The following is a 69,204-nucleotide window of genomic DNA, read 5'->3' on the forward strand; positions in this document are numbered from 1 at the left end:
GCAAGAGAGCCAGGCCCGACCGGCCGCTCAGGGAGCACTGCCCCCTGCCGGCTGACCGGAGAAGCACGGTCTCAGAGCTTCTTCCTCAGAGAGCTTGAAAATAAACCAAACCAGTCTGGTGCTCTCTGAGTTTGGGACACAGACGGTCCCCCAGTCGTCACCATCTCTCCATGACAAACAGTGTGGCTTCTCTTTCTTCTCTCACATGCTACCCGGTGGGCACAGGCAGCACGTTTTGTCCCCGGGCTGTTTCCCACCCGGAGGAGGTTGGGGGAGGGGGAAGCTGACACTGAGGCCTTGAGCCCAGGAGTGGCTGCGGGGGGGGGGGGGGGCCGGGGGGGGGGGAAGGGGGGGAGGGGGGGAGCCGGGTGGGCAGGTGCTCAGGAACTTCCCATTCTGGCAGGGCGGAAGGGAATCTCCGGGGTGACCGCCCCGGGGCCTGGGAGAGGTCAACTGGAGGGAGGCGTGGGTTTCCAGAGACAGGCTCTGTGAGGCCCAGACCCCTAGGTGTTCAGTGACAGTGGCCCTTTCTTCTGGGGGTCACGTCCAGGCCCAGGAAGCCCCCCCGCCCACCGCACTGGGTGGAGGTTGGTGCTCTCTCAGGGGCTCTGGCTCCCTGGAGCCCCTCCTCAGGCTGAAGACCTTACTCCTTCTGAAAGTCAAAGCCACCAGAGAGGAGCAGCGTCAGCAAATCCCCCGCCCCGTGGAAGGAAGTGAAGAAAGTGTGGGTGGGGCCTGTCCTCTGACCCACCCGGCCGGCCAGCCGTCACTCACCCCCGTCCCAGGACCATCGAGGTGCATCTTGTCCGAGCCGGGGGCCAGCCGGATAGCGGGTGACCCTAGACGTAGACCCCCGCCCCCCACCTGCTGCTCCCTACGTGGGGCCCAGTTGGAGGCAGCTGGGCGTGGGCCGCAGGGAGCAGGGGGCCTGCCCGTGTCTGCGCACGGCTCAGAGGACACGGGCACAGGGCCTTCGGGACAGATGTTTTCTGGGGCGACAAACCCACGTTCGTCTCTCCGTAAACGTCCCCCCAGAGGCTGGGGCTGCCTCCTCTGTGGGCTCCATCCAGCGTCGCGTCACGTGGAGGGACGTCGATTTCTTTATCGGGCGGAAATGAGATCCGAGTGCCTCCCGCTGGGGCGATCTGTGCTGGGCTCCGCGCCCCGAGTGACACCCGCGGACGTCCGAGGGTGGGGTGGCCCGGACGCGCCTGTGGGTCTTGTCGGCCTGTGGGTCTTGTCGCTGGCACGGGGGGTCCTGGCCGTCCGCGGGCGCACCGGGCTGCGGCAGGGTTCATTTGTTAAATTTGCTGTCAACTTTCAGGCGCGATCGATCAGCGATTTTAAAGGTTCTGTTCGTTCGGGGCTGGAACAACAGTGCGTCAGAGTTTGAGCTGCAAATTCTTTCCGGAAAATGCAGTAATGTTCACTGGGTTGGCGGCAGCCTGAAGAGCAGGCCCCATCCCTCGTCTGGTGGGGCATGTCCTGTGCTCCAGCGTCTCACCACCAGGCGGCTGGGTGGTCAGCTGGTGGTCACCCCAGCTTCCTGGGGGAGGGGACGCCCCAGGCTGTCGGCGGGGGGGGGTGTGTGGGGGTGGTTAGGGAGGTGGCTTCCTGTCGGGCTGGGGCTCAGACCCTTTGCGGGAAACTAGTTTACCAGCGGGAGGCAGCGCTTTGGACCCCTCCCTAACTTTCTTTCTGGTGGTGGTCCCCCATCTGTGAGACAAGTGGGTGGGCAGCTCCCGGGGAGGACCAGCCCGGGCTTGGGTTCCAGGAGCGTCGGGGCCCTGCATCGGGGAGCCACACAGCGTCCCCACTCATCTGTGTCCCGCGCGGTGTTCCCCAAGGTTCCAGTGCGTTTGTGACTTGTACAGAGGACATGTTCGGTTCGGCCACCAGGCAGTGGGGGACAGCCCGAGCCCAGACTACCTTCTCTGCACCCCTTTCTCTGCCTCCTGCGGCCAAGGTGAAGTGGCCACAAACCCAAACCAGAGGTGGGGCCGGGACCACAGAACGCCTGTCCTCGGGGACCCTGTCCCCAGGGACACCCCTCCCTCGAGCTGAGGCCTGACCCAGGCCAGGTCCGTGGCCTTTGGCCAGGCCACCTGATTGCGACCGGCTTTCTTCAGTTGGACAGCCAGCAGGGAGGGGGGTGTGGGGCAGCAGGGACCCAGCAGACAGCGGCTCCCTCGGGTCTGGGTGGGACCGGACAAAAGCAGGATCCAAGTGCTGGAGGCACGGGGGGCAGGGGCTCTGAACCGGTTTGAGAGCCAAATGCCAACGTAAAAGGGCAGCTGTGTAGGAGGGCTCGGGGCGCCCAGGGGAGCTGGGCCTTAGCCGGGTATGGGCGGGGCCGGGCGGGGGGCCAGGGTGGGGCCCCACTGAAGCTTAATTGGGCCCGCTGAGGTGGGCAAGGCCCTGGGGTCTCGTACAGGGGCCTTCCTGCTCCTCACCCGGAGCCCCACCACCTCGGCTTTGAACCACTTGGGGGGCGGGGGCCCGGCTGCTGGCTCCAGCCTGTTTCCCTGAATTCAGACGGACTGCGCTTTCTCCAGGACGGGAAATGGATATCAACAAACTTCCACCCGAAGATCAAACTGCTTCCTCCCGCCAGCCCCAAGGATGTCTCGAATCCTCTGACTGGCCCCTGCCCCCAGCCCCCAGCCCGCGTCCCCCTAGCGTCTCAGCCCTGCTCGAGGGTGGTGGGTGAGGGGGGCCGGGCCAGCCTGCCAGTCTCTGGGGTCCAGGTGAGGAGCCCACGGGGACCAGGGCCGCCTCCCTCAGGGGCCTCTGGAAACGTCCGGCCAAGCGCGGCTGTGGTTCTGAGCCCTGCCCTCGGCACAGCCTTCTGTGCCCCCAGCGCGTGGCTCCCGAGGGTCCGGCCGGCTCAGCTCAGACCCGCTGGGTTGTGAAGCCGGGAGACTCGGATTTTCTCCCTAAAGTCAGCTTCCGGGACACGCTTGTCTCCTCTGGGGCTGCGGGGCACAGCTCTTAACATCTCCCATCAGGGCCCCGCTCAGAAGGCTAGCGAGTGTGGACTGCAGAGGAGATCAAACCACGAGCCTCCCGAGGATGCTGCTGCTGTCAGGGGTCCCTGTGGCGCGAGGGGCCGAGTCGAGCTTGGCAAAGCCGGGCCCCGTCTCTGTGGTGGAGCTCTGGGGACAGGGGGCACGTCGTACGTAAGGCTGCCGGGCTCCCTCCGGGGCCTTGGGTCGTGAGAAGGACGAAGGACGGAGAGGTGCCCCTGGACCCGTGTTGCCAGTGTGGGCAGGGGGCTTGCGGTTCCCACCTGGGGGGCCGTGTGGACAGGCCGCGGTGAGGAAAGGGCTGAACGGTCACCAACGGAGGCCCCGGGAGAACGGGGGACACGGGGTCCTCCCCGACTGGCCCTGGGAGGGGCTGTGTGCACGGGAGACCAGCTCACGGGTTACCCACGAGAAAGAGGGGGGTGGTGCCAGGCTGGCCTTCAACCCGGGTGTGCCCGCTGCCAATGGGCACAGGAAGTGGGGGCATGCCTGTGATCTGGGGGTGACAGAGACGGGGGCAGGGAGAGACAGAGAGAGGCAGAGGGCAAGGGAGGACACTGCCCCAAAGGGTGGTTTAAAGACCCTCGATCAGGTCCCCGGCCCCTGGGCTTCTCCTGCCCCGTCTGGGGCTGGGGCTGGGGCTCCAGACAGGCTCCTCTGGGGAGACGGCCGTCGTGGAAAGGCAGGCCCCGCGTCTCAGTGCTGGGAGGTGGTGGTGAGGTGGGAAGGTGTCTGGAGGCCTCTGCCGGGCCTGCCCTGCTCGAGTCCAGCTGGCCCCCCCGGGGGCAGTCACGCGGGTTCTCTCGAGCGCTGGCGGCCGTGGTGACCATCGTGATGACGACCGTGGCCGGGCTGCCTCAGAGGGAAGGCCGCACCCGACCCGACCCCTTGCACAGCGCCCGCCCACCGGCAGAGGGGAAGGTGGCAGCTCAGGGAGGCGCCCTGATGCTCCTGGGGGCCCCCTTCTGCACACCCCGGGGCGGGCTCCCCCTGCGCGGGCGCCTCCGTGGCGGGGGGCTGCTGTGCCCACAGCCCTCTGGGCCAAGGCCACTCGCCCGCCCGCCTGCAGGTTGACGGATTAGCCGGGCTGCGTGGCCTGGCTCGGCGTCCTCGCCCCTTCCTATGCCGGGAAGAGACGGCAAGCCCTGTTTATTTAGACTTTTCCTAAAGCTGACAGCTTGAATCAGGCTAATTTACCTGAAGTATACCAACCGTCCTTGTATTTATTTTACGATGTTTCACCGGCGTAACCCAATCCCCGCCCTCTCCTGCCTTGTTTACGGCGGCTTGGAGCACATCTGTCTCCCGCAGCACCGCGGCCGCTGCCCTTCGGTTCAAGGACAGCGGAGAGGTTTCCAAAGGGGGGCGCCCGGGGGTCGAGCTCGGCTGGGGCTGCACACACGGCCCCCTTCTGGATCTGGGGTGCGGGCCAGGCCCCAGGGCGCCCCATGAGCAGCAGGAGGGGACTTGTCACCTGCACCCCCTTCCTGGCCTCACCCGTCGGGGGGGAAGGAACTGTTGGTGGGGGCCCGGCAAAGGGGTTGACAGAGGACCCCATGCATCTCACGACTGAGCTCGCCGGGCGCCCCGGGCTCTGGGCTGGGCCTCTGTGCACGGGGAGGTCTGGGCAGGAGTTCCAGGCAGAGGTACGAAAGCCTTGCGTGGGACCCCTCTTGCTGCTGGAGGAACAGAGCCTTTGTTTCCCCCAAAGTGTTAACGACACGCCGAGCCCAGAGCCACCGTTCCCAGTGCCTGATGGGTGGGGGTGGGGGTGGGCCCTCCCACTGGGTTGGTCATCACTGGGTGACGGAGTTCAGCCTGCCTGTGGGGTCCCCGAGGACCCCCTCCCGCTCCTGGCTGCCCTGGGCCCCCCCGGCGTCTGGCCGGGGAGAAGACTGGCCTCCACCACCCCCCCATGTGCTATGAATACCCTGGTGGGGCCCAGAGGCAAAGCTCACCCCCAGCACGACGACGTGGGTACGGCTGCCCCAGGCCCTGGGGGCTGGCGGAGAAGGGGTGGCCCTCGGGTCACAAGTAGGGGTGGCCACAGGGACCCCGAGGCCAGGGACCCCCCGGGCTTGAGATTCAGCCGGGCCTGCAGGGGATGCTGACTGAGTCCCTCCCCCCGAGTGGGGCGGAGGTCGGCGAGCGAACGGGGGTCCTGCCAGTGCCGGGGTGGGCGGGCAGGCCAGGTCCCGGCGGGCGCCGTCCGGCCCGCCTGTGCAGGGGCTCCCCCGCCCCGGAGCACGCTCCCCCCGGGAAGGGGCTGAGGCTGCACGGTGCCATACATCTCTGTCAAAATCTCTATGAATAAATTAACCTTTTTAAAGATTAGTGCACTCTAATACCTCAGGGTTTTTAAACAGCACAAATGCTAAAAATATTTTGACAGAGCTTGCTGAGTTTCCAGAGCGGCTCATCGACAAAGCCCGGGACCCCGGCTCTCTGGCCGGCACCGGCGGGCAAGGGGAGCGGCCCCGGGGAGAAGGCGGCCCGTGCAGCGGGGTGGGGGTAGGGGCGGGAGGCGCTGCGGCTGTGCCCCTGGACGGGGCATCGCTGCCCCTGTGTCTCAGCCTGGACCCGCCTTGGTGGTCCTTGGCTAGCTCCTCCCTTGTGGGCCAGGGGTGGAGGCCTTCTGCCCGACAGGGCCTGTTTCTCCCCCCGGGGCTGAGGAAGGCGGCGTGTCTAGGCAGGGGCTCAGTGTGGACGGAGGCCTGGAGTCAAGTTGGAGGGTGCTCCAGGGAGCATGGCATGGGGAGGCTGGATCTGGGTGAGTGGGAGGGCCGGCGGGGGACGGGGGGGGGGGGCATCGCAGGGCAGTGGGGGATGGGTGTCTCGGTGCAGGGGGAGGAGGAGGCGGGCTCTTGGCCCGAGCCCAAGGGAGCCACTTGAAGGCCGGAAGAAGGGGTGCCGGGTGGAGCCGGGAGAAGGTGCAGAGGCCAGCAGGGTCCCTCCGACCCCACGACGTCCCCTTGCCCCAGGGCCACCTTCCCTGCTTCTCTGTGACTTCTCAGCACCCAGAACTGAGCCTGGTGCAGAGCAAGAGCTCAGTGGCTGAGAACTGGGGGTGAGGGTCCTCTGGGGCCCCTGTCTCCAAACCCACCCACTTTTCCTGGGAGCTGGGTGAGCTTCCGGGGTCCTGGCTGGCCCAGCGGGGGCGGTGCTGTCCCCTTGGCGCCCATGGGCAGGAGGAGCCCCTTCCTCCCGCGGTTGTCTGCCCTCTCGGCCGAGACCTTCCCAGTATTGTCACCTCAGCCCTCGCTACGACACCGCCCCCCACCCCAGGAAAATGGCAGTGGGAGGGGCATTCCCTGGGGCAGGGGGCTCTGGGGAGCTCGGGGCCCATCAACAGGGGGTCCCAGCTTCCTCTCCTCGCTGGGCCAGGAGGGGCAGCTCAGGGCTCCATCCTCAGAACCCAGGGAGGGCTTGGCCCACCATTCGTGCCTGTGCCACACGGAGAGCCCAGCCCGCCGCCCAGAGGAGCAGGCGGGCACCTGCGGGGCGGGGGGGAGAAGGAGGGCATGGGGTACCAAGGGACTTGGGAACAGGACCCTGTGAATGGGGACCGGGAGCCCCTTCTCTGTGTGTGAAGCTCCTGGCTCTCACCCCGGAGGGTCTCTGTTGCCCCAACTTCCACCAACGCTCTTCAGGACCCGCTGCCTGCTGGGCTCAGCTCTGCCCCACCCTGGGCTAGTGCCCCTTTCCAGAGGAGGCGAGGCCCTGGCCCTCACCTGCGAGGAGGCAGTAGGGCCCGGCTTGGACCCCCCGCCTGTCCCCCACCTTCAGCTGCCTCCGGCTCTGGCCCTCTTGGGGTTTTGGGGTCTTCCGGATGCTATGTCCTATCTGCCCTCCCACCTGCCCTGCTCCTGTGTCCCAGCCGGCTGTTCTCCCGCTTCCAATTAAATAAACGCCTCTTCCTCCAAGAAGCCTTCCCTGATCTCACGAGGGCGAGTTTGTCCCGTGACATCCCCAAGACATTATAGGGTCTTCCCCTCTTACAAGACACCTGTCCTACATAAGCTTTTCTGGGTGGGTCACGGCCTGGGGTTTCTCGAGAGGCTGGGCAGGGGCAGAGAGGGCTGGCCGAGGCCTCGCAAGGTCCCTTTCCTGTCTACGCGTCACAGGCCTCTGGGGACAAGGCCTGAGCAGCCGGGCGGGTGGGTTCTCCCAGGGAAGTCCCCAGGGTGGGAGCCCGCGGCCAGGCTGGGACGCCAGGCACTCGGGGAGGAGAACGTATCTGCACAGGTACCTTGTCAGTAAACCAGGGGCCCGGGCCCCAGCTTCTCCTGCTACTGCTGAGCGTGGCTCCCCGTGGGTGCTGTTAGCCCCTGCACCCCATTTCCCCAATTGGAGGTCGTCCCTCTCAGGGCCTGCGACCTCTGCTGGGTGCAGACGGGGCACCGTGGGCCCAGGGACACGGTCTTCCTTCTCAGGCCCTGGGCTGGAGGGAAGGAAGGGTCAAGGCCAAGCCCAGCCGTCCCCGTGTTTGCTTGGGGAATGCTCCTGTCCCCTCCCAGGCACCAGGGCCGACCCTGGAACCGGCCTCACCCCGCCCACCACCGAGCACAAACTTGATGTCCCTGCAACACTCCCCTGGCTGCGGGGGGTTTATCCTGCTAAAGAATGTGGCGTCCCAAACCGCAGCTCCGTTTACGAGGTGGCACGGCATGTGGGACCTCAGCTTCCAGGCTGTGACTCCGTCCTGGGAAGAGCTCGGGGACGCCCCCCCCATCGCCCCATCCCCATGCCTTGGCCGGACCTTGGCAGTTCCTCTGGGGGCCCGGCCCCACCCTGGCCCAATGCTTGCTGTCTGTCTGTCCATCTGTCTGCCGGTCCCTCTGTCTGGGTCAGAGCCTGGGGTTGGAGGTTCTCCCTGTCCTGGAGGTGTCTGGAGGAGGTTCTCAGGCATCCTCCCCCAGGAGGATTGTCCCTGCGGGGACACCTCCTCCAGGAAGCCCTCTCGGAATCCCCGAGACTGGACCAGATCTCCTTTCCGAGTCCCTGAAGGGCTGCGGCGTTCTCTCGTGTGTGAGGGTCGCCCTCCTCCTTGCCCCCTCTAGGCCGCCCTGGTCAGGAGGACAGGGGCCACCACACACGTCCAGTCCCCCAGCCTCTGTACCCCACAGGCCGGGTACGAGGGTGGAGGGGCGACCGGGGGATGTGAGCCTGGGTGGCTCACGGGGCCAGTGACTCACCCATACCCGTGGTGGGGCTCAGTCGTGTGCCCTTGAGCGTGCGCTGCACGTGGGGCGTGTTAGGACCCCACCACCCTGTTTAATCCCGAAGGCAGGTGCTGTCACCCCCTTGTCACCGACGGGGTCTCGGAGGCCTTGCTCTGCACCGCCAGCCCCCGGGGAGCGGTGCTGGAGGCAGCCGATAAGAGTCCTGATGGGAGTCCGAGGGAGGCGGGCACACACCTCAGAAGGCAGAGGCGAGGGCGGCCCCCGCTGCTGAGTTTGCGGGAGACCCCGAGAGCCAGGACGTGGCCAGCCAGGTGTGCCCGCCGAGCTCCGCGTGGGGGCGACAGGCTCCATGTCGGGGTGAGGGGAGGCTGCGGAACTCGTGTAAAGGGTCAGCTTCGTTTGTGACAAGGGCAGAAACATTTATCCTGAGTTATTTCAGACAAGGCCCCTTGAAATGCTCCTTCTGTGTGCTGGGGACTGGGGGTGTGTGTGGGGGGGTGACGGTGGCGGGGCTGTAGGGGCAACAGGTGAATAAAACACAGAGTAGTCAGGGAGTGGTCAGGACTGGGAGTATGACACCCGGGAGGCTTCTCGGAGGAGGTGGTGTTGAGCTCAGGCGCAGCCTGGAGTGTCACTTATACAATGCGTGCTGTATCTCCTTCCTCAGGACATTTAAGCCCAGGGTGCAGGGGGAGGGCCCCTCGCTGCCCTGGGGCAAAGCTCCGAGATGCGGTGAGGAAGGCGGAGGAAGGCGCCCGTCTGGCCATTCTGTTGGAGCAGGAGCCAGGGCGGGGTGGCACGGATGTCCCAGGCCCACGGTCGGGGTTTATAGGAGCAGGACGAGTGAGGGATGGCGGGGCGGAGGGGTGAGGCATTCCCAGGGCCTCGCTTTTGTGCTCCTGTGACATCCTGGTTTCCGGACGTTCCTGGGGGTGACCAGTGAGTGACAGCCACCAGCCTGCCTGCGTCCTGCAGACTCAACATTACAGAGATGGGGCGGGGACCCATCAGGGGACAGGGAAACTTTCTGCTCCCAGGGAACCCCCCACCCCCGACGGTTTCCCCGTCATTCACATTTGTGGGGCAGCCGGAAGGGGCTGGTCTTGGGGGAAGGCAGGGTGGCCCTTCCTGCTGGCTCTGGCCAGGCTGCCCTGGCTGGGTCCCCCCTCCCCCCAGTCCACCCCAGGCTGGTGGGGGCGGTCTGTCTCACGGCTGGAGGCAGGACAGTGCTTTCCAGACCAGCTGGCTCCCGTCTGTCGTCTGTCCTCTGCTTCCCGTGCCCCCATCCCTGCCTTTTGTCACGGTGCAGAGATCGGCGTGGGCCCTGGGCCTCCGTGGGTGTCTGTGCTCTGGGGTGGGGACCCTCTGGGAGGAACGGCCTGGCAGGGCCCGCAGGGCGGGGCTGCTTTTGGGGTGTGTGGGGGGGGGGCAGGCCAGCGTCCCCGGCCACCCAGCCCCACCCGTGACCCACACAGACACACGGAGTTCTCACAAAAGGTAATTCAACAAACTCTGGACCAGATCCCGAAATTTGCTTACAAGGACCTCTATTTATAGAGCCTCCCCTTCTCTCTGGGGTCGGTCGGCCATCCATACACTTTCAAGCGTTTATAACTCTATTATTAAATTTAAAGTTGGCCGCGGTTTTAATTCGGAGTGAAAACGCATTCTGTGGGGGGGCTGGCGGAATGCGTTTTCGGGCCACTGCCAGCAGGCGTGTCTCCAGGGGTCCCTCCCCGGGAGACGGCCCAGGTGGGTCCGGGAGACCCCGACTGCGGGCTTTCCGGAGCCCCTCGCCCAGAGGCGCTCGGGCAGCTTCTCTCACTGGGGCTTCTGCTGCTCTGGGTGGCCGGGGGTGCAGCCCCAGTCCAGTCGCCACCGCTCTCGGGGGGTTTTGACGCTGTGAAGGGAGCTGCCCTGTTCTCGGTGCCGAGGCCGGGAGCCTGAGAGGTGGTCACAGCCCGCTGGGGATGGGCTGGCTGCTGGGCTCCAGACCCGTCCTGAACAGGAGCCGAGCTTTCTGGGAGTTTGTCTGCGTCTCTACGGCGGAGAGGGGTGTCTCTACACGCCCACTGTCTCCTTAGAGCAGAGTCGGGGTGCAGGGCCGGGGCCCGGGCCTGCTGGGCGTCGGGATGGGGCTCGGGCTCAGCAGCAGGGCTGTGCGAGTCCCTCTGGATTCCTCCTTCCTTCTGGTTCTTCGGATGATCGCGGAACACCATTTGGTGTCGGTACCGGCCCACATCCAGACTCCCCAGGGAGAGCAGACGCCAGGTCCCCCTGGGGCTGGCACGGCCTGGGGTGGCCCGCGGGCGGCAGAAGGTGGCCAGGGAGGCCAGGCCGGCAGCAGCGAGGAGGCCGGGCCCGACAGACGGCGGGCTGCTCCCTCCCCTCGCCGGGGGCGGTGTTGATGGGAGGCTAGTCCTCTGGTCCGACCCCACAGGAATCCGTCCGCGGGGCCTACACAGCCGTGCGTGTGGCAGGAGGCAGCGTGGACGGAGCGGGCGGCCAGTAGGTGGTGTTCCCGGCCTGCTTTCCGGGTGCTGCGGCCCGTGCCTGCCGGCCGGCTCCTGCGAGCAAGCTGGGCGCATCTGGAAATGTTTGATTTGATAGAGTGTCGCTTTACATGGCAGAAATGAGCGTAAGCGGTTTCTTGACCCACCAAGTGAGAAATGTGATCTGGGTTTTACTGCCGACCCTTTAAATAAAAACCAGATCGCTTATTAAACCATTATCTATCAAGGATGGGGAGGGGCCAGAGCGTGTCCACACGGGCACAGATGGGAGTGGATGTGGCCCTGTCTCCCGGCGAGGCGGGGAGGGGGGGGGCGGGGGTCAGCCAGGTCAGTCCCGCCGAACGAGGGCACGAGGAAGGGGCTGGAGCCCAGCGGGCGCCCTGCCCGCCCCTTCGCCAGCCGCCCGGGAAGGTTTGCCGCTTTCCTTGCTGGAGCAGCGTGAGTATCACCACCAGCCGCTGCCCACGGGCCCTGAGAGCCCTGCTCCCGCCGGAGAGGCTGGGCGGACTGTCGGCCTGTGGGTCCCCACGGCCCCGGGGCCGCGGGCTCGCACCTGGCCGCTGTGCCCACTGCCGACGTGCCCATGGATGCAGGCACTGCCGCCCCCGTGGCCTCGGACCTTGAGTCTCGGGGAACAGCCGTGTCTGGGCTGTGTGGGAGGATGCACAGGTGACCAAGGTCCTGGGCCCCTCCCTGGCTACAGGCGCACCTTTACGGGGGGTGGGGGAACCTCCATCCTGGGGGTCCTGGCTGCCTGAGATCCAGAGGGAGGCTGGCGTGTGGAAGGCGATGGGCCCCCACCTCCGTGGGGGGACTTCCTTTCATTTTGAGTGTTTTGCCTGATGAATTGGGTGTCATCTTTGGTATTTACAGCATATTCTTTAAAACACGGTCCTCACATCACCTCCCCCTCTCCTGCAGTCTTTTCAGTAAACGAGTCCCAATCCTGGCTCTGTGCACACGTCCTGGTCAGCTGACCAGAAGGCCACCTGTGGCCCTCCTAGGCATTTTGCGTCCGTCCAAGGACACATTTCAGGTGCGTCGTGCTGAGGCCTGAGCAGATCCCGCCCCACACGCCGGGGTCCTCACTGCTGGGACCCGGGGGTTTCCTGAGCTGGACCCAGAGGTGACGTGGGGAGGCTGGTCCGGCTGACCGGGCCAGGGGCAGGGTTGGGTGACGGGGAGAAGGGCCGTGTGGGGGGACCGTCCAGGAAAACAAAGGTGGTGTGGACGGGGGAAGACTGGGTTCAGGGACACGGGGAAGGACGGAGGTGTGATGGTGTCGATGAGGCAGAGTCGGGGACAAGTTGTGAGGACGGGGCCGAGCTGGCCAGGCACTGCACCTGGGGTCTGCTCCCCTGCAATGCCGGAGGTCCTGCAGACCCCGAGGCCTCGGCACGGGTCCCATTGACTGCCGGGGAGGCGGGAGGACACGTGGGGCGCCCCTGAGCCGGGCTGCGGACACCCGGTGCTTCGAGCCGCCGGGGAGGCGGGGGGACCCCGGGACCGGACAGGGGGCGCCCCGGCTCCTGTGGTTGTTCGGCAAACCTCTGTGGGGGTGCAGAGCCCGGAGTTCAGGGAGCCTCAGAGATGCAGAGGACCCCACGGCACCCGCCATCCACCCCCCAACAGCGGGGATGGCTCTGGCCCACCCGCCCGGCTGTGTGGCCCACCCTCGGGGTGCCGCTGGGGGTCCAGACACGGCAGGTGCTGCTTCTCAGGGGCCGGTAAGGGGTGGCCGGGCAGGAGAGGAGGTAGGCCGGGGGTGCCGAGACCCCGTGGTGGGGGGGGGCGCGAGCAGTGGGGGCTGGCGTCAATCGGTCTCTGGAGGGTCACGGGGTTCCCACGTGGGGCGTGACCCGCAAAGCAGAGCCGGGCACAAAGTGAGAAAAAGGAAGCCCAGAGAGGGTGAGTGACCGGCCTCGGGACACACAGCCAGAAAGTGACATCTAAGACAGGGCTCCAGGGGCCTGAGTCCCACCCCACATAGGCGTTGCTGCTAGGGCAAGACGGGCGGCGGGAAGGAAGCGGGCTCCGTCAGTGACAGCAGCCACAAGGTCGCGCCCATCCCCCCCAACATGCTGCGGGTCTTTGGCCCCATCGCACCCGCCCTCCACTGGCCACCACCTTCTCCGATACGGCCCGCTGCCCGCGCTGGGTTGGCCGGGGCAGATTTATCTCTGCTGTCGTTACCAATAGAAATATGGCCCTGCCCGAGTCACTGTAGTTACCGTGACAGCCGTGAGGGGAACACGCATGATGTATGGGCGACACTCGTGTGGCCAGATGCGCCACGGTCCCCCCTCGGCAGACCTCACAGGGCCACTCTTGACCTTGAACAGGGCCTGTGACCGCAGCAGGGACCCCCCCAACACAAATGGGGGTCGCGTCTCGGTGGCCCCGTGGGGCATCCAGGCCTGGGGTGGCTGGAATGTGGGGTCTTCAGGCGGCAGCCCGCTTGTGGGGGCTGCATCTGACTCAGGGGGGATTGGGGACCTGGCTCAGGGGACGGCTGGGTCCCTGGGCTCCTGGAGGCTAAGGTATGGGTTTGAGTGAAGACAGGGCTCCCCAGTCCTGCCCCCCAACCAACATGTCCCCCTTGTTCCTCTGGCCCATAATTTTTGGCCACTTGTCGGACCCCCCCGCCCCTCCAGGTGGGGCTCTGGTCACCGGAGCCTGGCCCTCCCTTTCTCTTCTCCGCTGTGTCCCTGAACTGCTTCTCGTCCAGCTGCTCTGCAGGAGTCCTGCCTTGCATCATCTGCCGATGGGTTTCTGCCACCCTTCGTTCCGAGCCCCGGGCCCTTCTGGGTCCTTGATTGCCACGAACACCATCTTGAATTGAGGGGCGCACGGTGAAGGTCCCTAGGCTCCAAAGCCACACCTACTGCTGTCCATGTGTCTCTTGTCGCCGGGGATGGTGGGCACTGGCCGGGGGTGCCCCGCACGACCCCTCTGCGTGGTTGCTGTAGCTGGTCTGGAAGCAGGGCGGATCCTTGGAGCCCGGAATCCCAGCAAAGCCTGCGTGGGGCTGCACCGATTTGCTCCCCAAGCGGAACGGGCTGCTCTGGGGACGAGGTTGTGGGATGCGGGGACCCCGGAGGCCACCGATTTCTTGTGCCCCCGGGTGTCCGGGGCCAAGTGCCCAGCCGGGTGCCGGTGGGTGAGGGAGAAGCCGCATCTCACCCAGGAGGCCCCTCTGTGCCTTCTGTGCCCCCACGGGACTCACGGGGAGAGCCCAGCTGTGGCCCGGATGCAGGCAGCCCCCTCCTCAGGCAGGTCTACCACGCCTGACTGTGCAGAAGGGGTAACGGAGGGTCGGGAACCCCCCGTAGCTGCTGTGGAGGGAAGAGGCGGGAAGGGGCGGGAGAGCAGCTTTTCTAGGGTCGGATCCAGGCTCGAGCAGAAGCCCTGTTGGCGGGGGAGGCGCGCAGCTGGCACCCAGGCTGTGCCAGGTGGGGCAGGGGTGCTGGGGTGACCTCTGTCCACGGGGCAGCTCACTCACAGGGCAGACCCCGGGCCGTGCCTCCCCCAGACCCCCTGCCGTGGCTCCTGGTGGGCGGGGACAGAACCTGCTCTGGGCTCTAGGTCCAAGGAGACACGGGCCAGGACAGCTGAGCCCCAGGGCAGCCCCCGGGGCAGAAGGGCAGTGAGGCCTGGGGCCAGGGTCTCCACGGGGGGGAGCTGCCGTCTCTCAGGTCCCGAGGGTGAGTAGAAGCTGATGTGGGGGTGAATCAGGAAGGACAGACGTCTGGGGGCAGAGGGGACGGTGCCTGCAAAGGTGCAGGGTGACAGTGGCCTCACACACCAGCGCGGTGCCAGGCTAAGGTTGGGGGAGGCCGGTGGGGGAGCCAGGCAGAGCTGTGAGCTGGGGGAGCGGGGCAGGGCCTGGGGGGGGGGGCGGAGGCTGCCCTCTGCCTAGACGGTCACACTGGGTGAATTCTTGGCCACTCTGCTCCGTTCCCCTCTGGCCCATGAGACACCACAGTGGGCCAGAGAGACGGTGACCGGATGTGCACGTTCAGCAGGGAAATCCTGGGGCTACAGTAGGTGCCAAATAAGTGTTTGCTGGACGCACAGATGACACAGGATAAGGCAGCCCTCCCGGGGGCCATGTGACCTCCTCGCCATCTGGGCAGTTCCGGAAGCTGGCTCTTTCTAGGGTGCCAGGCCCCAGGCTCCAGTTGAGCAGACACGAACACCGATGCGCACACAACCATGGCAGCACACGCACGAACCCTTGTATGAACACACGTGTTCACACACAAACACGAGCGAATGCTCGTGCAGGCACCCACACTCACACTCATGTGAGCACCATGCACACACATGCACACGCTCGTGCACACGGTACCCTTGGTATACTTGTGCACGCACACAACCGCGGGCACACAGCCACCCGTGCTCATGCACGCGCACTCACGGGAGCACACGTCACCACGTGTGCACCCTTGTACACATGCACACTTGTGCGCACACAACCACTCTGGAAGCACACGCTCGTGCACGCACGTGGTGCAAACACAGGGTGGTGTTGATGCGCGCAGCCCTCCCCCCCCGCCCCACCCCTGCCGCCGACATCTCTGTCTTGCAGCGCCCCCAGCCTGTGCCGGCTGCAGCCCGTGTGCGCGGGTTACACACTGGGGTGTGTTCCGGGTAGATCGTCGTACAGAGAATCGCATGCGTCTCCACGGAGAGAAATCGTACCCAGAGGGTCATCGGCAGCTCTGCTCCTTAAGGGTGGGAAACAGAAGAGACCGAGCTATTTGAGTGGCCGGACCCCGGGCTTCCGGAACAACACCGAGAAGGCCACGTGATGACTTGGTCGGCATTTGTGTCCAGCAGGGACAGTGGGCGTTGCGGGCAGGGGCTGGCAAGGGCTGCACAGATGGGGTCCCGGCCGGGCGGCAAGCAAGGACACCCACCCTCTCAGGCCTCCCGTCCTGCATCCCGGGAGCAAGGTGGGAAAGCAGCTGAAGGGGAGAGAGTCAAGTGTCCCCAGGGGAGCTTCAGCCTGACAGCTGGGCCCCCTGGCAAGGTCCAGGCACCCCAGGCTGGTCCCACTGCCCGGGCTCGTGAGGACTGAGCCTGGTGGGGGACACCGCCCCCGCCCTGGCCCCAAGGCTGGGCAGGGACCGCGGACTTGCCGGCCGCTCCCGGGGAGGCCTTCTCTACCCCAGGCTAAGCATGAGCAGCCGGGAGGCTCTGGGACACCCAGCAAGGACCCCGCTTTGACCCTGTTGACCTCAGGGAGGTCTCTGCTGAGGCCGCCTTGCTGGGGGCTCCGAGAGGCCAGAGTTTCCAGGACTTGGGGGCGTGCACCCCAGCCCCCTTTCTGCCAGGGCCGCGTACTGGGGCCCGGGGCTGGTGGCCAGTGCCAGGCTTCTCTTGGCCGGTCCGAGCAGATGAGCCTCAGAGCAGGGTCCCCCAGGCCCCTGCCGTCTTCCTAGCCTGGCCACAGTTACCCAGTACGTTTGTGGAATGAAAGAACCAAGAGTGACATATCTTCGTCCCTTGTGTGTGGAACGTCCCACCAAGACGTCAAGGGCAGAGGGCACCCTGTGAGTCTGCAGGGACGGAACCTCCCAGAGCACACGGTGCCCTCCACGTGCTGGTACCACATGTCACTGAGGGGCTCCTAGGCCCCGTGGGGGTTTCATGGGGCCCACTAGGTCTGCTCTGTCCTGTAGCGGTCAGGGTGGGCCTCCCCATGGAGGACCAGGGCGGCGTGGGCGCCTGCCCCGAACGCGCGTCTCATGCTCCCCGGTCAGCAGCCCTGGGTTTCATTACCCCCGAGTGCCCCACCCCCGGAAAATACCTCCAAAGTAACCCATCCCTGCCGTGTGATCGTATCAGGACTCTGCGGCTGAAAACATGCCTCGTTCATCTGGTTTCCGTGCTTCCCAGCTGTGTGGGCGTGAGCAGGAGTCAGGTGGACGAGGTCTGGGGACAGAACCCGGTCAGCGCCATCCAGCCCGGCCCTCCTCCGGCCAGACCAGAGGCTGGCTGGCGGGGCGCTGTGGGGTGAGGCGGCCCCGACGCACCGCCGTGGGCCAGGCGCCTGGAAGGAGAGAGCCCTGACGGTGGGGGCGGGGGGGGGACGACTGTCCCCCTCGAACCCATCCCTCTGGCCGTGCATCCATGTGAGCTGGAACTACATCTCCAGCTGGTCCGAAGGGGGCCTCCCAGAGCGCCTAGCGGTGGACCCCTGTCACCCCGGGGGAGGGGGACACCTAGGGTCGGCGGCGGGCAGGCAGGTCACGGCCTGTGGCCGTCCAGCTGGTCCACCGTGGGCACCTTGATTTACCGTCCCTGCCCCTTTAACGGCCTCCTCCGGGCGCGGGCGGCGAGCCCCTCCCTGGCCGGAGCTGCCCCGTGCGGCTGAGCTGGGAAAATCTATTACCGCCGAGTCATTAATCTGGGGCTGCCGCCGCGGGCGCTCCGGGCCCTCTATTTAATGGGCTGCTTCCTGAGCTCAGAGCCGCGCCGCTCGCCTCCCTTGATCAGCTTTGTTTAATTATCAAAATATTTGATGCAGAAAATTGACATTAGTTCTGAAGGTTCTGCCCTGCTCCCCCCGCCCGGCTCCCGGTGACATTGAGTGCCTCGGCCGCTGCGCCCCTCAACTCAAAATAGCAAGTGGCCGCCCAGCCCGTGCGCGACCAGGCGGACACGGCCAGCAGCCAGTCGGGCCCGGTGGGCCCGCGTTCGGGACCCCGACCCGGGCGCCGCAGTTCTGGACCCCCGGGGACGTGTGTCCCCCGCGTCTCTGGTGCCCCGGGGGCCACTCTCATGGGAGCGGCTGGAGCTGGGACTCAGCTTTGCACGGCCACCGTGGAAACTCTGATGTCCCTCTGTCCCCACGCTGCTGACGGCAGGCTGGGCTCCCAGGGTGGGCGCCGCCCGTGTGACCTGCTGTCTGGTTGTTGTTAGGGCCTCACCCGTCTGCAGAGCCCCCGAGGGACCCTCTCGGGCGGGGGCCAGGCTGCCCTGAATAGCTGGGCCCCTCTCCGTGGGACAGGACAGGCCCTCTTGGCCAGCCATGTGGCCAAGGTCTGAGTAGAGGCGGGACAGAGCCCGTGAACACTCTGTTCCACGCCTTTAAGGCTCACGCTTCTCCTTTCCACACGCTGAGCCCAGAGCCCTAAAGGCTCCAGCTCCTGGGCTCCGACTGGAAACAAAGCTGCCCTCCTCGCATTCCGGGCCATGGTGGGGTTGGCTCATCGGCCCCTTCAGGCCTCAGAGCTGGTCTTGGAACTCTGAGTGTGCACGCGTGTGCATGCACGTGCCCTGTGCGTGTCCCGTGTGTCCTAGACACGTGCCTATGCATGCTCACGTGTGCCCATCACAGGCTATAACCCAGGGCAGTTAAAGTCACCCTCAAGGAATCCCCTGCTGCCTGACTTCTGGACCTGGGGCTGTCACCTGTGGGGGTCTGTCTTTGCTTCCGGAGGTCAGTGGCCCCAGAATATGGCTTCCTGGTCCACGTGGTCAAGGTGGGGGTGATGGCAGCCATGGCAGGCTTTTGAGCAGGGGCAGGCACACAGACACATCTGGAGAGCAGTCCAGCTTCACAGCCAGATCAGCAGACCCAAAACTCATTTATTTGCTCACGGTCCCTCAGTCTTGGGCACACTGGCCAGCGTTTGTCCTCAAACGTGGCTTATTTTTAGATGTCAGATAATTTTCAAAACAGAAAGTAGTTTCAAGGTTGAGAAGAAGCCATTATGGAAAACAGTGTTCCAGCTCAGACTCGCGGTTTCACTTGCAATCGGTGTCCCCCAGCAGGGACAGGACACAGGAAGGTGTTGCGCTCAGGGAGGCAGAGCGTGGCCGCGGCCTCAGGTCCACCTGTGGGAAAAGCGGAATGAGCACCGTGCGTGACTTCCCGGCCGCTGGGAGGTGATGGGGCGGCCGCGGTGGCTGGCCCCTCCCGAAACCCCAGGGCTCCTGTCTTTGTGACCAATGCGTGCTGTGCATTTGTGAGTCCGGGAACAGACGACACGGTCCCCTCTCAGGAGCTGGAACCACGCTGCGAGGGGCCCTCCAGGATGCAGCACAGCAAACGAGGATAGCAAGGGGGAGCCCTGTGTTCTGGGGAACAGGAGCAGGGCACTGGGTAGACGAGTTTCCGTCAAAAATATTCCACGGGTCTTTGCTGATTTCTGTGTGAGGGGCCGGGTGGGGCTGCTGTGTGGCTTGTGACCGGGGGGCTCAAGGGAACCCTGATGCCAGGGGAACTCACAGGGCCACGCAGGTGCACAGGGAGGCCTGGGTAGGACCGTCCTGGGCTGCGGGGACAAAGTCCCACAGCCCTATGGAGGTGGACTCCCCCACAGCCAGCAGGCCAAAAGCCTAGGTGCCAGCAGGACGGACGCCCTCCCTCCGGAGCTCAGGGAGGCTCGTGCCCGCCTCTGCCGGCTCCGGAGGCTCCAGGCGACCCTCCGGCCTCTGCTCTGTGGTCACGTGGCCGCCTGCTTCCTGTGTCTCCTCCTCTCCCAGGACACCAGTGGTGGCACTGGGGCCCTCCCTAAACCCAGGAAGACTTCATCTTGAGATCATTAGCTATTTATACCTGTAAGACCCTACTCCCCAGTAAGATCTCGTTCTACAGTGCGGGGTAGATGAACTTGGGGGGACCCCAGTCAACCTGTCCATCTGTGGGAACTGTTTCCTTATTCTCCCCGAGCAGCCAGCCAAGGAAGGACATCAGGGTGATAGGAGGCCGGGACTCTTCCCTCGGAGAGACACGGGTAGCGAATTGTGTGCAGGACGCCAGCCAGCCCCAGAGGGCACTGTCCCGGAGCCGAGTGCCGCGGGGCCTGCGCGGGGACCACGGGACCGTGTGCGAGCTGCATCCATTATGATACACGCATGTGCACGGCGGCCACTGTCCTAAATCTTGGTGGAACTGAGCAGGGGGTAAATGAACACTCTAATAAATAACCATGGTAGTGACCTGCTACCCCCACCCCCGGCCCAGTGGTCTTTGAGCTCATTACTCTGGACGCCGCTTGGAGGCCACGGGCAGGTGACCTCTGTGAATGCTCATGGAGACCCCTGCATTTTTAGTGACAGCACCGTCTGCTCGCTGTGTCGGGGCATCTCAGTGGGCATAAGGGGGGCAGGATTGCCACACGCAGGGAGCCCGCCCCCATCCCTGGGCTGTTTGTCTTTAACTCCTGGAGCGACACCCCCCCCTGCACAGCCTGGTTCCTCCCGGGAGCTGAGGCTGGGGGGCCGTTGTGTCTGCGAGGCAGGCACTGCCCTGGGCAGGGCGGGGGTCTCCAGGCGGGCGTGGGGGCATTTGGGAGACTGTGCCTGTGTGCCCCTGGAAGGGACAGCCCCTGAGCCATCTCGGGGAGGGCTGCCGCTCTGGGCCCCACTGCCCTGGCCGCCCGGACACTCGGGGGTTAAGCCTTCTCGCGCATCAGCGCTGGCGCCCGGGGCGATCACTTTCAAATATATTTGTTTGTGGTCAGAAGTCGTCACAGACCAGGGCTACCGAGACCTTGACTTTTCCCTGACACTTACAATTATTGCCGCCCCGGGGACTCATTTTCTGTGCGGCCACCTGCTGACCCAGCCAAACGTTGGGCCGTCCTGTCGCCTGTACGTCCCGTGCTGTCCTCCTGCGTGGTCCCCCCTCCAGGCCTGCCGCAGCACTTGGGCTCGGAGCCCCCACCACAGAGTCTGCCCCCTTATCCAGCTGTTTTCTCCCCACGCCTGTGCCAGGGCCAGAAGGGACCCCTCCTGGCGCCCCTGCAGCCCCTCCCGGTTAGTGTCACCCTGCTGGGCGGTGGGGGGGGGGTGGGTGCTGAGGAGGGGCAGGAGGGGGGAGGGGCAGATGGGGGGACGGAGCGGTGGGGGAGGGGAAGGGGACAGAATGCCAATCTCTTATCATCTCCCCATCCTGGATGAGGGGTACTCCCCCAGCGCGGCCTGCTCCGGCCCCCCTCCCGTGACATGCTGCTCACCACAATCCCGCACGTCCACATGTCAAGGTGCCCCACGGGCCCGCTCACACAGGGCCCCAGCCCAGGGTGGGGGGGAGGCAGGGGTGCTGTGGCCTGGCTGTCTGTCCTGGGCGGGCAGTGGCCCGGCCTCCCTTTGGACTCTGTGGCCCCCGAGGTCAGTGCTGGTCTCAGTCCCCATGGGACTCACTGCCCAGGGTTTCAGAAAGCCAGGAGACAGATGGCCCCGCTGCCCCCTGCCTGTTCCCCGGGCCAGCCCGGTGCTGGGGGGACAGGTGGAGATGCCCTTTGAGGAGTGTCATTTGGGGAGAGGGTGTCTCCACCCCTCCCCCAGCAGGATGGCAGGGGCCTCAGCTTAATCCGAAGGTGCTCGGACAGGTCTTGTCTGAAAAGTGCCCACCGTCCCCTCCAGTGAGGGGTGTCCCATTGGCCCGTGGGGCAGCCTCCCTCCCCCACCCCATTGCACCGTAGGACCCCTGGGAGAGGGGCTCCCCGCAGCCTTTGCCTGGGGTACTAGGTGACCATGGTGGGGGCAGGGGAGCGACCCCTCCGGGAGGCCGGGCTCCCAGCATCTGCCCACTCCTCCCCCTGCTGTCACCCCTGCACTGCCCCACCCTGGCCGGACCGCTCAGCTGTCCTCAGGAACTGGTCACGCCCTTGGAGACACCAAGCCGCAGGCTTGGCGGGCCGCCAGGGCCTCTGGGGAGAGGGGTGGTCCCAGCCCGCCCTAGTTCCACTGCGGCCCGCAGTCCTGATGGCCCGGCCCGTGGATGGCGCCGTGTCCCCCGTGTCCCCGCAGGGCTCCTTCCCTCACTCCTGGCAGAGCCAGCTGGCTGGCCTTTGCCGCCTGTTCGGATGCTGCCCAGAGTCTCCGGCCCCGCCTCTGCCCGCGTGGGAGCAAGGGCCCCTCCCCCAAGTATGGGACGGGCCCGTCCGCTCTGGGCTGTGGGGACTGCCCGTCCTGAGTGCGGGCCGCACTGGGCAGCTGAGGCCATACGGGCTCCGGAGGTGAGGCAGCAGCCGGGGGGACCCGGCAGGAGGAGCGGCCCTCGGCCGGTGGCAATGGGCGGGCGGTGCCCGCGGGAGACACGGCAGGCGCAGACCCGCGGCTGCGAGCCCGAGCGAGGACGGGACAGGCAGACGGCTGGGCAGAGTGGTGGGCAGCCTGGTGGGCGGTGGGGGGGTGGGGGGTGGGGGGCACCGCTCAGCCTCCAGGACAACGCCCCCGTGGCGCTCCGCAGAGCACGTGAGCCGGGCTGGGCCCCGCACCAGGCACAGTGGGTCAGCGGAGGCGGCCACTCTGTCCCCTGGAGGGTAACCGGGGGCCGTGCTCTGAGACTCTCGGGGGAAGGAAGTCTGTCGTGGGCTGCACCCGGTGCCCACCCCGCCCCCCGCCCCCACTGCCTTCTCTTTGTATCGCTTGGCCTAATGTGTAGCAATCGCCTCCCTCTTGGTGGCTTCAGACAACACATTCAGTGTCTCAGAGTCTCCAGAGGCCCCGGCTCCGGGAATGGCTTCGCTGGGTCACCAGGCTGCGGGGACCTGTCCGCCGGGCTGTGTTCTCATCTGTGGGCTCGGCTGGGGGAGGGACCCACTTCCAAGCCCACTGAGCTGCTGGCAGCCATTTTTTCTCTGTGGTTATAGGCAAACGTCCTCGTTTTCTTGCTGGCCGTCAACCAGGGGTCACTCGTGGAGGCCACCCAGAGCCCCCTGCCCCGTGGGCCTCTCCCAGCACAGCGGCGCCCTGCTCCAGGGCCTGCAGGGGACTGTTGCTCAAGCTCACATGCGTCCTTATCACCTAATGTGACTGAATTGGGGGTGACTGCACCGTCACCTCTGTCACCACCGTCACCTCTGTCACATCCTAGGCTCCAGCTGTGCTTCATGCCAGGGGACGGCTCACGTAAGGCCGTGACTCACAGAGGGGCCACCTTAAGGGTGCCAGTCACTCTGGAGTGTCCCCAGACACCAGACTTGGGGGCAGACGCTGCCACCGCTGGAACTGGGTGTGGGGGTGTGTGGCCGGAGGGTCTAGAGGGAGGTGGGACTGGAAGCAGACGTGACCTGGGAATGGACGCAGAAAAGCTACCCCCAGGCTCCCCCCTCCCTCCAGATGCCACCTCCCCCACAGACAGGCCAGTGCCTGGGGACGTCGTCGGTACATAGTAGGGCAGTGCAAGGAGCTGTTCCAGGTGGAACGGCCATGGTGCCCCGAGGCCCTTTCACCGGTGTGGCCAGCGGTATGTCAAGGACCCGGCTCAGAGGCCCAGAGCTGGGCAGTGGCCGGAACGTTCCCTCGGCCCCCACACTCTCAGGCCAGGGGGAGGTGGTCTGGGGGTCCATCTGCGTCCAACGTCGGGGCGGGGCTTCCTGTCCTCACCCCAGCTTTTCTCTCTGGTCCCAAGCCACTTCCTGGGGCTGCGGCTGGTACAGGTGGGGTCGGGCCCACTGGGGGGTCGGAGGGCTGCAGGGTTCAGGTCCTGAGGGCTCTTAGGGGGCGTGTATGAGAAGGAAGACATGGTGGGGAGACTCCGGGGGGTCCCAAATCAGGCAGACAGTGGAGGAGCCCCTCCTGTCTCCTGTTCTGCCCTGAGGACAGTGTTGGAGGGGTGAACCCTGCCTAGATGCGGGTGATGGGGGCCAGAGCCCTGACTCAGGACAGCAGGTACCCGACGCGGAGGCCGTGGAGGCCAGCGGGGCTCAGGTGGGTGGGCTGGCCCCCAAAACCGGGGTCGTGCCCACGGATGGGCTCTGGAACCGGGCCTGGGTGAGTCCGTATGGATGGAGACGGTATGAGTCTGGGTCCTGGGGCCCCACAGGAAGAGGCCAGCGGGCAGGCCCAGGAGAGTGGGGGTGGAGCCCGAACCACAGGAGGCGGTGGCCTGTGACAGATGTCGCGGTGAGGTGACCGAGGAGAAAGGGACACTGGGTCGTGTGCAGAGGCACCCACTGACCCTGTGAGAGTTAGGGGACAAGGACCTGGGTCCCCAGGGACCAGGGGTGCCTCATCGTATCTTCCTGGGGTGGGGGTGCCTTGTAACTAGAGCTCACAGGGTCCGGGGGCCCACGCGTTCCCAGGCGCGGGGAGCTGGAGGGGTGTAACCGGGCCCCAGGCCAACCCTCCTTGGACCTCGCCGTCCGTGGGGCCATCAGGGCAGCCGTGGGGGCAGCTCCCGGGAGGGGACTCCTGGCTCCTGGTCCCGCCGTCACCAGCCAGTCTCGCCCAGGCAGTCCCTCCTAGAGCTGGTTTTGATTTCTGCTTAAAGTTTCATGGTGCGGGGCCTCCGGGGGGCCGTCTCTTGCCACGCTGATAGAGTCGTGCATATTCGATGAGCGCGTCAGCGTGAGGCTGGAGGCAGCTCCCCGGCTGGCGGGTAATGAGCCCGGCGGGGGGCCCGGGCTGCCCTCATCTGTCACTGCCCGGCTTGCCCGGGACTTCGGATGCACCCCGGGGAGGAGGCCTGCTCGTGCGCCGGCTCCCGAGGTGAGAGGACTCACCCGGCCTGGAAGGGCCCTGATCCTGGAAGCCTACCTGGCTCAACTCGCGGCCCAGCTCTGCCTGGGCTGTGTGACTCTGGCACAGCCCCTCAACCTCTCTGAGCCTCCATGCCCTGAGCTCTGCCATAGGGCCTTTAACGGCACCCGCCTCCCAGCTACATGGTGAGGAGAGAACCAGGGAATCCACACCCAGCCTCAGTCCAGCCCCGACGTGCCGGAACCCAGTTTGGGAAGCGCTGTCCGAATACTGGAGTTCCTGCAAAGCAGAGGAGAAACGGCCTCCCTGACGGGCGGGAGTGCAGCTGCAGGGGGGCGTGTGGAGCCCTGGCAGGACCAGCTCCTCTCTGGGCATCTGGGGGTTTCCGGAAGCCTCCCTGGTGGACCAGGTAAGGGCCCGTCCTTTTCCGCGGCATGGACGGTCTCTGAAGACGCACTGGGAGCCTCTTCTCAGAGGAGCCTCTGGTCTGTCCTGGAGCCCGAGAGTGCCTGTGGCCGAGCGGGGGCGCAGCCCGTTCAGCGGGTGGCGGGTGCCCAGCTGAGGGGCTGTTCTGCGGGAAGGGTCCATGACCTGGGTTCCGATGGGTCTTCAGGCGGGGCAGTGAGTCCCCTCCAGGCAGCCTTGACCCCGTCGGGAAGCGTCTGCCTTTCTGGCGCCAGCAGAAGGTCCGATGGCTTTGGAGCCACTGTGCCTGCCTGCCTACACGCTCACTCAGCTCGCGGTGCCCAGGACCCGCCGTGGCTGCCCTCCCCGGCGTCTTTGGTGAAAACATCAATCCTTGACATTTCTATTCACACTAAACGCTTTCCGCTCTGTCCCCAGGCTCTCCCTCCGCGAGGTGACACCATGGGTGGAATTAACACACTTGCGCTGGCCCAGACGGTGTCCGGGGCGGCCTTGAGCAGGGATGGGCCGTGACCAGGTCTGGGGCCAGTAATGACTGAGCGGGCCCGGGCTCCTCCCTACCCACACCTGACTCGTGCCCTGCGGCTCCCCTCTGCACCCGCCATACCCAGCCAGTGTGTGTGGGGTGGGTGCGGAGGTGAGTGTGTGGGTTGAGATCTGGCAGGTCCTGGGAGGTGGTGGGGCCCTTTCTCTTTCTTTTCGAGGCCAGAGAACCCTACAGTTTGGGGTCCAGAGAGAGCACCGGGCGTCTGGTCCAGCCTCTTCCCGTGGGAGGAGACGGAGCCAGGCCTGCAGAGGGAAGCTGTCCCCCCAGGGTCACAGAGCCCTGTGGGTGCCGCTCGCTGCTCCAGGGAAAGTGTGCTGGCGGGTGGGCGGTGTCCCGGGATCTGCCGGCTCCCAGGAGCCCAGTGAGAGGGGAATGGGACCCACCTGGGGTGGGGGCTGGAGGGGCACCAGGCACCCACCCTACCGGGCCCGAGGCCACGGCCATGGCCATCCTCGGAAGCCCCTGTCTGTCCCCCACGCTCTCCACGCTCCTGTCTGTCCCCCTCTCTCTGGTCAGCACGGCTCTGGACAGTGGCCCCACACCCTGTGGAGTGCTCCCCACAGCGGGACAGCCTGAGGACATCTGTGAGGTTTCTTGTAGCAGAAGTCGGGACCCGGGACGGGGAGTGTCTGAAACAGGGTGGGGCCCGGGCTTCCTGCCCGTGGGTCCTGGGGGACCCACCCGGAACTGGGAGAGTCTTTGGTTCGCTGAGGCTGCTGCCCTCGCTGGCGCCCTCTGAGGGTGTCCCCGGCAGCCCCCCACCCCCCGAGGTGGCCCCAAGCCCTCCCTGCCCTGCTCTCAGCTTGTCTCCAGGAGGAGTGGGTCCACGCCTCCCTGATGAACTGGAGGACAGCCACCCGTAGTGCGGCCACTTCCTCTGCTCCCTCCGGGGGTGTGTCTGAACGTCCTGGGCGGCCGTAGCAAAGTGCCACCTACTTGGTGGCCTCAAGCAGGACAGATCTTTGCTCACGGTGCTGCAATTTGGAAGTTGGAAATCAAGGTGTGGGCGGGACCCACTTTCCCTAAAGGCTCTAGGGGACAATCTCTCCAGCTGCTGGTGGCCCCAGGTGTCCCTGGGCTTGTGGCCGCATGGCTCCGGGGTCCGCCTCCTTCTCCCCGTGTCTGCGTGTCCCCTTTTGCGAGGGGACGGCCCTGACCCACTGTGACCCCATCTTAACCCGATCACTTGTGCAATGACTCTGTCTCCACCGCAGGCACGTTCACGGGTACCTGGGGGACGGGGGGGCGGGGCTTCAGGGTGTCTTTCCAGGAGACGTGCTTTGGCCCGCCACAGGGAGCTTGCCGAACCCCCCGCCACACGGGAAGGGGTGCCCCTGATGGAGGAAGTCGAGCGGGTGCTGTTTGGGGCAGAACGTACCCGGAGAGGCTCTGGGGGGTGGCTGGCAGCAGGGGGTGTCCCGGGAACTCCCAGGCCTCGGGGCGTCTGTGGGGAGGACGGGGGTGGGGCACAGTGCTGACTTGCACGCGGGGCCTGCACTTGGGGGGAGAGCCAAGCTCTCCAGTAGCCTCTGAGGCCTCGTGTCCTCGCCTCCTTCCCGACATTCTGGCCAAGGGGGTGGACCCAGGAGATAAAATGCAGGATGCCCAGTCACTTGAGTCTCTCGGGCACGAGGATGCCCCGGCATGGCCCGGGACATACTTACACTCTAGCTCATTCCGGTTCAGTGTTCATCCCAAGCCCAGATGCCGGCATCCTGTTTCTCCAGCAGCCCCGGCCCAGATCTTCGCCTCGCAGAGGGCTCAGAGCCGCTCCCGACCCCGCTCCGCCCCATTCAGCCCGGTGGCAGGGCTCCCGCGGGCCCGGGACCGCAGGGAGGGGGCGCCTCACCCCTTCCACGGCCCGGGGCCAGCGCACCGGAGGCCGTGGCCGGGCCGCGTGGACGGCCCCCTGGGGGGCCCCGCGCCCGTCGAGGTCTGGGTGCTGCCTGCCCGCTCGCCCGCTGGACCTGTGGGCTCGCCGGGCCCCACTCCCCCGCCCGCCGGCTGCCCCGGCCGAGAGGCCCGCCGCGGGCAGGACGGGGCAGCCCCCCGCCGGGCCGGCAGGGCCTCCGTGCAGGCGCCACAGGAAGGCCTCGGCTGCTGCTCGGGTCCCTGAGCCGAGCTGGTTCCTGAGCCACCGCGGCTGATCCGTGGAGGCCGGACCGTCTCCAGGAGAGAAATATGGAAGCAATTACTCTGAGAGCCGTGGTTTGAGTAATTCCCAAAGAGACACCAGGCCTGGTCCTTTCGAAGCCTGGTGCACGGCGCCCTAATGAAGCAATTAAGGCAAAGATCCTCCGACTTTGATCTCGATGGGGTAATTTTTACAAAAACATCACGGAGTGATAGATACCCATAACTCAGGGTCCTTAATTGTACTTAATTTGTTTGGAATACGAATGTGCATTTAATTAAAGCCCAGCTCGGCCCGCATGCTTCAACCAGGGCTGTCAAAGAAAATTAAGACCCAGTTTGCTTTCAAAGTTACTGGTTTTTATCAGGCAAGGACAGCGGTCTTCGAACAGAAGGTTAGAGATAATTAGGCCGAGAGCTACAGCCGCAGAAAGTGGGGAGAAGGCACCACTGAGCGGAGGGGGTGGGGAGAAGAGAGACGTTGCGGGGCGGGGGCTTGGGGAGGGGGTGGGCTGGAGGTGGGGACGCGTCCCCGGCTGGGGTCCGCCCAAGGCCAGGCCGGCAGGGCGTCCGGCCCTCGGTGCTGTCACACAGGACCTGACTCCCGTGCGCCCGGGCCCATCGCTCTGGGAGGGCTGTGAGCGCCCCGCCCACTCCTCAGATAAGACATGGACGAGTCGAGGCACAAGCGAGAGCCTGAGGTCGTCCATGGTCACACGGGCCCTCCCCTCCGTCCGGCACATCCCACGGTGTGGTCTTGCCCGGCCTTGGATGTCTGGCCGCCAGTGGATCCCTGGGGGCGCGTGGGTGGGGAGCCAGGTCCGTGGGGTTTCGGGGCGGTTGAGGGGAGGCAGGGAGGGAGACCACCCCTCCCCTCTCTCATCCCAGACTTCCCCCGGTGCCCTGGGGGGGACGGTCCAACCCCAGCCCGGTCGTGGCAGGGTCCGCGGGCCGGGCACCAGCTCTGGAGCCCTCAGCTGTGGCGCCCCCGCTCGCTTCCCAGCTAGCAGGGAGATCAGTGTCCCCGGCTCCCGCCCCGTGTCCTCGGGGTGCAGTGTGCCTCTCCTCAGTCAGGTCCCTCTCGGGCTGCCATTCAGGGGCCTGTTAGCAGCCGTCTCTTTCAAGCATCGAGAGGTCAAGTAACTTGCTCAAAAGACCCAGCTAGCGACTGGAGAGGATCCATTCAAACCCGGAGTCCCGGAGCGCCCCCGTGTTGCTGCCTCGGGGGGAAGGGGGCTTGGTGCTGGGGGTCCTGGAGGGGCTGGCCCTCCAGGCCTGTGGAAGGACACTGCGCTTTGCTGGGGGCGTCTGCCTGGCCAGGCGGCTCCTTGTCGCTGTGACCCCTGAGCACCGACTCCCCGGACCGCTCTTCCTGGAAGCGGATCGCTTATCTGTCTGTCCTCAGGGGTTGCTGCCTTGTTGGGGGCACCTGCCTGTCAGATGCGGGGGTGTTGTTGGCGGTGAACCCCAGGGAGATGCGGCGGGCACCTAGTGACCTACAGACACACAGCCAAGTCTGGGGGGCGGAGATGCCCCCAGATCCCAGGACTCCCGGCACCGAGCACCAGGCTGCCGTGGGGCGTCCAGGGGCCACTGTGGCGCGGCCCTGGGGCTGGGCGTGAGCAACGAGGACCCTCTCCCCCTGTTCCAGTGGCCGAAGCCTGAGACCCAGGCGTGGGGGGTCTTGTTCCCTCTGGGGCTCAGAAGGAGGCTGTTCCCCAGCTGCTGGTGGTTTGCCCGCCGTCCTTGGAGATCCTGGGGTGTAGACGTGCCTCCCCGTCTCTGCTCCTTCGCATGGTGCTCCCCTCTGTGTGCGTGTCTCATTTCCCCCTTTTAGGACACCAGTGAGCCGGGATTAGGGGCCACTCCACCCCAGTGCGGCCTCATCTCAACTGATTACATCCGCAAGGACACTGTTCCCAAATAAGGTCCCATTCTGAGGTCCTGGAGGTTAGGACGGGATCGTGTGGCACGGGGGATGTGGTTCAGCTTCTGGTGAGGTCCCCACGGGTCGGTGGGAGATTAAGTGAGCCGGTGTGTGTCGCACAGACACTCGGAGTTGCTGACCCAGGGACAGAGGCCCGGCAGGCGTCCTCGTGAGTGGTTTCCCTCTGCCAGGCATCACTGTGCCTCCGACCTGCAGCGTCTGTGGAGCGGGGCCTCCTCTGGCACCTGTGACCCTCCTCCCAACGCCTGTGTCCCTCGTCCCAATGCCTGTGTCCCTCGTCCCAACGCCTGTATCCCTTGTCCCAATGCCTGTGTCCCTCGTCCCAATGCCTGTGTCCCTCATCCCAATGCCTGTGTCCCTCCTTCCAACACCTGTGACCCTCCTCCCAATGCCTGTGCCCTCCTTCCAATACCTGTGTCCCTCATCCCAATGCCTGTGTCCCTCCTTCCAACACCCGTGTCCCTCATCCCAATGCCTGTGCCCTCCTTCCAATACCTGTGTCCCTCATCCCAATGCCTGTGCCCTCCTTCCAATACCTGTGTCCCTCATCCCAATACCTGTGCCCTCCTTCCAATACCTGTGTCCCTTGTCCCAATGCCTGTGTCCCTCGTCCCAATGCCTGTGTCCCTCATCCCAAAGCCTATGACCCTCGTCCCAAAGCCTGTGTCCCTCCTTCCAACACCTGTGTCCCTCATCCCAATGCCTGTGACCCTCCTCCCAATGCCTGTGTCCCTCGTCCCAATGCCTGTGCCCTCCTTCCAATACCTGTGTCCCTCGTCCCAATGCCTGTGTCCCTCCTTCCAACACCTGTGACCCTCCTCCCAATGCCTGTGTCCCTCGTCCCAATGCCTGTGTCCCTTCTTCCAACACCTGTGTCCCTTGCCCCAATGCCTGTGTCCCTCGCCCCAATGCCTGTGTCCCTCCTTCCAACACCTGTGTCCCTCCTCCCAATGCCTGTGTCCCTCGTCCTAATGCCTGTGTCCCTCCTTCCAACGCCCGTGTCCCTCCTTCCAACACCCGTGTCCCTTGTCCCAATGCCTGTGACCCTCCTCCCCACGCCTGTGTCCCTCGTCCCAATGCCTGTGCCCCTCCTCCCAACGCCTGTGTCCCTCCTCCCAATGCCTGTGTCCCTCCTCCCAACAGGGCTGAGGGTCAGTGGATTGAATGGTGGCACAGTCCACCCCCGTGGCCGCCATTTGTCCGTGCACACCTTGTACACGCGTCCAGATGACGGCAGCAACCTGTTTATGCTTCCGCCCGACGTGGTGCAATCACCTGTTGGAAAAACAGAGACTCCTTTCCCCGTCCCGACAGGGGACGGAACCCCCACAGTGTGGACCCACTTCATCCCGGGCAGCGCTAGCTTCTCTTCTGGTTGGGCTGTGATATATCTTTTGCACAGTTTTGAGGAAGTATTTGCCCGTGAATATTTTGTAGAGCACAGAATAAATTGTCAAGCACACAGGCACACGCACATGCATGCACCAAGGCACGCACACGTACAGACACACGCACTTGCCTGCTGTCCCTGTGGGAGGAGGGACACACGTGCACGCATACATGGGCACACACAGGCACATACATATACACACACGCATGCACACGAGCACACAGGCACATGGACACTCACAGGCACACGCACATGCTCACACGCATGCACACACATGCTCATGCACACACGCATGCACACGGGCACACACATGCACATGCACACGCACGTACACACATGCACACAAGGCACATGCATGCTCATGCACACACATGCTCATGTGCACACATGTGTGCAAACACACACACTCACACAATGCTCATGCACACACGTACACACGTGCACACATATGCACATGCATGTACACATGCACACACGCTCACGCACACAGTGCACACACATGCTCATGCACACACGTATGCACACGTGCACATGCATGCACATGCACACACATGCACACAAGGCACACACATGTTCGTGCACACACATGCACGCACTCACAAACATGCACACTCTCACACAATGCTCATGGACACGTGTACACACATGCACACATATGCACACATGCTCCTACACACGTGCACACACACCTGCACACGCACACACATAGAAGAGAGCATGTGACTGCATGCTGGCTGTAACCATGCTTCCCATCACACTCACCAGGCACAGCCCGTGTTTACGCCCACCCTCTGTTTCTCACTCTGTTCCCTTTGCCCACCCCGCGTCTCAGTTGGTGGACGTTCTCTCCCCGGTCGGGCAACTTGAACTAACGTAGCTAACGTGTCTGGTCCTCAGTGGCCCTCCTTTTGTCTCGTTTGGGCTGCTGTGGCTCCCCGCTGATTCTCACCGTCCTCTGCGGAAGCACCAGCACGCACACGGGCCCAGGTTCCAGCCGCATGTCCCCACGGCAGCCACAGCCTGACGTCGCCTTCGGATGTGGCATCGGTCGCTTCCACTGGGGCATGCTGGCTGGCACGCGGAGCCACGCTGTCTGTCTCAACTTCAGTTCAGCGGAGCCGCTGACGTGCCAGCTGGTGGCCGCGTCTGAACCGCAGCCTCGGAGGGCAGGGACGGCAGGTGAAGGCTCCGGGAGCGCGTTAGCAGGTGTCAGAGCGGGAGGAGCCCTCGACCCTGGGCCCTGGAACCGTCCATTCGCGACCCGTCACATCGGTCACGTCCTGAGGGCCGGGGCCCAGCTGTTCCGGGTGCAGAGGCCCAGCGGGCACTGTAACTGAGGTCCCCTGGGCCCAGGGGGCGGCGGTGACACGGCAGAACAAGGATCCACAAGGGCGCGGCGCGCCGTGCTTGGGGGCAGCGGCACCGTGAGCGGCGCGTGATGGGGGTGGGGCCCAGCGCCGCCCGCAGACGGGGAGCTGCCCGGAGACGGCGGTGGCAGAGCCCAGGGAGGCAGCCAGGACCAGACGTGGTGCCACTTCCCAGGTCAGCGTGCCCCAGGTGGCCCAGGGGTGGCCTCTGGTCTGGGAAGGTAAGTCACGTGGCAGAGGTCACAGGAATCGCCTTGGCCTCCTGTGCAGGGGACGCCCTCCCCCGGCTCATCAGCATCTCCGGCCCCGGGCCCAGCCCGCATCCTTCCCTCAGGCCCCCCGTCCCCACCGCCCGCTACGCCCCGGCTCGTGCAGGCACCCGCCAGTGCGCCCCCTCAGCAGCGTCCGTCCACACCGCCAGCCGCCTCTCATCCGCACGGAGCGTACAACCAGGCCTGGCGCTGGCCGTTTGCTCAATGACGGCTTCCTGCGCTCTGTCCCGGGACCCTCCTGATTAGAGCCGGGACGCTCTAATTTGCCTCCGGCTCGTGACAAAGTGCAGTTCGGAGCCACCTATAAACCAAGCCTGGGGTTGGTGTCTCCAGTCGAGGGTCACGAGGAAGTCCCCGCGAAGCTGTGGGCGGGATGCCGAGGCGGCCGCCGCGCGTCAGGAGTGGGGTGCAGGCGCCCACGTCCCCGGCCAGCTCGAGCTCCGGGATGCCGTTCCCGCGTGACCGGGGACCGCTGCCTCCACGCTCGCCGCCCCCCCGCCCCCCCCCCCGTCCCGGCCCCAGGTGGCCCCGTTGGCAAGGAGCAGCGGGGGGTGGGCCGCCCGGCATTCACGGTCTGCACTCGGCCTCGGGCGCCCCAGGAGCCGGGAGCTGGTCCTCGAGACGACGACCCGGCTCCGCCCCGCGACTCCTGCTCCGGCGTCTCCAGGATTCCACGTGGCATCTCTACCTGTCACCAGGACCGCCGATGCCGGCACGTGTGCTGGTGATGAGGTCGGCGGAGCCGTGGGCACCGCGGCCCAGAGCCACCCACGGCGGGACACGGGCGCAGCCCGGCTGGGGTGGGGGGCGGTGCACCGTGCCGCCCCCGTCGAGGGGGGGCCGCTCCGGTCTCACGGCGCGCTGGCCGCGCGGGGAGCTCAGATGCCTCTTCCACCCCTGCGGGATCCACGCTCCACGCGGCCCCGAAACCTCACCCGCGCGTCCGGTCCCTGCGTTTTCATGGGTTTATCGCCCACCTGCTGGCGCACACGGGTCTCGTTAGGTCATCCAGTTTGAACTTGCCGGTTTCCCGACACCAGGACGGGTCGACGCGGTGTCGCGGTCGGGTAGAGCGGCGTGACGCCCTCAGGGACCTCTGGTGGCTGAGACCCGTGTGGGTCAGATCACAGCAGGAAGCGGGAGTTAACGGGGTCCGGGGCAGGGCAGCAAAGGTGGGCGTCGCGGCTGCCGGCTGGAGGCCGAGCCCACGCGGGTGCACGCTCACGTGGCCCGTCACCTGCGGTTTCGTGGTCTTCCCTGCACACCTTCCGCGTCGGGGGAAGCGCCTGCACGGGGTTCACTGCCTGATTGGGGGTCAGACAATCCAGAGCATCGGTGCCCGACTGTGAACGACGCCCCCCCCCCCCCGGAAGGGGCCACCCGACAGCATCTGGAGATATTTTCAGTTGTCACAAGGGGTAATGAGTGACACTGACATCTAGCGGGGCTGGGGTCAGGACGCTGCTGAGCACCCTGCCGCGCAAGGACAGCCCCCACCGCGGAGAACGGTCCGGCCCCACTTGTCCGCGGTGACACTTGGCCAGCGTCATTCTCCCAGACCCGTCTGCCTTCTGCACGCCCAGGTGACAGGGGTCACCACCCCTCAAGAGGCAGACACTGGCCGTAATCTCTGTCTTTCCCGGTCACGTGAGGTTGCTCCTGCTTCCCACTCATGGGCACAGAGAGGTCCCTGGGGGTGAGACAGCTGTTTTGGGCACAGGCACAGAGGGCAGGTCGGAGGGTTTCGGGGACAATGTTTCAGGGTCCTTCCCCAGGTGCCTTAAAGCTGGGGCTCAGACTGTGAACCCCAGGGACCCGAGAGAGAGGTGTGACTCCCCATGGCGACGGCCAAGGCGGGGAGGTGTCCTGTGGCACGGAGCGGGTCACATTTTGCTTGGTCTTTGTTTTATCCCCAGAGATGCCACCGTTGAGCAGCCCAGACGAAGGACACCGTAAGTTTAGCTGTGACTCCGTCCACCGTCCAGGCACCGTGGGCTCCACTGCCAGCGGCCTGGTCACGGCCACTTCCCTGGAATGGGGAACAGGGCACACCACGGCGGGGAGGGGGGTCGGCTGAAACGGCCCCTCCCCATGGATGTCCAGGCCCCGGTGCCTGGAGGCTGTGGATGGCACAGTCTCCGAGATGGGATTAGCTCAAGGATCTTGAGACGGGAGATGGTCCCGGATTCCCCCGGGGGTGGGTGTGTGTGTCCCAAATGCCACCTGGTGTCTCATGGGGGGGGGGGGGGGCGGGACGGCACAGAGGAGGGCCCTGTGGATACGGAGCAGAGGCTGGGTGACATCCGCAGCCCCCGGAAGCTGGAGCAGGGGAGGATCGGACCGTCCTCTGGAGCCTCCGGAGGGAGCGCGTCCCCACCGACACCTGGACCGCGGCCCAGGGACGCCGGGTTTGGACTCCAGGCCTCCAGAACCGGGAGAGAAGAAACTTCTGCTGTTTTCAGTGGTGCGCGAGGGGCCGTACATCCCAGCGGCCCCAGGAGACCAACTCGGGGAGGCCTGGCCCCGGGGTCCTGCCCTGCAGAGGACAGTGACGGGCTGCATGGGGTGGACGCTGAACCGAGTTTCCCCCCCTCCCCGTGCCCCGTGCTCCTGTCCGTCCCTGGCCCCGGGCTCTGGGGGCCGGGTCTTCTCCTCATTCAGATTCAGATACAGTGCTCCGACCCCGCCATCCAGTGCGCCCGCCCCGATGTCCCCCCAGCTCGGCTCCTGCTTGCTCCCTCCCCTCCCCACCTCTGCTCCCGCCCCTCCCCTGCCTCCCCCTCCTGCTTTACTCTGCAGGTGGACACATGAGTGTGTGCTCCCCGCCAGATCAAGTGCAGGCTCCGACCGCGTCCCAGGAGGCTCCTGGCCACCCTCCCCGAGGACCGCCTTTGTGCCGCTGCCCGCCGACTCCGGGCTCGCACCCCAGGGTCCTGAGGGCATTTGTGCGCCCTGGTGTCTGAGACACAGCACTCACCACTCCCCCGTGTGCCTTTCCTTCATTCACGGATTCTCTGTGTCGCTCCCCCAGAGGGAAGGCTCCTTGAGGGCAGGGGCCTTGCGGTCTCACTTCCTGCTGTACCCCCAGTCCCTGGGGCCTGGCCGGTGCTCAGAGACACGTTTGCTCAATGGATGCGGGAACGAACAAATGAGGGAGAGCAGGGGCACGGGCAGCAGGTCCGAGGGACGACCAGAAGGTCCCCCCGGCAGGGATGCGGCCTCGCCCTCCCCGCTTGTGCCGAGAAGCAGGACTGCAGCCCTCGCCGACGGTCACCGACGCTGGGCACCAGCGAGTCCCAGGGCAACGTGGCGGGCGGGCGGCAGGGCCACCAGAGCGGCTGAGCCCCCACCACGCGCAGCTGGACCTCGCCCCTGGCCCTGCCCTCTGGTGTCCCAAGGGGTTGGGAGGGGGAGAGGCCTCAGCAGGCGGTCAGAAGCAGGGCAGAGGCCCGGCGGCGGCAGGGGACGGGGAGGGGGGGCTGCTATTGCTGGGTCCTCGTCCCTCGACCTTGCCACACCTCTGTACGGGACCCTCACAGCCTCACCCCTTCCCGAGTGCCCGGGCCTTCTTTCTCCTGTGGGGACTTAACTCACCGAGATGGGTTTGAAGATTGTGGCCAGGCCGCGGCTGGCCCTGCAAGGCCCGGGTGGGCACCACCTTCTCTCGGAAGCATCTCAGAGACCAGGTGGGAGGGGGGTTGCCAGAGGCTCAGCGAGGCCCCTCGATGGGAGGGTGCTGGACGGTGGCCTCCGCCTGGAGCCGAACACCCTCCTTGGGGACATTTCTGCCTCTGCAAACGCGTGGCCCTGAACCCGCGGCGCGCACGCGAGCCCCACGTGGGCAAATGGCCTCCCACGCGTTGACCTGGCTGCGGGAAGGGGAGGCCGGGGCGTGTGGGAGCGTCTGTCCCCGCAGAGGCGCTCTTCTGGGGCGCAGCCCCTGGCACCATAATCTGGGGATTTTCCTGGTGTGTCGCTTTTAATAGATGTTATTATGGTCTGGAGTCTGATATTCCGGTAATTAACCTCCTGGGCTTCATCCTGTGCCCTAATAATGCCGTCAGGGGCTCGACGTGAGAGTCTTAAAATAATGATTATTTACAGTGCGTGCCATTCCGCCGCGAGCTATCCGCGTTGGGCTGGGGCCGGGGGTGAGGGCGGGGCCTGGGGCGGCTTGGGGAACCCTGCTCCAGCTCAGAGGACAGGCCCGGAAGGACTCGGTCGGGCCTCTGCTCGGAGAGACCGTGTTCAAGCAGACCCGCACCCAAGCCGCCGGGCGAGAGCTGTGTCCGGCCAGGCCCGGGGGCTGCTGCGTGCCGGTGTCCCCCCAGAGCCTTGGGGAGTGGACGGGCCCACGCCAGCTGCGCCCAGGCCCCGTGTGTCACCTTAGCTGGGCACTTTTCCTGTCCAGGTCTGTAAAATGGGCACAATCGAATATCTACGTCAACACTTAGATGCACGTTACCAAGCGAGAGAAGGCAGTCCGCCAAGGCCGCACGGTTCCAGCCCTTGGCGTTCCGGAAAAGTGCAGTCTGTGGGGACGGTGAGAAGATCAGGGTGATGGGGGGGAGGGGGGGAGGCATCTGTGGTGACAGGTACGTGTCCTCACACACTGGTCCAAACCCGCGGCCTGCACAGCGCCGAGAGCGACCCCAAAGTGAACCGCGGACGCTGGGGGACGATGACGCGTCCCTGCGGGCACAGCGACCATCACAGATGCACGCTCTGTGGGGTGCAGATGACGGGCCAGGCTGTGTGCACGGGGGACAGGACGCGGGTGGGGACGCTCTTTCTCTCAAATTTGCTCTGAACTTCAGACTGACCTACAAAATAAAGTCTGCGAGGGGAGGAAAAACCTACCTGGTCGGGGGTGGATGAGGCCTGTGTGAGCCGGTGTGCGTAAACCGCATGCCTGGGATAAGTCACGGGTCTCAGGTGCAGCGGCCGCTGGCAGCTTGGCGTGGGAAGTGACAGAGACCTTGCTGCCCGCGGGAACCAGCCCGGAGGCGGCTGGGATGTAGACGGAGACCCAGTTGTCTGTCAGGAAGCCAACGGCACAAGGTCAGTGGTGACGCTCTCGCCCCCACAGGCTGGCGATGGGGCCAGAGGCGCCCCAGACCCCCCCGCCCCGCCCTGCCCCGCCCCGGCTGGCCCCCTCTTCTGTGCTCGGCACCGGGGTGACCGGCTGCGGAAGGGAGTCCCCAGGGACCACGGCGCTTGGCGGCTCTCAGAATTGGGAGCTGGTGTGGAATCTTTGTTAGCGTCTGGACATACATCTTTTAAATTATAAATCGATAAATAGTTAATTCAATAATAGAACTCTCTTGAATATTTCATGCTGCCCGAGCACCGCGGAGCTTCGCCTGGATGTTGATGGCGCGGAGGCAAAGTCATTCAAGGCAAACTTCCCCCAAACTCCTGTTAGCAGCTGCGGGCTCAGCGGGGAGCAGGCGCGAGCCCCCCCCTCACCTGGTCCCCCCACCGTGTGGTGCCCGGGAGGTGACCCTCAGGAGGCTTGGGCATGGTCCCCCGTAAACCACCGCAGCTCAGAGCGGGGCCAGCCGTCTGATGAAAATGAGGTGTTTGGGGTGTTTGTGTCCCCCGAGTTTGTATGTTGAGGCACCAAACCCCCGTCCGTCAGAATGCGGTGGTCTCGGGTCGTCAGGGAGGTGACGGTGCATGAGACCAGAGGGGTGGGCCCGGATGCAGCGTGACGGGCGCCCCCATGAGAAGAGTAGGTGGGGGCACAGCCGGGCTCGGAGGGGTGCAATGTGGTAAGCTCACGGGGAGGGGACGGCACCCCCACACCAAAGAGAGGGGAGAAAGTCATGCTGTGTAAGCGGCCGGGTCTGCGGGGCTCTGTCCCAGCCGCCCCAGGACAGGATCCAGGAGGCGGCTGTGCGCCCCCCTCCCCGACCCTGCACCTGTCCACGATGGTTCAGCCAGGCTGGCGTCTGTGTCCCTCCCTCTGGAGACCTGGCTGCCACCACGATGGCCCACGGTACCCAGCGAGTCTGTCCCTGCGCATTGGTGGAGGAGCCAGGCCGCCGGGCTCAGGGTCTCCGCTCTTGTCCGCACGTCGCTGTTCCCAGGCTGTGTGATCCCCGCCTTCCCCGCCCCGCAGGGCAACGAGTGGCCACACAGAGAGGTGGAAAACGAGCCTCGCTGTCAGGCACGTCTGTGCTGAACCACGATCCCGCCGCCCCCGCAAGCTGTGTGGCTTGTGTTCACCTGTGAACCTCAGGCTTCTCCGTAAAGGGCACCCTCATCGCGTGTGGCTCTGCGCTGGCACAGGGAGGGTGCGGCTTGTAGCCACCGTGACTGAGGTCGCTCGTGCTGTTGTGGTGTCCTGGGGTCTTCAGCCTGGGCCGTGGTCTGGGAGTGAGCTCCGGCCGGGAGGAATGGGACCCACGGGGGCCTGTCCGGTGCCCCGTGTGTGGTTCTGACTCAATAATACCCCTTTGCAAGTCCCGGTGCCAACCTGGCCCCCCGGCCCCGGGCTTTGCCCCGAGGAGGGTCCGGCCGCGGCCACGGGGACGGCCCCCAGGGGCTGAGCGACCTCCCGGTGCAGGTGCACGGCACCCCCCCGGACACATGCCCCCGAGCTGGCTCTGGCCGCTTGGGAGGGCGAAGGGAGGCGATGCTTGGCCCCTGCTGGCATGCCAGCCCGGGGGCCCTCGGGTGGTGTCTGCGGGGCCCGGGAAGCCAGGGACCCGGCTTGGCGGGTCACGCTCGGCGTGGGACGTTGCTGTGGGGAAGCGGGGCCTGTCCCCGTGCCGTGCCACGTGCGGTGGAGGAGCTTTAGTCTCGGTGGGGGAGGGGCAGCCGGCCCGGACTCCCAAACCGCTCGCTGGGCCCATCGGCCCTGCGAATGCATCCCTGCACGGCCTGACCTCTCCCCTCTCCCCATCCCCCAGAAGACCCGATAGGGACGTGGCCCCGGGTCCCGGGATGCCCAACCCCGGGAGGCACTCCTAGGGGAGCTGGGTGGGGGAGGTATTCAGCAGGTGCCGCATCACAGTCCTGTGCGTCTCCTCCAGAGCGTTCTGGACCAGGGGCCGCTTGGTGCCCAGGCTTCCAGCCGGCGGCGGCGTTGCACAGCCCTTGACGTGCCTGGGGTCCGTGACTTGGGTCTCGGAGCTTGCAGGGGTGGGGATGCCGCGGGCGAGGGTCTCAGAGGGGGGTCTGAGTCCCTGGGGGCCCAGATGGCCACTCCTGCCAAACTCCCCTGAGGTCTGCCCAACCTCGTGGCCGTGGCCCACGTGGACCCGGGTCTGTGGTCGTGCGTGTGGGGGCGAGACACGGGCGCGCGGTGAGCGCCGTGGGCTGGGAGGGGTGGGAACCGCCCTCAGAGACGGGCAGACTGACTTGCTCCGTGCCCTCACGTCCAAGGACGGGTGGCTGCCCCCTTCCCGGCGCGGGCGGCCTCCGAGGCCTCGGTGTGCCGTTGTCGCCGCGGCAGCCCTGCCTCGCCGGCCCGTTAGCCCTCCCACCAGTGCCGTGACACCGACAGTACATTAATGCCTCTTTAATCAGCCAAAATGAACGCGGCACGCTGCTGACAGTCCCATTTTCTGCTAACAGATTGCAGCCTAGCGAAACCCGGCGCTCAGCTGATTTTTATTTCTGCCAGAGATAATTCAGCGCGGGAGGACCGGCCACCGTCAGCCCATCCGCTGCCTCGCTGCTCAATAAATCTCGCCGCTCACCCACCTGTCACACGCCGGCCGCCAGGGACGGATCGAGACGCCGCGGGCCAGTGGCGTTTGGAGGCTGTGACGGGGCCGGGAGGCACGAGGTCTCTGCCGTCCACGCCGGCCGGGATGTGGCTCTTCCCGTGGCGGGGGGGGGGGGCGGGGGGCATCACTGAGCGCCTCAGAAGCCACAGGGCAGGAGGGGCTGCGTGAGCGTGTGAGCAGATGCGCGCGCGGGCACGTGAGTGTGTGTGATGTGTGTGCCGGTGCGTTCGTGAGGGTGTGCACGTGTGCGTGTGTGTGCGTGGGCACGTGTGCGTGTGCACACGCGTGGTGTTCGAGGCCATGCCAGGCTTCCTGTGGCTCCCGGCCACGTCTCCCAGGCTATTGCCTCTCATTACTGTTTTCTGTTTTTAGGTTTATTTATTTATTTTGAGAGAGAGGGAGAGAGAGAGAGAGAGAGAGAGAGAGAGAGAGAGAGAGAATCCCAAGCAGGCTCCATGCTGCCAGCGCCATGTGGGGCTTAAACTCACAAACCGTGAGATCATGACCGGAGCTGAAGTCAAGAGGCGGGTGCTTAACAGCTGAGCCACCCAGGCGTCCCTCGTTACTGTTTTCTGTGCAGGTGCCAAGAGCATCCCTCGTCCACCTGCTCCTAGAGGGGCATCCGGTGATACGGAAGGTGGATGCTCGGGGAGCAGCTGGGCGGACCCCCTGCCTGGACTCCTCCAGAGCCTTCTGGATGCTTCCGGGAGGCTCTTTCCAGCGGCGGGGCACATCCTGTGCCTCCAGGTGAGACCACCGGTGTAGCCCCTCGCGCCTGCTTGCTGCCCCCCCTCAGCGTGGCTGGGGCACACCCTCCCTCTGCAGGGCTGTCCCCGAAGCTGCCCCTAGCCAGCTTTGCCTTGGGGCCTGACTCCGGGGCAGGGGGGTGGGAGGGGTCAGAGGGCAAAGTGACCTTAGAGGATTTTGCCTTCTGATCTTCCCCAGCACCTGAGCCTTAACTACGTGCTTCCTCTGCTGTGCTGGGAGGAGAGAGGGAAGGGTGCTTGGGGGCCGGGCCCAGGCCTGAGTCATGGAGAGCCCTGCGAGGGGGCTGCTACCACGGGGAGGGGTTCCGTGAACCTCCCTTCGGGTCCTTGCCATGCCTCCACACCTTCTAGCGGAGCTGAAGCGTGAGATGCTGGTCCTGGCCTCTGGCCCAGGCCGCAGGAGGATGGGACGATGCACCTGCCGCCTCAGCGCCCCAGGCAGGCCTCTGTCCTCCCCATCTGGAGCGGCCCCAAGTCCTGGCCTCGGACCCGCCCCGGCCTGCGCTGGGATGGCACGGCCCTCCACCTGCCCCGTCCGGGAGTCTGCAGCGGCTCGGTTTCACTGGCACTGGCTTTGTCCCGGTCCTCCAGGGCTGGACACGGGGGGTGTCCCACCCCTTGTTCCACGGGCCGCTCTGCCCACCCCCCAACACGTGCTGGACCTCCACTGGCGGCGCCGACCTGGGAAGGAGGGAGGGGGCTGCCGGGCGCCCAGCTGCCTCCGCGGCCGCGCGCTCCCTGAGCTCTCTGTGTGCTGCTGTCTCTGACTGGGTCGTGGACCCGAGCGTGTTCACAGCCTGGCAGGGAAACAACGCGGGCAAAGTGGCCTCCCGGCAAACCGTCCCATGCCGGGCTGTGCAGCCGGGGCGGGAAAGGCCAGTAGGCGGGTGTCGTGTGAGCGCCACTGTCCCTCCCCCGTCCCAAGGCAGACATCACCGATCGAACGTAGCCCTGCTTTTTCTCCCAAGGGCAATACCGCTCCCTGCTCTACGGTGAATCTCTTCCAGGCTGGACGTGGGTGGTGTCCTGCCAGAGACGCTGGCCGTGTGCCGTCCCTCCCTCCTTCGGAAGCCCAGAGCTTCGTTCCCCAGTCCTGCAACCTCCGCCCGGCCGGGCCGTGGGTCTCCACCGGCAGGCACGCCCCACAGGAGAACCCGGACCTTGGCGAGCCACATTCGGAAAGTCTGGGCCGTCCGCTTGCCGGCTGGTATAGCCGGGCCCGCCGTGGCCCTCCCGCCACCCCTGGGGATGTGACCTCTCACCCCAAAGGGGTCACGGGCCCGGCTGAGGTCACTCGGTTTGCACATGTGACTGACTGCATGTGACAAGGGGCCTGGTGACAGCCTTGCCGGCCTCCTCCTCCACTGAGCTCCTGGAGGGCGAGAGGGCGTCTCCGGTCAGCCCTGCACGAGGAGGGCCTGGCCTCCCACCTCCGGCGGCCACAGATTCCTGCCGCTGATGTCATGGGTCGGCTGCTCTCGGGGGCTTTGGGTTTCGGGGCTGGTCCAGTCTTGGTCTCGGCCACCAGCAGGAACAGAGCTGCTGGCTCTGCACTGGCCCCTTCTGAGGGCCAGGCCCCACCTGGGGACAGGACGGCTTCACCAGGGCCTGCTGGGGCTGAACGAGGGGTGAGAAAAGCCAGGGGACCCCTGGCACTCTGGCTCCAGAGCTAGCAGCACGGCCGGCAGGGGGGGATTCTATCGGGCCTGAGGGCCCAGCTCTGGTCCGTGGGCGGTGATTCCCTGCGAGGCCTGGCGCCCACGTGCGCTCCCCGGAGCCGTGCAGACGCCCGGCAGAAAGCGATTTCTCTAGAAAGGCCTCCCGGGAAAGCCAGAGGCTCGGGCCCGGAGCCTCACCCCTCCACGAAGGCCCTGGGCCAGCTCCGCCCCTCAGGCCACCTGATCCTGTCCGAGTGGGGAGAGGCTGGCCTGGGCCACCTGCGGGGGTCCCGGGTATGGCCTTGGCTTGGCCTCGAAGGGGAAGCCCTTTCCGGGAGGTCCCACGGCCACCCCAGACCGCGTGAAGGCCCCGACGTAAAATCGTCCTCACTTACCCTCTGCCGCCCAGATACCCGAATGGCCAACCGGAAGCCCTCTGCGTGGGGAGCCCCAGGTGCGTTCTGGGATGTCTCCACAGAGCGTCCTTGTCCTCGGGGGCCAATGAGGAGGGACGAAGCTGTGTCTGGCTTCCTGGTCCGGGAAGGGCCTGGAGGTGCCACCCGCTTGCCGGAAGGCCATCTCCAGGCAGTGTATGAGTAATACTTAAATACCCCAAACCCTCCGGCCTGAGAGGGGTCCTGAGGGCCAGCCCTGGGCTCGGGTCTTTCTGCACGGGGCTTGGTTCCCCATCGCACCGCTGGCCGGGGGTCGGAGGGGCAGATGTGGCAGAGGCTGGGGCTGGTCTGCCTCCAGAGTCACACGCCCTTACACATGCAATGGAGAGGCACAGAAACACGCACAGAACACGCTCGGAGACCTCCCCCAGGGCCCAGGGCCCCTGCAGCCCTCCCACAGATCCCAGGCGCGGGGCCCCCGGGGTGCTCTGTGCCACAGGCCCCACGGGGGGACGACGCGACGTGTGCGTGGGTGTGTAAGTGCAGCATGCGGGGGGAACCACGCTGGCGTGTGTCTGTAGAGCACGGCTGCTAGGGGCGTGCACACGCGGGGCTGCACCCTCACGCACCTGCCCGCCTCACGGACACACACGTCCTCCTCTGCACCTGTGCTCAGGGGCCCGAGCGTGGGGCCGAGGCCGGGGCCGCTCCGGGGCGGTGGGGGGGGGGGGGGGCGGCTACCCGAGTCCACCCCGCCGCGACAGCTGCGAGCCACCGGGGACACGGGCAGCCTCCCCTGCCACCCGCAGGCTCTCATCTGGCTGCCCCGGAACCCGGGGTCGGAGGCCTGGTCCCCGCGGCAGGTCCTGACCCTGAGGGCCACCCCTCCCCCCGGCCCCGTCTCGGCTGACAGGCTGGCATTTCCCTTACTGTTTGCTCTTTCTTCTCCCTGACGTGTCGACAAGCACAATCGTGTTCCCTGACAGACGGAAATATCAGACCTGAAGCACGGGGACAAAGCAGGCTTTAAACTTTAACGAGAGGCCGTAATGGAAATAAAATGTAAAGCTCCCCGTCAAATGTGGGGTTTCTGTTTTAGCGGAGAAAAAGTGCCCTAAATAATAAATAAACCACGTGTGTTTCACTTCTTTTATGTGCGTGAATATTTAAAACATGCAAAAATGTGGAGGACGCATTTGCGGGGACGAAAGGAAACCCGCATTTAACTCCAGAGATGAGTAACCGAGGGGAGGTGTGGGCAGGAGACGGGGAAGCAGGGCAGGTGTGTGTCCAGGGCCGGCAGCGGGGCGAGGGCAGCGCGCGAGCGGGTCTGGGGACAGGCCGCCTGGCGCTGGGTCTCCGGGGTCCTCCCTGCGCCCCGCCAGCCGCGCTGAGCCCGGCTCCCTGTCTGCTCTGCACCCCCTGCCTCTTTTCTCCTCCAAACAGCTGCACCCTGGGGACTTAGCGCCTCCTTTGCACCCTGGCCTGCGCGAGCTCCCCGGACGCCCAAACAGGGACAAAGTCCCACAGCCCTACGGAGGTGGACCCCCCCACAGCCCGCAGCCCGCAGGCCAGAGGCCCGGGTGCCGGCAGGACGCCCTCCCTCCAGAGCTCAGGGAGGCTCGTGCCCGCCTCTGCCGGCTCCGGGGCTTCCAGGCGACCCTCCGGCCTCTGCTCCGGGGTCACGTGGCCGTGACCTGGGTCTCCTCCTCTCCCAGGACGAGTGGCCGGACTAAGGCCTGCCCTCACGCCCTCATCTCAACCTGGGGACATCCATCCTCAAAGACCCTGTCTCCAAATGAGCCACACGCACAGGAACCTGGGGTGAGGACGCAGACATCTTTCAGTTCGGCCCACAGCACCCGTGCCCCACGAAGCCTCCCGAGACCTGTCCTGGGCAGGGTCCCTCTGCCGGCCCGTGGGCTGGAATCCTCTCCGGGGCTCTGCTGGGGAAGCCCGGGCCTCCACCTCCACCCTCCCCCCCCATTAGCCACGGGACCTCTGCAATTAATTGGCACTTCCTGTCTCTTGGACGCCTGGCGTCCCGCACCTCTGAATCTGGAGAAGCTGTGGGCTCCGAGGACACTTGGGGACCAGTTTTCAAAAACCCTGTTGCGTCCTGGAGCGTGTCTGCCATGTTCACGGGGTGGAGATGTTCGGTCCCCTGCTCACCCCAGCACCTGCTCCTGGTGGCGCCCGAGGGCAGGCGGGGGCACCGGGAGGGACAGCGGGGGGCGGGGGCCCTGCGGAGTCGCATGCCCGCCGCCCGCCCCTTCCTCACCACACGGCCGCGGCCCCTGCCCCCGTGCACCCGTGGTGACGTCCTTGGTTAAAGGGACACAGGCTTGGTTAAAGGGACCCATTTTCACATGGGCCTCGTCGGATCCTCCGCGGAAGGAAGTGGTGTTTTCCAGGGCACAGTCCGGCCTGGTGCCGATGAGAAGAGTGATAATCCTGCTGCCCGAGAAGCGGTTTCCATGTGGACGCCGGTGTTTTGGTCTCGTGTGGTTCCCGAGCACGTGTGTGAGACGGTCCTCGCTGTCCCCGTCTAGTCAGGCGCGTGGGCGGCCCCGGCCCTGCTCCCTGCCCAGGTCTGTGCTGGGGTCACCAGGGCCTAGTTACCCGGAGATCAGCTCTGCTCCATTTACCCCGCAATCCTGGAAACCCGCTATTGCTTTTAATGATAATTCCTTTTGCTGACCCACCTTGGAGTTTCCCCGGAGTAACCAGTCAATTATTCATCGCCCGGCCCCTCCCCGGGATGGGGAGGCGGCAGAAAGCCTCGCCGTCTGCGGACAGCTTTCTGGTGTCGGTGCATTAAAGTTTAAACTCCGTCACGTCATGGGTCGGCCCCGAGATGTGCCCCTTCCAGACCTGACGGGGGTCAGGCCAAAGGGGCTGTGAGCTCTCGTGCCTCTCTGACGAGGACGGCCCAGGAGTACCCGGGACGGAGCAGAATTCCAGGCTCTCGGGTGGAAGAAGGTTCCAGACCCGCAAGCACATTGGTCAGCTAGAGAGGGGGATTATCGCATTTGTCCCTGGTCCCCTCAGAGGCCGGAGGGAGCAGCCGGAGAGTAAGAAGCTGCCAGTTTACGAGTGGGGAAACCGAGGTGTGGCTTCCTTTAGAGAGTCCCTGGGGGCCCAGGAGGGGTCTTTGCAGAGCCCACCCCCGCCCGTCCGCAGTCCCAGGCAGCCAGGCTGATGCTCCTAAGTGCTCTGCGTGCAGACAGGCGGCCAGGCTCCCGGGAGGGCGGCCCAGACCGTTCTCATTACAGCCAGACAGAACCCTGTGAAATCGGAACACTAACATCATTTACATCAGCAGCGTCGCGGCAAAACGGCCTACAATGGTGTTTTACGTGCTACATGTGCACCATAAATATTTCCATAAAAACATGCATCAAAATATAAAAGTGGGCCCCCAAATATCAGAAGCTGGGAGGGAGGAAACCCACAGCCAAGCCATGTGGCGGCCTGCTTGGCGGGAGCAGCTGTGGTGCGGCCTTCCCTGTGGGCGGGGCCCCAACCTCCCTCCTTGGGGGTGGGCGGGCACAGGAGAGCCGCCACCCCCAGCCCCTGCCCGCCTCGGGTGTGCCCACAGGCTGTCTCCACCCCTCCTTCCACCCCTCCCGGGGGCTGCCCTCTCCGGACCGGCACCGCCCAGCCTCTGCTCGTAGCTGCCCCTCCTTGGCCGCCCCCCTGCCACACACTGCCCCGGGCTGACCCTTCCCGGCCCAGCCCCCTGGCAAGGTGGACCCGTGTGGCAGGGTCGGTGTGTCGAGCCCGGGTCCGCGTGTGCCATGGGATAGTCGACCCCTTTCACTGCACCTGTGAGCACTTTGGTTGACTCACTCCGTAGCTGCCTCACGGGAGGTTGACACAGAGAAGTTAAGTGACTTGCCCAGGGTCACGCAGCTAGGAAGTGGGACCAGCTGTCTGGTTCCAGACCCCGAAGGTCCCTGAGCACCCCATGCGGCAGAGGCCCCTCCTCTCTGACCACCCGTAGCTCAGGGCCACTCCGTGCCCCTCCAGCAGTCCCGGCCCATTTGCTGCAGTTTCGGGTCCTCTGAGGTCTCCCGGGAACTGGAGGCCCATCTCTGTCCCCGGCTGAGCTTGTCCCTGGCGAGGGGGGAGCCTTCCACAAGACTGACCGGGTAGAGCCCCCAACACCCATAGCCTTGTCCCTCATCCAGTGCCCCGGCCTCCCCACCCCTCCCAGGAATGCCACCCTGCCTGGCGCACCCCCCCTCCCCCTTTCTGGCCCTGGACGGAGCCCGTGGCACAGCCTCTGAGGTCCCCCACCCCCCTGCAAGCCTCCCTGCCTCTTCCAGCCAGGCCTGGAGACCCCAGCATGTGCCACCAGCCCCCTCCCTTCTGTCCCCAGCTCCAGGACACTTCCCTGCAGGTCCCCAGAGGACACCCAAGCTCACTGTGGACAAGGTCAGGTGCCTATCTGAGGCAACGCGGGAGAGGTGGTCGGAGAGAGAGGAGCTGGACCCCTGCCCCCGGGGCCCGGACGTGGCCTGGAGAGCAGAGGACAACGGTGTTCTGCTGGAGCCCAGCCCAGAGCAGGGCAGCTCGGCATGCGGATGGGGGTGGAGGGGGGCAGCACTGTGTCCTCAGGCGCAGGGAGCCCCAGAGGAGGGACGGTGTGGCAGGGACGCCCACAGGGTGTGCCGACGTCCCCGAGTTCCTGGTGCAATGACTAAAACCCACTTAGGAATCGGATGGAAGACAGAAATGTCCCAGAAGGTACACAGGAGCGTCCCCGCTGCCCCTGCCCCCACCCGCCGAGGATCCCACGGGGAGCAGAGCTGAGCTCCTGCTGCGGGCCCCCAAAGCAAGGCGCAGAAAAGCCAGCCCTGCCCCCCTGCCCCCCACCCCATCCTGCGAACTTGCGCCCGGAGCCCCCTGGTGGTGAGCAGCCGCCACTGCAGCGGGTTGTCCTGGGCGGGGTCGGCCCTCTGGGGGTCCAGGGGCCTGTGAGCGTGTGACTTCATGGCAGAAGGGACTTGGCAGATGGGGTGATGTTAAGGACGCGGAGACGGGAAATCACCCCGAGTATGAGGGCCCGGTGTCATCACCTTGGAGGGAGCTGGGGGTCAGGCGAGGACATGTGGCCCCGGAAGCAGATGTCGGACTGACAGGGGCAGGAGCTGAGGAGGGCGGGGTCTCCGGACCCTGGTGAGGGTGAGGCCACACCGTCCCCCAGAGCCTCCGGAAGATCCCACCGTGAGGACTGCCCCCCACCCGGCTGAGCGTGGGGCTGAGTCCCGTCCGTCTTTTTGCAGTGACGTGACCGCGGGCACCTGAGTTCTCTGCTCTGGGCCCCAGTTTCCTCATCTGCGAACAAGGCGGCCGTTGTCCCCACCCGAGTGCAGGACGGACAAAACATGCCGAGGTGCAAGTTCTCTTACCGTTGGGGGCAGCTTAGCATACCCCCGCACCTTCCGTCCAGCCGTGAGCCCGTGTTTTTAAGGTGAGAAAAGTTACTCGCGGCCTGATACACGTATGTGGCAAACCGGATCTGTATTTGTTTTTCTCTATGTATGGAATTAGTTACTGCCCTTCTTTACTGGGACGGGTTAATGGCTACACATGTGATAACTGGAAGTCGGGGGTTATATCTGCACTCTGTGAGGCTCTGGAGGGACCGCATCTCACACGCCTCTGCCCTTGTCCCCGGGGGTCCTTGCAGCGGACGCCCCTCCCCCGTGGCCGCCTGCGTGGACCCCGAGAGTGGGGCGCGGGCTTCCCAGGCTGGTGCTGACTCGGGGGCCGGGCCTGCGCCGCTGCCCCCGGGGGACCCGACGCGGCTGCAGGAACGAGGCCTGGACGCCCCTCCCTTGGGTGCGGGAAAGGGGGAGCCGTCCTCCTCTAGGTAGCTGGCGAGACTGTATCCTCGGGGGCCTGCTTCTGGGTGGGCTGGGGTCTCGGAGAGGAGAGTCCGTTCTGAGATTGTCCACAGCTCTTTCCCTGGACCTCTCGGGATGTCCGAGGAGGGCTCACCAGGATGGGCCACAGACGGAGGGCAGGGTGGTGTCTTTTGGGTATTTCCTCTGCTGGGAGGGATTAGGCAGGGGGTGGGCCTCTCGGGGGCAGCGGGACATCCTGGGGACAGGCAGTGCCCAGCGTGTGACCCAGGCCTGGGGGACGAGGAGCTGAGGGCTGGGCAGGTGGGGCTTCCGGCCCGACCCCCCGGCAGCCCGTTCTTCCTGTGGCTCCGCAGAGAGGAGAGTCATGCCTCCCTTTCGTTGTGTTATTCTAGGCCCTACAACAGCTCTGTCCGAGGAAGAGCCGGAAACGCATGAGGGACGGAGGTCTCCTCAGTTGATTGCAAACAAAAGGCGGAGGAGAGCCCCAGATACAACCTGAGAAAGACCCAGTCCCTCTCGGGGTTCGTCCCCGGGGTGGGGCAGGGAACGTGCGTGCTGACGGTCCCAGGAGTTCCACGGTGCCCACCCGCTGTCCTGTCCGTTCCCGACAAGAGGTGAGGACCCGGGGGCACGGGTGTCCCCGGTTCCGTGAACTCCCCGCCCCCTTTAAGGACCAGAAAAGGGGCCCCTCTGGGCCAAACCGGCACTGAGGCCCTGGCGTCTGTCATCAGCCACCTGACTTGAGGAAGTGAACCCCCAGGAGGATGCCACACACCGTGCTCGGCCCTGGGGCACCCGCGGCCCTGCCAGCCCTCCCGGGGAGTGCCGTGACCTGAAGGGGCCCCCGCCCGCCCGGTGTCCACAGCGATTCGGCACGGCGCGTAAAACCTCTTAGGGCAGTTACGTTTCCCAGATTGTTTTACAGCGAAACTCTGTGTCAATGTTATGCTTTGAGACATTTAAGAAACAACAGTTCACGGTCTCAGATCTTTACGGTTGCGCGCTGGCCCAGCTGGTGTTTGAAATTCAGGAGGAACAGCCGTCGCGTTACCCCGGGGAGGACGGCCCGTGAAGAAAGTGCCCAAATCGCTCCAACGTGTTTCTGGTTTCACGTCCCCGCCCTGAGGACACGTGTCTGCGTCTGAGCACGCGGAACGGGGAGATCTCCAGACAAACCCGCCTGGAAGCCGACCGCGCGGGACGGCCCCCCGTGGGGCCCCAGGGGTGGACGTCGCCGCGCCACTGGCCGGTCGGCTCCCGTGCGGGCGCCGTGGCCTCCGTGGCCGCGGGGCTCGGGAGACGGGCTTCCCGGGGCACGTGGCTGTTGTCCACGTGCTTCCCGGGTGCAGCATCTGCCCCGGGGGGTGACGGAGGCCTGTCGCTCAGGCCCCGTGGGGCTTGCTCGGGCGGCGCCGGGGGCCCAGCCAGAAGTGCCTACTAATGCTCCGCGTTTGCAGACCCGCAGGGGAGACAGAGGCGTCTCTGCTCCTAATCGGAACAAACCCAGCATGGAAGTCAGCGAGAGGGTGCAAAGGCACATCCCTGCAGTGTGTTCGCGGAGCCAGGGTTGCCTCAACTACCTCGGGACCCCCTCCAGCCCTGTGGCCGAGGTCAGAGGCCGCTGCCCGGGGAGCCCGGAGAGGGTGTCAGAGGCGCTCCGAGTCCCTGCCCGCCCTTCACCCCTCCTTACGCGGCTGTCTGCTCCTTATGCGGGGAGACTGCAGCAGACCACGTCTTCCCGGGCTGGACTGTGGCTCGCGGCAGGTGTCTGTTGTCCAAACTGGCTGTTCCAGGACCTCTGAGCCCGTGGCCAGCCAGCGTCAGGAGGGGCCTAGAATATCACGGAGGGTCCTGAGACCCCAGCCCCCACTGCAGAGCTGCCCAGCTCCGCCTTCGTGGGCTGATAAGGTGGCCGGGGTGGTGGTCCCCAGCCGGCCAGCAGACAGACCTTGTGTGAGCCTTTGCCCCCAAGCCTAAGTAGTGGCCAGCCCCGGGAAGAGACCAAAGCTTGTACTGGGCACTGGGAGCTTGTACTGGGCACTGGGGGCTTGCGCTGGGCGCTGGGGCCTTGCGCTGGGCGCTGGGGGCTTGCGCTGGGCCCTGGGGGCTTGCGCTGGGCGCTGGGGCCTTGCGCTGGGCACTGGGGCCTTGCGCTGGGCCCTGGGGGCTCACGCTGGGCACTGGGGGCTCGCGCTGGGCACTGGGGCCTCGTGCTGGGCACTGGGGGCTTGTGCTGGGCCCTGGGGGCTTGCACTGGGCACTGGGTCCTCGCGCTGGGCCCTGGGGGCTTGCGCTGGGCACTGGGGCCTCGTGCTGGGCCCTGGGGGCTTGCGCTGGGCACTGGGGCCTCGTGCTGGGCCCTGGGGACATGTCTCAAGAGCCAAGGCTGCAGAGGTGACTCATGACTCTACTCTCTGTAGTAGAATGTGTGCCTGCCGGTGACATGTGAAATGTGAATTCAAATCCCCGACAGGTAACCCTGTAGCATAACCATGCAAATTAGTTTGCTGGGGCTGTCAGAACAGACCCTGTACACGGGGCGGCCCTCTTCTAGTCCTGGAGGCTGGAGGGTCCGAGGCCCAGGTGTGAGCCTCTCTCCCTGGTGTGTGGACAGCCGTCCTGTCCCCGTGTCCTCAGGCGGTCATCCCTCTGTGCCTGTCTGTGGGGATGCCAGTCACGCTGGATCAGAACCCGTGCTAATGCCCTCACTGGAACTTGATGACCCCGGTAAAGACGCTGTGTCCAAATACAGTCGCACTCTGAGGTCCTGGGGGCTAAGGCTCCGAGATACCTTTTTGGGGGGAAACAATTCAGTCTATAACAATACGTCCTGTGCAATATCTTGTCCTGGGCTAAAAAGTTATTTGTTGCTTATCTGAAATTCAAACGTAACCGTGCACCCTGTGTTATTCTTGGCTAAGTCTGCTCACGCCCTTCGCTGCCGTCAGTGACAACCCCAAGATGCAGAGCGGGCCCCGGCGGGGAGTGAGGGCTCAGACCCAGAAGACCCTGCGACCCGCCAGGCCAGCACCGGCCCTCCTTGGAGGTGAGGGGGCCCCTTTATCCGGAAGGAACGGTAGTTGGACAAGGAAAGCCCATCCTCGACCACACGTGAGTGCAGGAGCACGTGCACACCCGTGTTGGCACGTGGACGGCCCTGTGTGCGCACACGGGGACCCAGCAGCCGCCTGGAGGTTGTCCGGGGCACTAATGAGCCGCTCGGAGGCCCTAAGGAGATCGGCCCATGCGGGTCGGGTTTCGGAGGGTTGATGAAGGGAGCCAGGGCCGCGAAGGCCTCTGGTTACAGTTTAGGAAAAACACAGGGAAAGTCTCCAGTTCAAAAGATGAAGGCAGGGAGTAGGCGGACGGCCAGAAGGGTTTACAGTCTGGCTCTGAGTCTGGATGTTCCTCCCGGGAACCCCAGCCTGCCACAGAGCAGGGGGCAGCTAAGAGGCTGGGCCCCAGCTCAGCACCGGGAGCGGGTGGGGGCAGGGCGGTCCCTGGGGGCCCCGATGGCCACACCGTGAGCGGCTGCTTGCATACATGGATCCCGGGGCTGCACCCCCCAGCCGCGGCCGCCGCTCCCCAGTCTCAGCCAGGAGGTTGGGAAGGGTCAGTGCCAGAACGGTTTTCCACTGAAAAGCCTCCGATTTATTAACTTTGCTCCAGAAGCTAGTGTGTCTGTTATTTATGCTACTTTGATGTAAAAAGCTGTTTGTTTACGTTTTATTACGTTATAAATCCCCAGAGAGCAGGCATGATATTTTTATGATACCCAATAAGGATCCTCTTGTGAACGCGTCCAGGGGCGGGGAGGGTCTTTGCTGCCCCGCTACCGCGGTCTTCCCTCCCACGGCCCTGTTTCTGCCCTGTCTCTGTCCACATGCGGCTCGCAGATGTGTGTCCCAAAGAGCACGTGGGGCTGGGTGCTGGCTGCAGAGTGTGGTCTGGCTTCGCAGAGTCCAGGAGCCCACGGGCGGCTCCCGTGCCGGGCTGGGGAGGGGCGTCACTCGCTCGCGCGGGCTCGTAGCTTCTTTGCAGACCCAGGTCAGGCCTTTGTCTCTCGTGCAGGTGTGGGGCGGGAGATCGGTCACGCGAAGGCCTTTTGGCTCAGCTTAAGGGGCTCCTTCGCTAGAAGCAGAGACGGGCCGGTGGGGTAGGCCGGGGCAGCCACACCTGTCCCTGTCCTCCCTCCACGGATGCTGATCACGTACCTGTCCGGGACCAGACCTGCGCCAGGGATGTGGACACGGGGGCAAGCAGGCTGCACGTGGCCCGACCTGTGGGAGGTGCAGAGCCGTCTAGGGACGGACGGCTGACGCTGATTTGGGGCCAGACAAGACCTCACAGAGAGGGGCTACGGGGCTGGGGTCGGAGGAGTAAGCAGAAGTCCAGGCAGAGGTGCCCAGGGGTGCGGGGCATGGGGGTTTGGAAAGGTCAGGGTCCCCCTGAGGCTGGGCTCCCCAAGGCGAGGGGAGCAGGCGGGGTGGGCAGGTAGGGGTTTTTGTGAAGGAGGGGAGTTCACGTCACTTTATTCTGGAAAGTTGTCATCTAGGAGCCACTAGGCTGGTGCGGGCTGGCAAGTCTCAGGTTTGCGTTCTTGACTCTCATACACTTGCAATTTCTCGTGGGGTGGCTGTCTTTGTCTCCAGACTTGAAGCTCCGTGAGGGCAGGGACTTTCTTTCTGACCACACCATCTCCAGGACTTGGCCATCAGACCTGCTTATGGGAACAAGCGTATCCAAAAATGAATACTCATCAAATAAGTTAAAAGAGGAACAGATTAGTCAAGTAACCCCTCAGTGTCGAGTAAAACCCCTTTCCGGGCCAGGCGGGTTGGCACAAATGCGCACAATGGCCCATGTGGGCAGTGGGGGCTCCTGGGAATCACTAGGATCAGTGGTGAGCGCTGGATTAAAAGCATTCAAACCAATTTTATACAGCTCTCGACCCCACGGGGTCAGGGGTCGGCGGCAGGTCACTGACCTCCATCCCAGACGTGGCAGCTTCCTTCCAAGGATGGTTTCGATGTGCCCACTGGTTCCACGGCTCCGGGCACCCGGTCTTCCCAGAGCCACACTCAGTAGGGTCTGTGCATCCTCTCGCCCGCCCGGGCTTTGCCACCCGAGAGCCTGGCCTCTGCCCACGCCTCCCTCCCTGCTCCCGGTGCGTCCTTCTGAAAGCTGGGTGCGCCATGTTTTCTGAACCAAAATTCAAGACCATCCCACTGGGAAGCAAGACTGAAAGTTCTGGAGGCCAGGTGTCCAAGGTCAGAGTGATGGCAGGCTTGGTTTCTTCTGAGACCTCTCTCCTGGTCGTCTCCCCCTTGACTTCATAAGTTGCCCTCTGTGTGTGTCCCTGCTGGTCTTGAGGAAAGGCCTAGACTTCACTCTGCCTACCATGGCCATGTGGTATGGGGCATCATCATAGGACAGGGACTAGGGGCATAGGACCAGACAGGGATTGGGGACACAGGACAGGGACTAGGGGACACAGAACAGGGATTAGGGGACATAGGACAGGGACTGGGGGACACAAGATGGGCTGGCACACAGGACAGGGGCTGGAGACACAGGACAGGGATAGGGGACACAGGACAGGGGCTGGGGGACATAGGATGGGAATTGGGGACACAGGGCCAGAACTGGGGACACAGAAGAGGGGCTAGGGGACACAGGACAGGGAATGGGGGACATATGACAGGGATTGGGGACACAAAATAGAGATTGGGGACACAGGACAGGGATTGAGATCACAGAACAGGAACTGGGGACACAGGACCAGAACTGGGGACACAGAAGAGGGGCTGGGGGACACAGGACAGAGACTGGGGGACATAAGACAGAGACGGGGGACACAGGACAGAGTCTGGGGGACATAGGACAGGGATTGGGGACACAGGATAGGGACTGGGGGACACAGGACAGGGATTGGGATCACAGGGCAGGAACTGGGGACATAGGACAAGGGTTGGGGGACATAGGACAGAGACTGGGGACACAGGGAGCAGCAGGTAACTGAGAATGGGTGGTGGGCTGGTGAGGGGACCTGGGTGTGAGGTGACATCTGCCAGAGTTACAGGGGACAGTGTCCCAGTCGGGACCAGAAGGACCCCCATGCACGGTGTATGGTCGGGGGATGGTCGGGGGGCAGTGGCTGGTGCCTCGAGGGGCAGCGTGTGGGGACCCGGTGGGGGCCGTGGGGGACCTGGTGCTGTCTCTCAGCAAAGGCGGGGCCATGGCAGGGCCAGGATGGCTCCGTGGGTGAGGGAGACTCGTGTGAGTGTGTGTGTGTGTGTGTGTGTGTGCACACGCGCGCGCGCGCCGTGGCAGGGGTCCTGGAGGAGGAGGGCAGAGGAGGGCAGGTCCAGACATGGTCGGACACCCCCTGCATTATGGGCTTCCTACCACGGATGGGCAGCCCGCTGCTTTGTGACCGCCGAAGCGGCTGTTTACAAGGGTCACTCACAGTGCTGCAGACTGTGGGTCTGGACAAATGTCACACACCCACCCTCCCGGCATCGCGCGGAATATTCTCGCCCCCCCTAGGAACAGGCGCTCCACCTGTACGCCCGCCGGCCCCCACTGCCGCCCCTCTGGGTGCCCGGACCGAGCCCCCAGGCTCCGGTGCGGCACAGCCTCGCCAGGGCCGCCCGTGCCCAGGGGCTCCCGCAGGTGTGCTTGGGGGCGGGACACCTGGGGTCGCACCTGCCCCATGGCCTCTCGGCTGGGAGAGCCTCGCTCGCAGCAGCCAAGGTGTCGGAGGGAAAACCGGACGAACGCCGAGGCCAGCGGAGGGCCCGGGGCACAGGAGGTGCTGGGGAAGTGGGTTCTCTTCTCCCGTCCTCGTCTCCGCTCTCAGACACTCTTTACCTCCACAGAGACACACATCGGCTTGGCAGCCACGGGCGCCACCCCCTCCCCCGGGGCTGCAGGGCCTCTGATCCCCGCTGACCCCCCTCAAGGGGCTGTGGTCTGGCGCCCGGGGAAAGCGACGGGCGCATCAGTGTGAGCCGGGTCCCCCCTCACGGGCCCCCGTGTGCGGTGGGGTCTCTTCTGCACGTGACCCTCTGCGGCGAGGTTAAGCCGTGGGGAGCACCCGGAGAGCCCCGTCTTCATCTTTTATGCTGGAAGATTTTCAGGTAGAAAAGAGGGATAAACCCAGCACGGGCGATAACGAAGCTCGTGGGTGCGCCGGCGACACATCTGTGTCTGCGATCCGGGGGCCAGAGCCGTGCGCGCGCCCTCGTCAGACGCGGGCTCGCAGGCGGTGCGGCCCCGCCCTGTCATCGGCTGTCAGGAAACTGCAACCTTAGAGTAAGTATCAGATGAGTTGCTAATGTCGCAGAACAAGCGGAAAACATGCGTACGGGCTCTGTTTTATGGCCGCTCTTGAAGTCAGAATCTGCGATTGTAACCCAATGCCGCCTCGCCGGCCTGTTTCCAGTGTTGTTGGGGAAATGGAAAGTCCAGATGACTTTGGCCATTATCGCCTGGAGCAGCTGATCCTCCGCTGGCCCAAACGGGAGGAAGCGGGCCGAGCGGTTCCAGGAGGGCCGTGGAGCCGCGGTCCTGGTCCCCTTTCGAAGGGGGGCTTGGCCTGGCGTCGCGTCCCGGGAGGCCGGCGTCCCAGTGTGCGTGCCCTTTGTGGCGGGCAGGCCCTACGGGGCCCTAGGGGCCATGGCATCTGTTATGGGCTGAATTGTGTCCCCTGAAAATTCGTACCTTGGGGTTGTAGCCCCTAGTGCCTCGGAATGTGGCTTTATTCAACATGGGTTCGTTGTAGACGAGCAAGTAAAAATGACAATCCCACATGATGTCATGAAAGAGATTAGGACACTGATGCACATGGGGAGAAGCCGTGTCAAGATGAAGCAGAGGGGAGCCTGGGGGGCTCAGTCAGGTGAGCGTCCGACTTCGGCTCAGGTCACGATCTCACGGTCCATGGGTTTGAGCCCCACATTGGGCTGTGTGCTGACAGCTCGGAGCCTGGAGCCTGCTTCGGATTCCGTGTCTCCCTTTCTCTCTCTGCCCCTCCCCTGCTCACACTCTGTCTCTGTCTCTGTCTCTCTCAAAAATAATAAACGTTGAAAACAAATTTTAAATACATTTAAAAAATTAAAAAAAAAGACAAAGCAGAGATGGGAGATGGGGAGGTACATCTATAGCCAATGGGGCGCCAAGGATCGCCAGCCAACGGCCAGCGGCTGCGGGAGGCTGGGATGATCGTTCCAGAGCCTCAGAAGGAACCAGGCCCGCCCGCTCCTGGGTCTCAGACTCCAGCCTCCAGAACCAGGAGAGTCGGGGCTCCTGTTGTTCAAGCCCGGCCCCGGTGCTGGGTCACGGTGGCCCCGGGACGTCCCCCAGCAGCCAGGTGCTGCTCCGAGCCGAGTGGGGCCCCGTCAGGGCCGCTGGGCATGACCCAATGGGCGGGCTCCAGCCCTACAGATATTTGGGGGTGCTTGGGCCCTGCCCTGGGGGAAATGCCCCCACAGTCAGGGTGTTACCAGGGCCCAGCTTGGGGGGCAGGCGTGCTCTCAGTCTGATTAGATGCCTTTGCTGCTTTGTGACTCACGGCCGTGCCCTGTGGTCGGGTTGGGGGGCGCCGACCCCCGCAGAGCGATGTGTCCCACCTCCAAGGTCAGGCTGCATTTTCCAGTCGCGGGGTCAAGACTGAACGCACCCCTCTTTATGGCTGCCCACCTTTGTAGGATGAGAATTGCCCTTGGCAAGATGGATGGGGTGGGCATCTCGGCCCCACATCCCCCGGATTGTCTGCAGTGGTGGGCAGGCCAGGGACGCCCAGGAGCCTGACCGTGGACTTTCCCGCCCCCACCCCTAGTTGGGTTTGGGCGGCGGAAGTCACTGGAGGCCTTAGCTGCTCGTGCTGGACGCTGGTGGGTGCTGTGCCCCTCCCCCACCGTCCTCACCTCCAGGCTGCTGATACCTGCCCCCCACCTCCCCCAGCCGAGCCCGTGTCTTATATATGCCCCCCGGGTCAGCCTTCCTCGACTTGCCCCACACAGTGAGCCGCCGACATCCCGCTGGGCCCCCAGCTGATGTGGGGGGGTCTCCCGCTGCCACCCACCCAACACCCCGATTGCCATCCTGCTGCTGCAAACCCCGAGGGGCTATTGAAGGTCCTGGTCACCTCACCTCCTCTGTGCCAGCCTGCTTCCCATCACAGACACGTCCGTGGGGTTAGGGGGGACACTGTGAGGTGCTCACTGATGAGGGCCCCTGCCTCCCCTCCCTCCAGTCTCTGAGGCCATCGGGAAGGCAGGACATAAGCGCACGCGTACGAGTGGGCCCAGAGAACCAAGGACCATCGAGGCTGCAGATTCTGGGCCCTTCTGTTTGATGCCGACCGTGTGGCGGCTGCCGGCCCCCCGCCCCTGCCGAGCTGGGGTGCCCGGCCAGGTGCTCACGGAGGCCCGGCATGGACGCACACCGGGCCTGGAGGAGCCTGAGCCTCCCCCGTCAGTCTGGAGGGAGCACCTATGTCTCCCGGACAGGTGGCAGAGGTAGGCAGGAGCCGGCCGTGCCGGGGGCCTTCCCCACAGTTCTGGAGACTGAAGTGATGGAGAGGAGGGGGTGAGCCGGTCAACGGGCTGGGACGGCAGGTGGGTCTCCGCCCCAGGAACCAAGACATCCACGGCCCTGGACTGGGGCCGGGGTGCCCGCCCCCACCCCCCACCCCCCTGGGCTCCAGCTGTCACCCGGGTGTGGCAGGGAGGGGACCCCTGAGCGAGGACAGCCAAATCCATTCAGAACGGATCGGTGTGCAGTCACATCTGTGGGGCTCTGCCCACGCGCTGTTTTCCGGCCCGAGGTTCTTGTCCCCGGCGGCCTGTGCGCATTTGTGTTGGGGGTCGGCAGGGGCGCAGCCACGGTCTCTGAATCTGAGCAAGACCCGGGAGGAAGATTAAGTGGCCCGGAGCATGTGTGGGAGGGGGACGGGGCCCCTCCGCTTCCGGCCCCCAGGGCTCCGTGCTGGCATCTCGTCGTGCCTGAATCCATTACCCCGGGAATGTGCCACTTGGGGGCGGGGGGCTGCCTGGCCTCGTGCTTTTACAATTAGCCATTCTCTGCACACCTGGGCTGGGATTCCAGAGAGGCCAGGGGAGAGATGGAAGTCTTGGGGGGTGACCGTACACCTCCTGTTGGGAGCAATAGACCAGGGCAGGTCCACGGTCCCCCCAGCCTCTGTCCCCCAGCCTTTATCCCCCAGCCTCTGTCCCCCAGCCTCTGTCCCCCAGCCTCTGTCCCTCAGCCTCTGTCCCCCAGCCTCTGCCCCCCAGCCTTGTCCCCCTGCCTCTGTCCCCCAGCCTCTGTCCCCCAGCCACTGGCCCCCAGCCTCTGTCCCCCAGCCTTTATCCCCCAGCCTCTGTCCCCCAGCCTTCATCCCCCAGCCCCCTTCCCTCAGCTGCCCTCCCCCAGCTGGGGGGGAGGGGGCAAATCCCGAGTGGGAGGGTCTGAGGGGCGGCCCGCGGTGTGAATCAGACCTTTATGAGTTTTGCCGCACTTGCCTGGGAGATTCATGGGCCTGGCGCCCTCGACTCCGGGTTATGAACGGGGCCCTCAGCCATTTCCTTCTCATTTAATTTATCATTTGCGCCGTCTTTCAACACCAGGCCCCCGCCAGCAGTGCTGGAATGCCGGCTGCCGCGAGCGGGGTGGGGAGAGGAAGGCAGACTCAGGGCGGCCCTTCCCCCAGGGCCGGGCCGTGGCGTGGGTCCCGTCCAAGCCCACCCGTCCTGGGAGAGCCGGGCTCGCGGAGGCCGGGGTGGTGCCAGGCAGAAGGGGCCTCGGGGGAGATTCTCAGGTCTCGGGGCCAAGACCCACGGCGTGAGTTTCCAGGCGAGTGACCTCGCCGTCCTCCTGGCCTGTGCCGGTCACACCCACAGTGGCCTCAGGACGGGGCATCTCCTCCTCTCGAGTGTCCCTGTCGTGTTTGGATTAAGAAGCGGGGATTCCGGCTGCCGTGAAAAGTGCGTAACGAAGAGAGCGCCCACTTTGCCAGATGCCAGCTTCCGGAGGCAGCGGGAGGACCGCGACCCCCGGGGAGAGACGGGAGGCCAGTGCGGAGACCCTCCCGGGGTCCCTCGGGGACGCAGGAGGGCCCAGGCCCCCGGCTCTCGTGGGCTTCTGTGTGCCGCTGATGACGTCTGATCCGAAGAAGACGAACGAACCCGTTCCCCGTGTGACCGTCTCACTGCCTCCGCCTTGCGTCCCGACTCCTTGCTTAGCACCTTTAGGTGCACGGAACGCACACACGCATACAGGCACAAGCCCTCCCTGCTAAGGAGGGCAAGAAGTCCCTGCTGAGCCCGAGAGGGGGACCGGAGACCCTTGGAGCTGGGGGTTGGGGCTCCAAGGGCCGGAGCCCGGGACCAAGGGCTCAGCTCTGAGCCCACCCTTGGTGCGCACAACTGGCCTCAGCACAAGCCGCGCCCAATGCGGGCCTGCAGTCATGTGGAGGTCTGACACTCGTCCCTGTCTGGGAGCCCCAGCGCGGGACCGGAGGGAACACTTTGCAAAGGTTCCTGTCCCCAGGCTACTGGTGAGGGGACAACCTGTTCCCGACCCTGCAGATTGGGCAGTGACACACGTTCCTACCCATTCCCACAGAAGCCCGGGCTGCCCTTGGACGTGGAGAATCACACAGGCCCGTTGGTGGGCTTCCGGGCTTGGTGGGGGGGGGGGGGGGCGGGGGCTGGCCCCGACCCACGGGCTGGCCCGGCCTCTGGTGTCCCAGGAACCCATCACCATCCCCTCTCTCTCCCCGAGTTTTACAGCGGAGCTCGAATCAACACCGACACCGGCTCAGGACCGACAGAGGCCCTGTAGCAGGGGGTGAGGTTGGAGCAGGAGGAGAAGGGTGCAGGGCAGGGGGTACAGGCCTGAAGTCTGAGATGTGCCCCCGGCCCCGCTCACCGCGGCGGATGGGGGGCCGGGAGAGGCACCCTCACCTCATCAGGGTTCTGGGGAGGCCAGCCGTGGGCGGGGGTGGGGACGGGGGATGGGGGGAGCGTTCAGACCCTGCGTCTGGCCTCCCAGCGACCTGGCCTGGTTCCCGCCTCCTGGACTTGTCCCGGGGGCCGTGTGGGGCTTCTCTGTGCTTCCGAGGATGCGGTCCCAGGCCGGCGGGGACAGCTCGTGGTGCATCAGAGCCACACGTGCCAGTATTTCGTCCAAAGCACACGTGCGTCTAGTAGAAGCCTAACAAGGACAACACGTGACGCCCCCACTCGTCATCGACTCCCCAGAAGCAGCCGTTTCTGCCCCTTCCAGAATCTGCCCCGTTGATGTTTGTGGTTTACGTCACGCGCACAGCTTTTCAGTTTTAGAGCTTCTCTATCGGCCTCGCCCTGCGGGAGGGGGACGATCTCAGCCTCCCGACACACATCGGTCGATGTCAATCATCACATCCGTCTGGGGGTTCACGTCCTCACGAGCGTACAGATGATGTTCGCAGCTGAACCGCACGAAGGACGGGGACGTCATTTCCTCTCTGGAGCCCCCTTGTTTCGCCCGCATCAGCGCCCACCTTAGGTTTTCACGTCCGTCCGTGCCTGTGCCGCTGTCACTGACAATTCTCTCAAATGTGCCAAATGTGCCTGTTTCCTTCTTTGTTTCACTTGCTCACTTTCCTTGGGGCTGTCCTATCGGATCCCTCCTTTTCCTCTGCACAACGTTTTGGTCGCTCATTAGGTGTTATCCTACTCAGGACCCATTCGGGAGCCAGAGGGAGCCCTCTCCATAACTGTGCTGGGAGACAGGCACAGATTAGGACGCTTGGTCCTGATTCACCAGTGCGCGAGTTCAACCCCGCTCTCCGCCACCAGCACAGCGGCTGTCCTGGGACTTGGTGTCACCGTTCCCTTGGGGGCCCTCCGCTTCTCTTGCATTTTGGATTCCTTGCGTCCTGAATGTCCCGTTTCATTTATTATAATTTACGTTTTTTGCGTGGCTTATGCCTTTGGTTTCCTCGGGCACATCCTCAAGTAGCTTTCTGAGAAAGGGTTCGTGGGACATAAACGTCGAAGCCTTCTGATCTTCGAAATTGTCTGTGTTCTCCCAGCGCCGCCCCCGATCGTGGGTTTGCCTACACGCCGCACCCTAGACCGGGAGTCACCTGCCTGCAGAGTCGGACAGGAGGCCCCCCTCACCCCTAGCCTCCAGGTGCTGTGAGGTCTGACGCCATTTGATTCCCAGGCCTTCGTATGCGAGCTGCCTTTCCCCCCCGAGTGATGGGGGGTGGCGGGGGGAGGGGGTAAATTCTCACTCCTGGGTTTACACTTTTCTTTGTTCTCCCTTCCTGGTTGCTCTTCTGATTTGCGTCCCGTGTCCCTTTTCCGAGCAGCAGGCCCAGGGTTTCATGCCAGTCCTGCCACGGACTGACTTCTGTGAACTTTGGCAAGTTGTTTACATCCTTGGCCTCATTTTCCCCATCTGGAAAATGGGCTCGGCCAGTGGTCTTCCTTCACAGAGTTCTTGGGGGTTAAAAAACTAGTTCGCGATGGTGATGAGGATTCCAGGTGGGCTCCTTTAAAGCAGGCCCCTTGGGGCTTTAGGATTTTAAGGCCAAGACGGAGAGAAAATCTGGTGCTCCTGTGTCGACATCACTGCCAGCAACTGGGCCCCACAGAGCGTGCGGCCCTGGAGGCCCCTCCTGAGGCCCTGGAGGCTGACAGAAGGTTGTCCAGTCTTGTCCCCATTGCCAAGGATGCACGCCAGCCACATGGCTGGGACCTGGGACCTGGAGGTCATGCCGGGTGGCTTTGGATGTCAGGGTCTGATGCCTGGGAGTGCCTTGTTCATGCTCCCCGGGTGGGGGCGTGTGCCCACCTGCCTGGGGCAGAGCCGGGCCTGAGTCCCAGCCCTGGGGCTGCCCACGGACATTCATGTCTTCTCCCGGTTGGCCTCAGTTTCCCCCAAGCTGACCCCTCGGGCCTTCCCACCTCTGCCCTCTGGATCAGGTCCCTTCTGAGCTGTGTCCGCCACCAGAGGACCCTCCGAACCCAGCCGCCCTCAATGTAGACATTCCCCTCACCGACAGCACATTCCTTCGCCATCAACCTCCCGCCCTGAGCCGACCACAAATTCTCGTCGGAGACAAACGTAATGCGTTTCTCTCCTCGTCCCAGCACTACCAGCTCCCAGGCCACCTTGGACGTGTGGCTGCTGTGGCTCCTGTTGTCCTAGGCCCCTCTCTCTCTGCCTTGGCAGGGAGCCCGTCTGGAAAGTTCCTGATTTATTGTCTTTGAAACGACCCGCAGATGTGGCCGCGTCTGCTGGCTGTTGGCAATTAAAGTGCTGGAGGGCACTGGCCTCCCTCGCTAGGGTTTGGGACCGGATCCACCACGGGCACCGGCTGGGCCCCTGCCGGGGCTCCCGGGGGGGACACTGAGCCGTGGGGGCGGTAAAACCGGGCTGGCATCGTGGGTGTGGCAACGGTCCCCACACACCGTGGCCCTCGACCCCCCACGGCAGGTGCCGTGCAGCACCTCCAGCCAGCGCAGGGGCCCCCGGGGTCCTCGGCCAGGCTTATCCGTTCCCACATTCACCCCGATCCTTCGGCACAGGGGTCACTCCTGCAGGGCCCAGGGCCCCCGCGGAACCCCGGGGCTCCAGCTCACCTCTGCCCTGGTCCTTTCTTGCTGCCATCGTCACAGAGACGGTGGGTTTCCACTCACTCCTTTGTCCTTTGGGGAGCCCCCCTGGGGTGGCTAGTCCTCCACCAGCCCCTGGAGGAGGGTGGACCCAGGCTGCTCCCCCTGCCCCCGCCCGGACAGCAGCACTGAGGGTCGGGTCGGGGTGTGAGCGTGCGGGCGGCCTGGCTGTCCACCCCCCAGGCGGCGGGGGGCTGGGAGCGCGGGGTGGCACTCAGAGACAAAGCTGAGTGTGTGTGTGTGTGTGTGTGTGTGTGTGTGTGTATCTGTGTGTGTGTGTGTCGGTGAGTGGGCCGCACTTGGCTTTCTCCAGGGACCCCTCTTGGCACAGACTGGTCTGGCCCGTGTCACCGAGTGCTCTGTGCGGGGACAGAGGAGCCAAGGTTGATCTCGGTGGGAATTTTTGGCAAGAGGTGTAGCTGACAGATGTCTGACAGCTGATAACTAATATGGTTTGACTAAAATCTTTTTTTTTTAATGTTTATTTTTTATTTATTTTGAGAGAGAGAGAGAGAGAGACAGAGTATGAGTGAGGGAGGAGGAGGAGAGAGAGGGAGACACAGAATCCAAAGCAGGTTCCGGGCTCTGAGCCATCAGCGCAGAGCCTGATATGGGGCTCGAACCCACGAACTGTGAGCTCATGACCTGAGCCGAAGCCGGACGCTGGACCGACTGAGCCACCCAGGTGCCCCCACCCCCCACGTAAAAGACTTCTCAATTTTTCCCTTAAGACTTAGCTAGTATTTTGTTATGAACCTGTGCTCATGCATCTCCGTAAACGTACAGGCAGGCAGTGAGCCTGTCGTTCCTGGAGGCGGAGGTCAGGGCTGGCCCAGGGGACAGGGGGGCACAGGGGCTGCCTGAGGGTGGGGGTGAGGGGGCTGCCCGGGCTGCCCGGGTGTGACCTCAGCCTCGGCGCGTCTCTGAGCTCTGGCCGGAGCTTCTGCAGTGTCCGTGCAGGAAATGCCTTGAGTGTCCGGCCTCCGTCCCCAAGGGCCTCCCTCCCAGGCACCCTCAGACTTCACATTGAGTTTCAGACCCTCAGCCCTGTACCCGGCCTTGCTCCAGGTGGGGGTGCAGAGGACACCCTGGCCTTCTGTCCCGTGTGCAGGAGGTGGGTCATCCTAGGAACCACCCCCAGAAGTGCGCGGAGGTTGGGGGATCCCATCCGGTGCCTGGAGCGCTGAAGCCGCTTATCCTGCAGGGTGATAGCCCCGCCCTCTCTTCCCCGTCCCCAGTTCTCGGTCTCCTCCCCCCATCCGGTCGGGCTGGCAGTGGGCGCCCCCTGCGGCAGGGCCAGCCCCGCGTACGGAAGAGAAAACGCCAGTGGCAGCCCGTTCGCTTTGTCTGTGGCCACAAAGCTGTCCTCTGGCTGTGTTGTTAGAAGTGTTTACAAAAGGCAATCATTAAGACTTTGTGTGCACGTACGAGACAGAGGACCCTGAACGGAGTGGAATGAAATAGGACGAGAGAAAACAGTGCGCTCGGGTGCGTTGCAGCCTCGACGGGCGGCCCGGCGACACCCACGGGGCCCGCCGTCGTGATGCTTTCAGACGAAGCTGTTCTGCTCCTCTCTGAAAGCAGGTCTCCCCCAGCTGGGCACACCACTGGCCCACCCGCTGAGGGGGTCGGCTTCCCTCCAGTGCCCGGGCCTGACCCGTTGAAGGCGATTTATTTCCTCGGCCTCAGCGGGAGCGTTGGGGTGGGGGGGGGCGCCTGGCAGAGGATGCAGCCTTGGGCACCCAGTCCCGGGGGTTCCCTCACCCTGGGGGTTAGAGTGGTTGATGGGGGAGGGGGTGGGAGCTGCCACCAGGCCAACCTCGCCTGGCCGTGGGGACCAGGGGTGGCGGGAGGGGGCGCTGGGCCCTGGCCACCTGGGGACAGTCTTTAATCGACGTGGGTCACTGCTCTGGGTGTTTGAATAACACCAGGAGTTGGAGGTGCCGGGCGGCCGCAGCTTCTGTTTCTGATAGAGCCCTGGGCACCACGATTTAATGGATTAGTTAAAATCATGTGAAAAAACGGATCTCTGATTTATGATCTGCAATTTTTTGCTGACTGCGGCATGTTTTTTTCCAAGCCCTGCGTTTTAAGGTCTTGGGCACAGAAGGCCTTTGTTGTTTGCCCGGCTTTGCCCTCAGGGCTCATCCGCGGACCCTTTGCCCAAGGCCCCTCCAGACCTTTAAAACAGGAAGTTTAATTTTATAGAATTAAAAAAGAGAAAACGGTACTTAATTATCTGGCCGTGAAACAGCACTGCCCTTTCTTAATTTTAGTAGCTAATAAAATGCCGTTCCTGGAGTTAACTACTTCAGGTCCAAACGCCCTACAATTTTGGCTGTTTGGATAGAATATTTTATGAACTGTTATATATTGCACTACGATGACATATTTCTCTCAAGATTTACTAGGAATTTTTATTTAAAACAATATATTAAATAGAGGGGGAAAAAGTAATCTTAGGTAAAATTCAAATATTAGAGAAACATAACAGGGCCGAAAACCTTTTTTATTTGAAGTTGCCCCCGGGTCCGCCGGCCCCCTCGCCCGAGGCCGCTGTGAACCGGCTTGGGGAGCGGTGCCCGCAGCTGCCTCATTAATTCCACATGGTTCCCAACCCGACCCTAATCAGGGATCAAGGTCAAGGCCAGCGGCCGCTTCAGGGACTTTATGGAGACCGAACGGTAAGCCGTGCCCGCCGAGGCCCCAGCGCCTTCCCGGTTCGCGCTGGGCCCCCGAGGCTGTCCACCCGGGCCCACGCTCCCCACGTGCCCCCGGTGCCCCACGCGGGGCTGACTCGTCAGCCCACCTTCCCCGGGGCACCCCGCCTGCCCCACTGGGCGTCTCCTGTGTCCCTTTCCTCCTCTGTTCCTCGTCTATGGAGGCCCCACTGTGTGCCAGCTCAGGAGACTCGAGCTTGGTGAAATTTAGCCTTGGAGGCAGGGAGAGGTCAGGCAGGGCCAGGACGCCGGGGGGCAGGGGCAGAGACCTCCAGGATCACGGTCGCAGCTCCCAGGGACAGGCCCCCGCATCCCGCACTAATTCGGTGGGAGCTCAAAGTCAGCATGGAAGAGGTTCAAGCCGGCGACACCGAAGCCCCACATGCAGCCTGAGCCTGGGTCTCTGGGGTCTCACACCCGGACGCCAGCCCTGCGTGGGCCCTGGCGTGTCCGAGAGGGGCCGCAGGAAGGCTTCCGGCAGAGCCCGGGGCAACGGGGGGCCCAGGTGTGGGTGAGGACAGCCCCAAGGCCCCCACCTGTGCCCCCACTCTCCCAGCCAGGTGCAGGGGGCTGAGGGCCGGCCAGGGAATGGGACGGGACGAGCCTCCCGAGTGAACGTGCTGAGGGAAACCAGCAGGGCAGTGGCCGAGAGGCGGGTCGGGGGAGCGCCTTTGACCTCCGGGTGTGGGGATGCCCCCGGCGAATCAGCATTTCTGCTGAGACCCCCAGGGTGGCTCCGGCGGGAGACGTCCAAGCTGCAGGGAGGCCAAGCGTGAAAACCTGGGGCTGGAACCGGCTGGAGACAGGTGTGCAGTGAAGGTGAGAGGCGGGTTGGGGTCCCCCTCTGGGCCGCGGGTCCCGCTCCCCCAGCGCACGTGTCCCCGGTGCCAGCCGGTCTCCTCCGGGGCAGGCGTGTGTGTTTGCGGGTGGGCCGCCCTGGGGGGCACCTGCTTGCCCTTCAGGGTCACCGGGCGATGGCGCAGGCACGGGGCCTCTGCCCCGCCCGGCCACGAGCAGGTGGTTGCAAAGGAAATCATCCTCAGCAGTTACAGCAGTGGGTGCTTCCGAGAAGCCCTCCTTGCCAGCTGTGTGCCTACCAGTTGGCCGTGTGTAGTTAGTTAATTGGTGGGCATTCAGGACTTGGAGCGGAGAGCGATCATCTGTGCCGTATGGGCCCTCGAATCTCTCCACAGGGTTTTACTGGGCTCTCACCGGACCTGCTCAGGTCGGCCTGGGGCAACATCTGTGCGATGCGTATTTCATAAACAGCAACAAGGCCGTCTTTGCAGGGAAGCGGATGTGACCCCGGCTCTGTCCCCAATGGGGTGGGTGCCGGTGGGCACAGGAGAGTCCCTCACGGCACTGCATGGGGCTTTCCAGGAGCTCTGTCCGTGCAGGGGCCTGGCTTCCAGTACCCTATTCACCTCTGCCTGGCCAGCCAGGAGCCCTGGGGCCCTGTGGAAAGAGGGGCACCCTGGTTCCATGTCCCTGCCAGGCACCCCAGGCCAGTGACCCCACCGCCTGCGAGCCTGGAAGCCCCCTCCCCCTTGTGCCCACAGTTAGGACGTCCCTGCTCTGGGAAAAGTCAGGGCAAAAGTCAGGGCACTGCCCCGAGTTCCGCAGGTGCAGGTGGGGAGTGTCGGCCCAGGCAGTGGGGCTGGAGGCTGGGTCAGAGCAGCTGGCTCCTGTCTTGGGGTGAACAGCGTCCCCCCCCAGAATTCATGTCCACCCAGAACCTCAGAATGTGACCTTGTTTTACTTGGAAATCGAGTCTGTCCACGTGTAGTGACAGACTCACTGTGGTGACATCACGGTGGATTGGTGGGTGTGGTCTGTGTCCTTAGAGTGAGAACACACAAGGAGAGTCACAGCCATGTGACAACGGAGGCTTACGAGGGATAAATAAAAAATTCTACAGACTTCTGATTGGATCCAAGGAGAAAGAAACAATACCTGCATACATAATGGCTGAAATTTTTCTGAAATTGGCAAAATACGCCCAACTACAGATTCTGGAAGCCCTACAAACCCGAGCAGGTCTATGAAAGTTGGGTTACAAATGTGGGAAGGGCTGCGGGAATATGGCGGTAGGAGTCATGTAGCAGGACTTTCTCCCATCCACGTTCATTGGACAAATGTTGCCGATCTCCGCCTCTGTGCCTCTCTGTCTTCTCTATGTCTGTCTTTCCTGGGGCCTCTTAGTAAACTGATAAAAACCAAAGAACAAGAGAAACCTTAAAAACGACCAGAAAATGAGACCCCTTACTTTCCAGGGAGCCCGAACTAGCCCTAAAGTTAGCCAACGACAGAAGCTGGGAGACAAGGAAATAATGTCTTAACACTCTCAAATAGCATAATTGTCTATCTGGAATTCTACATATGGTAAAAGTGTATTTTAAGAGATATACCTTTAAGGATATTTAAAATATACTTAAATTTATATTAAATATGTACTATATATTTATGTTAAATTATATTTATATAATTTATAACATAAATTATAGTAAATTTGTATTAAATATACATATTTAAAAGTATATTTGAGATATACTCAAACATATACAAGTTGTAGGGGATAAAATGGAATTAAAATCTTTGCATTGTCTGGGGTGCCTGGGTGGCTCAGTCGGTGAAGCGTCCAACTGCAGCTCAGGTCATGATCTCGTGATCCGTGAGTTCGAGCCCTGCATCGGGCTCTGTGCTGATGGCTCACAGCCTGGAGCCTGCTTCCGATTCTGCGTCTCCGTCTCTATCTGCCCCTCCCCTGCTCATGCTCTGTCTCTCTCTCTGTCTCAAAAATAAATAAAAACATTTAAAAAAATTAAAATCTTTGCATTGTGCTAGTAAGACAGTAGCAAGTACCTTTACATTTTAGTGAGTCAAAGATGAATGCTGTAATCTTTAGAATCATCACTAAATACATATATATATATATATATATATATATATACACACATAACTGATGAGAAAATGGAGGAATGGAGTAATAAAAAAACCTGAATCACCCCAAAAGAAGCAAGAAAGGAGAAGTAAAAGAATATCCAGGCCAAATAGAAAGTAAATAGGAAGGTACGTTTAAGTCCAATGATATCATCAATTCCATGAAATGCAAACAAAGTAAAG

The 69,204-nt window shown here is 64.2% G+C and overlaps 1 long non-coding RNA gene across 1 annotated transcript; it reads left to right on the forward strand.

Annotated features, from left to right (window-relative positions):
• The first annotated feature begins 11,742 nt into the window (after window positions 1–11,742).
• LOC128312361 (uncharacterized) lies at window positions 11,743–34,833 on the forward strand. The gene is made up of 3 exons (XR_008291522.1): window positions 11,743–11,848; window positions 34,168–34,203; window positions 34,561–34,833. It is a non-coding gene; the product is annotated as an uncharacterized LOC128312361 (long non-coding RNA).
• The last annotated feature ends 34,371 nt before the right edge of the window (window positions 34,834–69,204 follow it).

The sequence above is a fragment of the Acinonyx jubatus genome, chromosome C1 (genome assembly GCF_027475565.1).
Source record: "Acinonyx jubatus isolate Ajub_Pintada_27869175 chromosome C1, VMU_Ajub_asm_v1.0, whole genome shotgun sequence".
Lineage (NCBI taxonomy): Eukaryota > Metazoa > Chordata > Mammalia > Carnivora > Felidae > Acinonyx > Acinonyx jubatus.